The sequence below is a fragment of the Engystomops pustulosus genome, chromosome 3, assembly GCF_040894005.1.
Source record: "Engystomops pustulosus chromosome 3, aEngPut4.maternal, whole genome shotgun sequence".
NCBI lineage: Eukaryota > Metazoa > Chordata > Amphibia > Anura > Leptodactylidae > Engystomops > Engystomops pustulosus.
In genome coordinates this window covers 186,941,493-187,011,904 of record NC_092413.1, presented here as the reverse complement: position 1 = coordinate 187,011,904, position 70,412 = coordinate 186,941,493, and the positions used below count along the sequence as shown (strand labels likewise).

Here is a 70,412-nt window from a genome sequence, read left to right as displayed (position 1 = left end):
ACTGGGGTCGAGTGTGTTCTCCTTTGGGGACTCCTCACTGGTGCAAGGTGGGATAATCCAATGAAAGACAAAGAAAAGCACAAGAAGACTCAAGTGATTTTTTTCTACAAATGGTGAAAGATGTGTGGTTTCAACTGGTAGCCAAATGGTCTATAACGTATAAGATCACATGAAGGTCGGACTTTGGGGCCCTGGTGGTTGGGGGGCCACAAGATTTTCTAGTCCGCTCACCCAGAATGGCGGACCAATGGAAGATAGCAGTACACGATGGGTTGGTTATCTCGTCTAGGATGGCGCTGCATCATTCCATATAGCAACTCAAGGTGGTGTCAGAGTTAACTATTTTTATTGGATTAAATGATACAATAAAAATAATTAACTCTGACTCCACATCCAGCTGCTATATCGAACGACGCAGCGCCATCCTAGGCGAGATAACCAACCCATTTTGTACTGCTATCTCCATCTGGTTGTGAAATTTTATCAATTCATCTGCTAAACAAGCAGTGGTGTACATACCTCCCAACTATTGTAACAATTACATTTTCATTCCCTCGTATTGCCACACAGTACAGCACCCACTTTAACATCCCCCACACTGTATAATGCCCCCTATAGTATAATGCCCTCTCTTAATTTAAGCCCCCACTTCTTCCTTTCTGTAGACTCGCTGATGCCCCTGTGTAGCCCCCAACTCATAATACCCCCTTTTCTATAAACCCCACATTTTATACTTTCCCTTATTTATTATGAATGCATGGTCAATTTTTGCATCAACACTGGCGCTGCCCACATGAAGACCTGAAGACAGTCCATGACCTTTATGCCATCAAAAATGCCCATTTGCCCAATGACTGGCCTCCACGAGATCCATCGTGTCAATTTACTGAGGCACAATACACCATAACAATCTTAACAATCCGGATGCTGATGATGAGGCCTCCTTGACAGCAACAGAGCCACTATCCAAAATGCAACCATGAAAGCCGAAAAGTAGTCACCGGGGCAAATGTATAATTTGCTTTCTTTTGCCTCTTTTTAAAGTTGGATAAAGTCGGCATACTTTAGCAGTGCAAATATATGAAACTAAGTATGGGTCCGTTGTACTTCGATCGACTTAATGTCCTGCAAAGATGCATTAGGAACATGCAACAGACACTCCCACAGTCAAGCTTCTTAAGACCCTGGAAAAGGCGCAAAGGCCAGAGAAATACTACGAAAATATGCTTAAAGAAAACTAGGCAAAATGTCCCCCACTGACCAGACACATTGCCTCATTAAAACCATGCTGTACTTCATGCCCCCTGCGCCAGCCACAATGCCTGAATGCTGACCAACTCAGAATAAGTCCTGTGCCACTGCCAACAAAGTATAATGTATTAAATGGCCTCAACTATCTGCAATCTAGTCAACAGGCCAATAACCAATCCCAATGGGGCACATTTACAAAGGGCTTTGTGACGCACTTTAGTCGGACTGTTCATGTTCTTCAATGGTAAAACAGCTTGCACAGATATTAACAAGTGTCCGCGCTGGGATTGTGCTGCACGCGACCCTTTTTGTGGCACAGCTGCGCTGGCCTCCATGTGACACAATGTAGTGGGTGTGCTGTCGGACAATCCGTCTGATTCGGACTGGGCATGTGATTTAACTTTCAAATTGTGCCGCAAGCCCAAGCACTTACATGCACCACTAAAAAGAAGGTGAACTCCAGCGGACCTGAGCAGGGAAGCGACACATGCAGGATATCGGGCACACGATCCAAGTGAATTGTGGCACAGTGCATTATCGTCGGACAATGCACTTTCTGTGGACTCAACCGAGTAAGTAAATGTGCCCCAATGTCTTTAATCCCCTCTAAACAGCCATCATGGCAGACACAGATGTCCCAAGACAAAGTTACCTGTCACAATACATTTAAAGCCTTAAATGTCAAGCATCCTCCATTACAGTAAAAGTTCTCCTGTCAGAAAAAAATACCCACCATGATGTCCATGGCCTATGTGCAGCCTTGCACAGCTACTGACCTCTTAACAACTTAAACAAACTACAGTAACATGTCTTAAACACATTACATGCTGAAATTGCCACCACTATCCCCAATTTAGACAAAAGCAGTAACCCCATTACATAATAGCCTCATTGTTATCAATGCCTCCTTATAGCACAAACCAATAACCCATGGTCGCTACAATGCCATCAATGACTCACATGTAAATCATTATTCATACATAGGAGACTGCCTCAATTTCCTCCTCATGAACATTCCAGTACTCTGGATATTACCTATGGCAGCCAAAGACTGAATACTCAATTAACCAATCACAATGGCTACATGACAACTAACTTTGATTCAATGACCCATGGCCAATACCCAGATACTGATATTAGTGACCCTATACAAGTCCCAAGGCTCTGACCATAATTTTCCCAAGCCAGCCACAATATCTCTTCTACACCCATCACCAGTTTTCCCATGCCAGCCATAAAGTCTCCCATACCAGTCAGGTTTCCATCAATGCCCCTCCAATCCAGGATGCCCACAAACCTCAGTGTTTCCCATGCCCTATGCATACAGCAATGTATGTTGTACCAAGTCTTAATGTATGTTGTACCAAGTCTCACAGTTTGGAGGGGGAGAACTGTCTGAGTGTCTCTTTGGGAAGAATCTGTGGACCCTCTGGACCATCGCGGAAGGTGATGGAGCTAGCCGCAACCTGGGACCGAAGTCTAAGTGGCACCTGGTCTTTGCCAGAGCCCGCTGCAAAGCGGGATGGTCTTGCTGCGGCAGGGTGCCACCAGGTTCCACGGGTGCGACTAGGCCCGTGGTGGCAGCCAAGGTGGTACAGCAGGAAATGCAGGAAACTGTCCAAACGAGCTCCAATGAGGTGGACGCTGGCCCTTTAAATCTTGAAGACCCGGCGCTTGCGCCCTAGGAGCGGGAGTGCACGCCTAGTCAGGAGGCAGGAGCACAGCCAGGAGCATCGAGAGGTGAGTACGGGCCAGAGAGTGGGACAGCGGCACCAAGAGGGGCATGGGTGTGCCCGTGATCCATGGCATGGACACAGGCCATCAGTGCCCTATATGTAATCTACAATGTTGGTAAGGAGGAAGACTTATTGGTGTCTACACTATCCATTATCTTGGCCACAATAGACTTATTGCCAGGCACAATGCCATAAATGCACTAAACATAACCTGTGACAATGCAGCCTATGGCAGCCACAATATCCTCAACGCTGATCACACAGCCAAGTACAAGCCAAAATTATCTTCATACATTGATGTCGACTATAATATCTCCCATACAACTAATAATGGCCCATTAAAATGATTCTGTCCACAATGCAGTAAAATCACTCAAAAATGATGGTGTCCTCATACCAGCCACTGAAATCCAATGAAAGCCACAGTGTCACCAATGACACCTATTCAGACCTTTGTCCCACAAATTAGTCAACAAAAATTTCAAGGCAACTACAATGTTTATTGACAGCTGCAATGTCCCCATAATAACTTAATGACATTCACAACGTCTCCATGCTATCCACAGTCCATAATCCTGGTCATAATCCTGGTCACACGCTTGTCAGTCACAATAATCTCAGGACCAGTATGGAAGAAATATTGTACACATGTACAAACAGTTGACATGTTTCTATAGCAAATTTATATTATAAATTAGACTTATGTCTAATATAAACTAGGAAAGTATTTCTTCACCTCTACTAGAAACTCACATCATAAGTATCTCTGAGAGAAAATGTTGCAGGACATAGACCTATGGATGACCCCTATGGAAAACAATGTCCATAATCACACAATAATGTTCCTTATCCCATCCCCAATGTGGTCATTTCATCAAAGACAAACCTAATGCTTACAGAACTGCAGTTTTCCTTATTCCAATCAAAATGCCCCATGACAGTCACCTGTCAACGATTGCAGCCACAAGACCAACATGAAGGCTTAAAAGCAGCCAAAGCCTTTATGTCATCCACAATGCCACTAGTGCTCCCATATCATCTCAAAAAGAGCCATAGAGAGAATTATCCTATACCCAATGCCCAGGTCACTATGTCCCATGCCAGCCGCCATGCCGCCATGATTTTAAGCACATTGCTTTTGTTCAGCCCACATGCAAACACCAAGGCCTATATCATTATTACATTAACCCCAGGCTCAGTGACTAAATACAAAAGTATTGCTTCTATGTCCCCATCCACATTGCCCCCATAACAGCCACAAAGGCACAATGCCATCTGCAAAACCTGAAGACAACCATAACGTCCTCCATGCAAACTATGCCAGGCATAAGTAAACCCCAAGGCCTTTATGATGACTGATGTGCTTTCAGTGCTCCCTATACCAGTCCCAATATCTGTATGCTGATCATTCAACCCGTATTCCAACCTCAATGCCATCTTTGTTGACCAAAGTTCTCCTTTGCTCTCCACAATACCTCTGTTAGTCTCAAGACCTTCAAAAAAAACAAAATGCCCCTATGACAACCATTTCCCTTATTCCAGTCATAAAGCCTTTCAGTTTCAGGTTTCAGTAGGCCCCTGAATTTCAGAAACTAAAATAGTGTTCTATTCCCTAAAATATTTCCTAATTTATCATCCCAAACAGCCCCCTCATGGTTATTTTATATACAGCCCTCTCATGGTTATTTTATATACAGCCCTTCTCAACCCCATGGATTCCTTACATGCAGCCTTATGTGGGGCCCCCCAGCAGCTCTGGGTCCCGGCACTTGCCCAGGTATACCCAGTGCTGGCGCTGTGCCTGCATGGCCAGGTAACCATGTTAGCATCAGTCCGCTGCGCTCATCATAACTCTTGCCCTTTGTTTCTTCATTCACCGCTTTATTACACTTTATCTGAGTCCCGTATCATTTTTATATCCACCTCTTTCCTCTACAAACTTCCCTGTATGAACTTTGGCTCTGCACTTTTCTTCAGCATTTACTTTAAATACATTAAAACAAATTACCGCACGGTGAACATTGACATATTAAATATTGGGGTCAACTTAGAAGGTTAAAGTCTCGGTGTGGTCGGTCTACCAGTGCAATAAAATCTAAAATCAAACAGATAATAATCCAGACTTGACCTATGGACCCTATTGCTATAGATAAAGACTCTTGTGACTTTGAAACCCTTTTATCGGGCTCCCAGGAATCCTTCTGCTCCGCAGCATATAAACCGCAGTCCCATAGTAGATTTTCCCTCCTGTCCATAGTGTCTGTACAGCAGCCTCTCCAGCGCATCATCATGACTGCAGATTACAATGGCACCTGGGTCATGGAGACCAACGACAACTTTGATGGCTACATGAAGGCATTAGGTATTGTAAAGTTTATGTATGTAAGACTGATTGGGGATTAGTGGGAATTCCTTGAAAGGAAGGTTTGTCCTTGCTTGGAATATTTCTTGGGAATTTGAGGGCTTTAGCAGCAGATTAGGTAAACCTGCAATGCTGATAGAGATAAAGAGATTATTGGGTATGGCACAGCTTGAACTCAATTAACACTGACCCCTCAAGTGACGTCTGGGTCCCCTCTGGCAAAAGGTGCAACCTCTGTATACCGAATTCATATAGCAATAGGTATTTGGAGCTGTATTCACATGTTACAGATGTTTCTGCCCCTGTTCCATCATCTTAATGAAATCTATGTAAGGTTAGAGCTAATCAATGAATCCTATCTAATGCAAGTGCATGGAGCCTGGGGAGGCTACAACCATGGTGGGGGCATAAAATGGACTGAACACTGCCCTGACAGGGGTGTAACTACAGTGGTAGCAGCATAGCAGCTACTATGGGGCACACAGCGTCAGGGGGCCCCATCATCCAACCCTACAAACTAAAGAATGGAGGATGTACCCCATTATATACATATTATGCTGCACATTGTGCAACATAATATGTGCATGACATATATGTTGTGTATATATGCTGTATGTGTACAGAATGTATGATGTGTATATATATTGCATTATGCTCTATATGTGTACTGTGTAACTCACATTTGTGAGTATATAAATATGTATATTTTTTAAGGGTGAAGGAGGGCCCCATTCAGAAGTCTACTATGGGGCCCTGCTTCTCCTAGTTACGCCACTGCGCCATGGCGATGGGGTCCATGCTTTGGATTGTGTATAAATCTGTTGTTCTGCCTCAGAGTAGCATAGCTTGTTTGTGTGAATAAGTCTCTAGAGTAAGATTTTTGGTAACAAACTGGGTATAAACCCAGCTTCCGACTACAAGACAGAATGCTCTATTTGTTAGCTAGAAATAACCATACTGTGATGCCCTCTACTGGTAGTTCTTTAGATTGCAGAAAAATCCCACAATTCATTTTCCAAGGATAGTAACAATGGTCCGGATTTATCAACAGTGAGGCAAACTGCTCTATATGCAGTTCTACTCACTAATGCACAGAGTGCGCCAAATTATTGAAAACTGGCGCACTGTCTTTAATAATCTGACGCAACCCTGCTTGCAACAGTCATACTTAAGGCGCACGTTCAGTTTTTCAGATGCAGTTTTTGATGTCCAAACCAGGAGTGGAGTGAAAAAGAAGTGGTAGCGTTTTTCCATTATATGTTCTCAACCATTATTATCCACACCTGAGTTTGGCTTGAAAAACTGCATCTGAAAAACTGAACGTGTAGAAGCAACCTAAACTGAGTGCACCAGGTTTTTCTTTGTGCACTCAGTTAAATGGGCAAGTGCCACATTTTTATGGAGTTGTAGTAATAAATGTGGTGCACGGTACAACTCTGTGCCAGAACGCCCATTTATGTGCAGAATTATGTTACACGGCGGACACGGTGCACCCCAAAACTGGCGCAGACTCGTTTACATGTTCTTTTCAGCACAAAGTTAGACAGAAAATTGGCACAATGCCTCAGGGTTCTCATGTTACAGTTCTCTCCACATAAATGCATGTCTCAGAACTCCATACTTACTTCATAGTGGTTTAAATACCCTTAAAGGAAATCTACCACCAGAACAAAGGATTGCGAACCAAACACACTTACATGCAGGTGTGTGCCAACTTTGGTAGGATCTTCTCTTATTTTAGCTCCTCCTTCACTTGTTTTCCCAAAAAAAAATGCATTACAATTTCTACAAATGAAAGGCTCTGGGATCTGTAGCTGTTTACTAGAGCCCCCCAGGCTCATTTGCATAAAACATTTTTTGTAAAAACAAGGGCATCCCTCCAGAGGGGACGCACCAGAATGTAAGTGTCATTGGTCTACAATTTTTCATCCTGGTGGTAAATTTCCCTTAAAATATATAGCTAATCATTCACTGTTCTTTCTTCTGCCAGATATCGACTTTGCTACCCGTAAGATTGCCACCCATTTAACGCAGACCAAAGAACTTGTTCAGAATGGAAATGAGTTTAAGACAAAGACCCTCAGCACATTCAGGAATTATGAGCTCAACTACACTGTTGGAGTAGAATTCACGGAACAAACTAAAGGCCTAGATAATCGCTCAGTGCAGGTTGGTGGCTGCCGAATGTCCATAGTTCATTGTAGTTATTCTTTTTGCTGCTTTTATAGTAAAACTGATGCCTGTTTATTAATGTTACAGACCTTGGTGTCTTGGGATGGAGATAAACTTGTCTGTGTCCAGAAGGGAGAGAAAAACAACCGTGGATGGACGCACTGGATTGTAGGAGACAAGTTGTACTTGGTAAGATCCTGGGATTTTTATACTTATCCTCTGAACATCTATATCAAAACAACCACCCCCTTACCCAGACCAGGGGGGAATATCAGTCCTATCATACATTCAGCATAAGATGAAAATAAGCTCAGCTTCACCTCCACATGAAACCCTCAGTGCTCGGTTATAGCCCCAAATGGTGGTATTTACAAATACCACCTTGATGTTTTCCTGATGTGCAGGAAGTTTTATCGTTTGCATACAATAATACACATTCTCAGAATAAGGGAAAAAAATCTGTATGGTGATGGTCTTACTGCCGGGAACCCCACCGATCACGAGATTGGACCCCCACCGATCAGGAGGATGAAGGAGGTCCCATTCTCATTCTAACTGACTGATCTAAACTATGTGTTTGGAAATCATATATATATATATATATATATATATATATATACCACAATGTCAGCACCAAATGAGTTTGTCACCTGCGAGATCTATGGGGAATTGTTGTATTTTGCACAAAGGCTTCCAGATCCTGGGCTAAGGAACCTCTAGTCCTAGGGCCAGTCTTACCCTGTATATCTCAACATACAGATCTACAAACACAACAGTCAATCACCCTACACACATTGTAATCATCTAGAGTACTGCGAGAATGCTATATGGTGACATTCACAATAATATATCTTTATATTTTAGGACCTAACATGTGAAGATCAGGTTTGTCATCAGGTCTTCAAAAAGAAGAACTAAGAAGCCCAGGATTGTCTGCAATCTACCATGTCCTTTTCTTTTTAATGTAGATACCATCTATGTAAATTTTTAAAATAAAGACATTTTTAAGAAAGTCTTACATCTGTTGTACGTGTTTAATAAATTAGTTATTGGTTTTACAGTGTGTTCATTAAGATGAAATGAACATTGGGAAATGTCATGTTCACATCTGTGTCACCGTCATAGAAGAGACTATGAAAAATTGTACAGAACCACAAATAGACCCCGCTATAAACCCAGACTGATCCTTCATATTTCTATGATGTCCACAGTGTGATATTTATATCATCGTGTTATCATTTTTATTTCTAATGGAATTAATGAACAGAATGTGAAGAAGACTTTATTCTGTAATGATCCACATTAAAACTTATATCATAGCTCAGTCACATTCTGCTGGCTTCATAACAGAACTCTTTCAGTAATAATCCCAAAATATGTATATGGAGATTTGGACTATTGAAGAATGTAGCTTACTACTGGTGTATATATGTTATGGCAGGTACTATGGCCCAATTCAAAGAAGAGTATAATGGAAATGAAATAGAGAAAGTAATCTTAAAGGTAAACTGTTCAATATAGTTTTCCATGTACAGAAGGGAATCATGCTTCTGTAATTTATAGCGGGAAAATCACAGCAAACGGCTTCATTATTTCCCAAAGGGTATGACAGAAGCTGCCATATGCAGATATGAACCTTGCCTAACAAAATGTCTATCTGTCTATCCTAAGGTTATAACATTACTACAAAAATTCCCAGGAAACCCCTTTAAGAAGGCTGCAGTTGACATCCATAAAGACTCTGTATTACTGTATCTCTGCATGCTTCGGACCTCCTTTTATACGGAGGTTCTTTTCAAAGGGGCTGCACAGCAACACTACACTGAATCTGATCTGACCCCATCCTACTATCACAGGGCCCATATAACATATGCCATCCGCTACTTTGCTAAGCCAGAGCTAAGACTGTTCACATGATAACTCTGTGGATAATGATGTTATCGGCATTAGACAATTTTACAATAGTCACCCAAAATCAAGCCAATCAGGCTGCTGTCAGGTCCCCTGGCAGTAATTGTATCATGGAGGATGAAGAATCTTGCATTTTCAAATTCGTCCTTGCCCAATTCTAGTTGCCAACTTCTGCAAAACCAGGTTGATCTTACATATATGACCGTCTTCACCTGCCTCCACTTTGAAATCAACTCTTACAATATTCATATTTGTATGTTGTATCAGTGCATTAAAACTTTTATCACATTGGACAAAGTGCACTTATATCTAAGACTCTTCCAAGGTACAATGTGCAGTCAGGAGTACAACCTGCATCCATAGACTGCCAGTATGCTATTCTATATGAGCCGTACAACTGTGCCCCCTGTCCTGCTCACCATATACCACTTTCATGTATTATAACTCACACACACTCATATTTACAATTATCTTAGAGGTTAGGGCCCCTTTCATACTGATGTTTATGGCGTTGGTGAACTACCTGTACAAGCAGCAGCCAGCATACAGTATACGCTATAAAAGTGCATTGGGCATCGGCATATGTATATCTTGACTGGTGCATATTTATTATCCCATTATTTATCTGTACAGTATGTATCCAGTAAACACCTGCCTTATTTTGTGGCTACCCAGGCCTATATGCTTGGGGACTTGCTGCACATCTTGTGCTTCCCCATTGATATGTCACACTCATATTTGCCAACAACCCAGAATTTGCAGGGATATGAAAAAAAAAACTAATTCCAGCAGATTAGTTTTGTTCTGGTGTGAAATGATATGGGTTTGCTTTTTGTAAAAAAGAATACTGGTAAATCTTTACTTGTATAGTCCCATCATATTCTACTTTACAAATTGTGGCTTACATATACGCAGACATTACAGAGTACTTGTCAGATTAAACAATAGGAGTCAAGACCTTGCTCGCAAGAGTTTACAATACAGGCAGTCCCCGGGTTACATACAAGATAGGGTCTGTAGGTTTGTTCTTAAGTTGAGTTTGTATAAGTCGGAACTGTATATTTTATCATTGTAATCCCAGCCAGAACTTTTTTGGTCTCTGTGACAATTGCATTTTAAAAATGTTGGGTTGTCATAAGAATCAATATTAACACTAAAGCTTCATTACAGACACATTTGATAACTGTTACAGCTGATTATTGTAGCCTAGGGCTAAAGTACAATAAATTACCAATATCCAGAGGTCCGTTTGTAACTAAGGGTCGTATGTAAGTCGAGTGTTCTTAAGTAGGGGACCGCCTGTATAAGAAATATATTACCCAAATAAAGTTAGGGATGTGTGTGCTCTTACCCTTACTGACCCTGTCAGGTCAATAAAACACTACATACTACTAAACGAAGCTGCTCCCTAGCCCTCCAACCCTAGAGGTGCCCAAGTGTCACATGAGACCATTTGAAAGGATACCTATACACACCACTTATCATTATTTTGCGTGGGCCAAGGAGCATCAACGCTGGATAAGGGACCAGCGGGGTGCAGTATTGTTCAACACTGTTGTCACCTGGTGGTGCTGGTTGAGATCATGAGTTAGGTGTAGCTGGGCCGGGCAAAGCCAAAACGCATAGATCGTTTGTGGCCACCCCCTGTGAACAGTGATCTGTAATGCCGTATCACTAAATAAAGAGGTCTAAAGATTTGCTGCAGCGAGTGCAGGATCCTTCTTTTCGTTTGCTTGTCACCAAGAATCCTCTGGACTATTCTAGCACCGAAGACAACACAAAGGTGCTAAGCTAATGTTATTTTATGTTTGTCTTCTTGGTGGTCGTGTTACAGTGTCGCTAGGTGATTAGTCAATAAAGAACTGACCTGCACTTTGTGAATGGGACAGTGACAAGCCCATGCAACTCGAATAATAATCTTATAATTATAATAATCTTTATTTATATAGCGCCATCATATTCCGTAGCGCTTTACAAATCATAGGGAACATATACAAATATAATATTACACTACAGAGTACAAACAGTCATTTGGAACAATAGAAGTGAGGTCCCTGCTCGCAAGATCTTACAGTCTAAGAGACATCAGTAATCCAGTCATTGTGCCTCTGCATGAGCTACAGGCGTCTAATATCATCTTCATGGATGACAATGCGACAGCTCATCAAAGTCACATCATTAGGGCTGTTGGAGACTGGGGTTCTTTAAATGGCGCGCCTGAACTTTCTTCAGACCTGAATGTCATTGAAAACCTATGAGATAAGCTGAGTCATTGTATAGAGGCTCTTAAATTTGTACCCCAGAAGCTCAATGACCTGAGGGCCATTTTCATGAAGAGTGGGATGCCAACAGGCAATAAGTCAACTTATGAACAGCAGGAGACGTAACTGTCGAGTTGTAAAGCTAAATACTCCTACATTTTTATAAGTAGAATATGTATCCTGAGCCCAGTGGAGGGATCCTCTATAATAATGGTTTTGTATCTGGTTAAAAAAAAGTACAGGGAAGGGTTAAGTCTGAACGGTATTATAAGGCTCTATTTATGGAGCAAAACAATCATTTTGCGTTTAGCCTATGCTTTATAAAAGACCCTATCACCAGGAATGTGATTTTTAGCTGGTGACAGGTCCTAATAGCCACTGCTATACAGCCTTTGAATTATTTCAGTACTTTATATTAGTTTATTTTACATGAGTATGGAGGAAAGGAGACTGACACAGGCTGCAGCAGCCCCTCCTCCAGGACTCACCACATGCAGCTGGCAGGGAGCCGGGTGATGTTAAAAAAAACTATTATAAAGTAGTGAAATGATTCAAAATGCTGACAAAGAATTTTTTTTTAAATCAGCATAGCATAGGCTATTGGAACCTGTCACCAGATAAAAATCACATTCCTGGTGACAGGTTCACTTTGATGGCTTGTCCCTTATTCTTGTACATATATTAGTAAGTATTCCCTCTTTAAAGTATTTTTCACCATAATACTATTATCACGGGTTTAACGTCCACACATTCTCCTACATAGTTTTCTCTCCTGATCTCTGTTACTGAACATGACAAACTCATTGGATTAAAACAACCCACGCATCAAAATGCCATTGCCAGCCGCAAGATGGCTACCCGGAAGCGGCCGTGTAGCCACGTCATGGAATCGCCTCGGAATTGCCATCCACAAGATGGCCGTGCAACGTCGACGGGGCTGATCTCAGCAGGCGGATGTGGAAGGGCTTGGGATCTCGCGAGATCTGCTCGTAGTCCCGGAAGCTCCACGTCAGTCAGAGGGAGAGAGACCAGGGGGAACCGGAGACATGGTGAGTGTTACCGGGGGAATATCTGCGGTGTTTCCCGAGTTTTTATGGGGGATAAGAATTGAGGAGGTGACATCAGGGGTGTCTTAGTGCACCCCAGTAATAAACACGTCAGTAGTGCACAGTGTGCGCGCAGCCTGCTGGGACTTGTAGTTCCCCACAGCGTCTATCTCTTCTTTCCTTAGACATACAGTGATTTATATCCAGCCCTATGGGGATCATTGTGACATCTGATGGCTGACAACTCCTGTGCTCAGTACAGATACCACACAGGTTGTCACCCAGCTTTCCCAGGTAACTGAATGGCAGATGTGTCTGGTTATGCACCTTACTGCATAACTAGATTTCTATTTACTGCTCGGCCAGGTGACAACCAGAGACTGAGCGGGGGCTATATTGGTTGTCAGTCATCACCCCTAAAGGGAATAGGACTCTGTAATGCGGGGAGAGGGTGTATTTACAATCTGCATTACATCCGTGTCTCAGGGTGTGTAATACAGTTCATATAATATACGTGTAATATGGTGCTAATGGTACATGTGTATTGTGCTATTCACATGTCTGTGTTTTATATCTGTATTGAAAAAACACTTCAAGTCCTAGTCTATAAGAAATCAGTATTTTTGCAGTCATATATTTTACCAAAAGTAAATACAGGCCACATGCTGATGGAGTACTGATGCAGTCTGTGTTATTATACATCCTTTCCACAATACTGCAAATAATTAATCCCTTGTCCGTTTTTGCAGTCCGTGTTCTTATTACATAGTTATAGTATATTCCCAGAATGTGATGGAATCCTTTTATAATCAATGGGAACCGACCTCTGGGACCATTCCCTTGAATGGTACTCTGATGAAGTTCCCTTGATGCCACTACCTGCTGCTGCAGCCCTTTCCTCCATAGGATCGCCCGGGTCCCAGAATGGAGACCTCTGACCCCTTACAGAATATCCCCGGACATCGCTTTATAAGATCATGCAGAGATTCATCTAGTCCTGTGATTGATATATCCCATTTTAAAAATCTTTGTGTTTTTTTTTTTTTTTTTTTACACTGTGAATGGCCTGGCCTGGAGGAAGAATTATAGGAAAAGTGGGGTTTTTTTGTCTCAAAAGAGGCCGAGGGGTCTAAAAAGAAGGCTGCTCTCTCCCAGTAACAGCTGCCCTCCTGACCATGAGTGGTGCGTGTTATTACATCTCTGCTCCATTCTTCTCTATACAGCTGAGCTGCAATACTTGCACCAAACATGGTCAGGTTTGGCAATGTTTTTCATCCTGTGGACATCCACTTGAAAATGTGAAACTAGAATTGTTCCGAAATTGTGGCCCTCACTTATCTAAAAGGTGACGCTATGATCGATTAGATGTTACAGATTCATCATCCTGTGTCAGTCACTGTCTGTTGGACAGAATAAGTGAATATGATGCAACTTGTTCCCATAAATTATTTTTTCAATTAAAAAATGTCTATAGTATTACTGTATAATGCAGGCTATCAATAGGATGTTGTAGGGTGAATTCTAGGTTATAATAACCAGGTGTCCATTATTTTTAGCCTCTGCGACTTGACATCAAGAGGAAGCTGACCGCTCGGTCTGACCGGGTAAAGAGCGTAGACCTGCACCCTACAGAGCCATGGATGCTGGCCAGTCTGTACAATGGCAGCGTGTGTGTATGGAACCACGAGACACAGGTAGTACAACATGTCACGGCCATACATGATGCAGGATTCTCCACATTTTTAGATCCACCAATACCAGTTATTGTTCTTTCAGACCCTGGTGAAGACCTTTGAAGTATGTGATCTGCCAGTCAGAGCAGCAAAGTTTGTGGCGAGGAAAAACTGGGTTGTCACCGGAGCAGTAAGTAGAATCCTATACATTTTATGAGACTCTTGAGCTGCTTCTATAGAAATCCTAAATTTCTATTTATTTCCGCTTATGGAACCACAAAGTGCAAAAAAGAGTTTCAATTCTTTCCTATCTCTTCGCACCACATAATAAGGGTTGCTATCTTGTTGTAGATGTATGGTGCTACTATTTTATGGATAAAGCCTCTGCAGCCACTTGGTCACTGTGACTTTTCATTTCAGCCATAAAAATTAGAGGGGGATCGAGATGACGCCTACATAATAAATGGCTGACCCAGCAGTAAGGCCTCACACAGACGTTTATTTTGGCTGTCAGCTAGCCATTGTATTTTGCTATCTTGGGGTCGGTCACAGCACAGTTCATTCTGACTGCCCATGCCAGAAATTATTGGGCAGGTCCTATTTCTGCCTATCTTCGTGGCGCCGCCAGCCATTTTCGATTGACGTCGACAGTGTGCTCTCAACCACCGATGTCGTATGGTCCATAAGCAAGGAATCGCCTATGAGGCCTAACTTGTAGGGCTATTAATGCTATGTATAATTTTGATCTTGAAATCCATCCTCTTCCCAGAAGCAGGTCATGGCCTAGTAAGTTAACACTCTGCTGCATATGTATATCATAGATGGGTAATCTCTTTTCAGGATGACATGCAGATCAGAGTGTTCAACTACAATACATTGGAGAGAGTTCACATGTTCGAGGCTCACTCTGACTACATCCGCTGCATTGCCGTGCACCCCACCCAGCCCTTCATACTGACCAGCAGTGGTAAGACCTGTTCTCTTAAAGGGAACCCGTCACCACTATTTTCACAAATACAGCTAGTGACAGGTTCCTATAGAGCTCTAATAACTATCTGACACCCTGCTTGTAGCTAAAAATTATGCCCCTGAGATTCCCATATATTCAACTTTATAGTTTTATCTGGTAACTAAGCATGGCTACATGTAGTCCAGGTGGGCGTGGCCTCCTCGGGCTGAATCCAGCAGCTCCTCCCCATCCCTATCTCTGTATGCTGCTAAAATGTCATGTGACCAGGGTGACATCATCGCAGGTCCTATAGCTTTTGTAGCATTAGGAGCTGTACACTAAGCATATATGTCATGAAATCACAGCATATTTTATCACATGAAATCACAGCAGCCTGCATGGAGAGGAGTAGAAGTCCATGGAGGCTGCTGTGATGGTTTTATGTGGTCAGATATGTACATGGGGTATAGTTTTCATATTAAGTAGCTCAAGGACCTTTGATGATGTCACCCTGGTCACATGACATTAGGCCACGCCCCCGTGGACTAGCTCCAAAGCTGCATAGATACCAGGCAAGATTATAACTCTGATTTTATGGGGATCTGAGGGGAACAATTTTTAGCTAAAAGCAGGGTGTCAGATAGTTATTAGAGCTCTATGGGAACCTGCCACTACCTGTATTTGTGAAAATAGTGGTGACGGGTTCCCTTTAAAGTGATGTCTCCTGTAGGATTTTGTGTGTGTGTGTGTCTATGTATGTTTGTCTACTTGTATATTAATATAATATCTGGTTATGTAAATGATGTAATGGTTTGTTTTTTTTTCTAAATGCCTAGCTGCGCCGCAAAACGGGCAGGAATCGGACCTCTATATTTTGTGGAGTGGCTGCCCAGCACAGTTCTGGTGCAGAATGCAAGGCTATGGAGACCATGAGCTGGCTGTGGTTTGCGTGGCAAGTTCACAGCCTCTGCCCGTGAGGCCTTAGTCACTAGTGCATTTGCAATCAATGAACTATTAAAAAAAAGGCAAAACATAACTCCCTGTATTTCACTGGATGTCCCCTTCCGTGTGTGAGAATGTGATAAAATCCTGATGCATGATAAATGCAAATTTCCATCTTATTCCTTCAGATGACATGCTGATTAAGTTATGGGACTGGGATAAGAAGTGGTCCTGCTCCCAGGTGTTTGAAGGCCACACACACTACGTCATGCAGATTGTCATCAACCCCAAGGATAACAACCAGTTTGCAAGTGCCTCTCTAGATCGCACCATTAAGGTACAGTGTGTGTGTATAGATATGCCTGTTGTGACCAATTCAGGAAGTTTTATTTCTCTGTGTTAGCTACATATTCATACCATTGATCTCTTTGCTGTATGCAGGTTTGGCAACTTGGTTCCTCCTCCCCCAACTTCACATTGGAGGGGCATGAGAAAGGAGTTAACTGCATTGATTATTACAGCGGAGGTGACAAACCCTACCTGATCTCCGGAGCTGACGACAGACTAGTCAAGATTTGGGACTACCAGGTTAGTTAAATTGAAATTGTAATATGTTAGATTAAACAAGAGGCTTAAAAAATGCACCACGTTTGACGAAATAATATCCCATCTTTTTCGTATCCAGAACAAAACATGTGTCCAGACTCTGGAGGGTCACGCTCAGAACGTCTCCTGTGTCAGCTTCCACCCTGAGCTTCCCATTATAATCACTGGCTCAGAAGATGGTATGTTCCTACGTATGGTTTAGCTTTTGTAAAGTGAACAGATGTGACAAAAGTTATATATAATATACATGTTTGCATTTCTTATGTGAAATCTTAAAATAGAATTTAGAAAGGTTCCCCTCCACACTAAAATTTGGGAATCTTTGATGTATATGTAGGCTGGAGCCTGTTATGTAAATTAAGTTCAATCACTGAAAACTTTACTCCCTTCTTTATGACATAGTGCAAAAACCTTTGTAATGTTTCAGGTACGGTGAGGATCTGGCATTCCAGTACCTATCGTCTGGAGAGCACCCTGAACTATGGCATGGAGCGAGTTTGGTGTGTGTCTGGCCTCCGCGGGTCCAATAATGTGGCCCTGGGCTATGATGAGGGCAGCATCATTGTGAAGGTGAGGTCTATCATATATGAAAATAATCTCATGAAGTAGTTCTATTTCTGATAGAGCTCTTATTGGGGATAAGTATGGATAATCATGGGATCTTCTCCCCCAATGAGCCACTTTATTATTTTATGCAATCTATGGAAATTTACAACCAGCTACTCTTAACATAGCTTGCACAGTTACCAACAGAGCTGGAGCATATACAATGCATGCATTTAGCATGTACATGTTACAGTTTAAGTATATCATTGTAGTACAGAGTGTCCCATATAGTGGAAACTTAACCAGATCACCTCTCCTTATCTATAGTTGGGTCGTGAAGAACCTGCAATGTCAATGGATGCAAATGGAAAAATTATCTGGGCCAAGCACTCAGAAGTGCAGCAGGCTAACCTGAAAGCCATGGGAGAAACCGAGATTAAAGATGGAGAGAGGCTTCCACTAGCTGTGAAGGATATGGGCAGCTGTGAAATATATCCTCAGACTATCCAACACAACCCCAATGGCAGGTAATACTAAAGCTGGAAGGATCACTATAAAGGAGTATGAGTTTGCCTATAGAAGTAACATTAGGATACTAATACTAAAGCAGTAAGGGAAATGTGAGTTACTATGGCTAATGAGGGTACAATGAGCACAGAATACAATGGCTATTGATAAGACAAAAGTAAAGCAAGTAGCCAGCTTGGACTGTGACTGTAGCGCGCGCAGTAGCCAGCTTGGACTGTGACTGTAGCGCGCGCAGTAGCCAGCTTGGACTGTGACTGTAGCGCGCGCAGTAGCCAGCTTGGACTGTGACTGTAGCGCGCGCAGTAGCCAGCTTGGACTGTGACTGTAGCGCGCGCAGTAGCCAGCTTGGACTGTGACTGTAGCGCGCGCAGTAGCCAGCTTGGACTGTGACTGTAGCGCGCGCAGTAGCCAGCTTGGACTGTGACTGTAGCGCGCGCAGTAGCCAGCTTGGACTGTGACTGTAGCGCGCGCAGTAGCCAGCTTGGACTGTGACTGTAGCGCGCGCAGTAGCCAGCTTGGACTGTGACTGTAGCGCGCGCAGTAGCCAGCTTGGACTGTGACTGTAGCGCGCGCAGTAGCCAGCTAGGACTGTGACTGTAGCGCGCGCAGTAGCCAGCTAGGACTGTGACTGTAGCGCGCGCAGTAGCCAGCTAGGACTGTGACTGTAGCGCGCGCAGTAGCCAGCTAGGACTGTGACTGTAGCGCGCGCAGTAGCCAGCTAGGACTGTGACTGTAGCGCGCGCAGTAGCCAGCTAGGACTGTGACTGTAGCGCGCAGTCTATGGCCATAGAGGATGCAGTTAAAGTGATTGCTATTGTATCGATATTATATTGATTTTATGTTTAATCTAATAACTCACAATGTCATTGCAGGTTTGTAGTTGTGTGTGGAGATGGAGAATACATCATTTACACTGCCATGGCCCTGAGAAACAAGAGCTTTGGATCAGCACAGGAATTTGTGTGGGCACACGACTCCTCTGAGTAAGTCCCATTGTTTTTATAATAATAATCTTTATTTATATAGCGCCATTAAATTCCGTAGCACTTTACAAATCGTTTTTGCAAGAAGGTGTAGTCATCTCCTGTTCGGCTTCCAGAACTGGAATGATCACAGCAGATTGTAGGTAATGATTGTAAGTAATGTAGTTCTTCTCATCATATCCCCTTCTTACCTGCAGGTATGCTATTCGGGAAAGCAGCAGTGTAGTCAAGATTTTTAAGAACTTCAAGGAGAAGAAGAGCTTTAAGCCAGACTTCGGTGCAGAAGGTTGGTTTTCTGAAATCTATCACACATGATAATATGACGTAATGAAAATGCTTTCTCTGTGTAGTGCTCAGACCAGGTTGATTCTCATCTAAGCTGCACTGACTTAGTTCAGCCACTACACCAAGGACTGAGAAGTCTTGTTTCCCATCCCCTGTGGGGGTCCTTGGTGTTGGACGTTAGCCAGTTTGATATTGAGGACCATTTTAAGGCATATATCCAAATAAACAGCATAACATACATGTTAAATTCATAAGTGCTTCATAAAGAGCAATGAAAGAAGACATGAAAGATTATATTTTGTAGTGTTTCATTAGTATTTCTGAAATGTCATGTTCTGCTTTTAGGTATCTATGGAGGATTTCTACTTGGCGTGCGGTCTGTTAACGGTTTGGCTTTTTATGACTGGGAGAACACAGAGCTTATCCGCAGGATAGAAATTCAGCCCAAGCATGTGAGTTCTTTATGTGTTATACAGCCTTTCCCTTCCGTAAATTTAATCTTGGCACCATTTCTGTGAAAGGACAATCAGCTATATCCCATTAAACCCTTTCCATTCGCACATGCTATAATGGGGACTTTTTAACTCTCCTCTTTGGCAGATTTTCTGGTCTGACTCTGGAGAGCTGGTGTGCATTGCTACAGAGGAATCTTTCTTTATCCTAAAATACCTTTCTGAGAAAGTGGCCACTGCTCAGGAGACTCATGAGGGAGTTTCTGAAGATGGGATAGAAGATGCTTTTGAGGTAAGGACATAAAATTTAATGTGATCTACAGTGAAAAACCTTGTAATCCAGAGAGGCTGCATTGCTATGCAGTACTACTTAAAGGAATTCTACCATCAGACTTACTCATGGATCAAGACACTGTGACTGTGGTACTATTTTATATATTCATTATCCATGGCGCACTTCCCCTAACACTGTGTGAGATTACATCAGGCAGAGAGAGGGAGAAGTGCTGAGGGGAAGGGAGACACAGTAACAGCCTGTGAAGCTGCTCACAGAAGTTCTCTGGTAACATTCCTAAAAACACTTCTGGCTCATTAGCATCATTTTAAAAGTTGAATTTAGAAGGAAGGTGGCCTTGGATAACAAATATAAGAAGAGTCACGATGCAGGGATTTATTAGTAAGTGTCCCTGGTTTATCATGATGGTTTTTTACAGTGGATTTCCTATAATGTCTAATGTATTCTCACTTAGAGGCTACTTTCACATACAGACTTTGAGATGTAAGATAAGGGTATCGGTCTGTCTTATAATAATGCTGAGTATCTATTTTTCTTCTCAGGTGCTTGGTGAAATTCAGGAGATAGTGAAAACCGGCCTGTGGGTTGGGGATTGTTTCATCTACACCAGTACTGTCAACAGACTCAACTATTACGTAGGTGGAGAAATTGTTACCATTGCACATTTGGACAGGTGAGTGATAAAAATGTTTATTTTACAGAATAACATTAGTGTAACATTAGTGCAGGGGGGGTCTGCACTTAATCCATGGATAATTGGGACAGGAGTCCGAATGTCATTTTTATTTCGATTCTGTTGACGATCTATCCCATTAAGAGATGAAAATAATTCTGCAGATCCAAAGTAGGAAATTGACGTGCTGCAGATTTTAGGGAAGGCATCCGAGTATTATAATGAGACAGTAGAAAATCTGTATATATAATGTCCATAACAGCATTCACAATTGATCTGTTTATGTCATTCCCTTAAAGGAACATTCCAGTCAAAGCAATTTAGTTGAATAATGCATTAAGCAGGGCTTGAAGACAGGAGCAGGACCTCCAATGTATTCCTCCCTTGCTTCTCCCATTCACAGGTGACATTTACAGTGTGTTTTGAAACTCACTACAGAAGCTGAAGAGAGGAGGTTTTCAAATTGCATTGCTGTCAATATTTGCGTTTAAAGAAACGCAACAATAAAAAAAATGCATGTGTTAACATTTGCGTTTACAAAATGCAATGTTAAACGAGATGTTAACAGCAATGTGATTAGGTAAATCCCATCTCCCCAGCTTTTGTATGTGTGAACGCAGCCTTAGGCCCTGGACAGGGTACAGTTCAATGAATCGTCTGACTGGAGTGTTCCTTTATTAACCGCACAAGTGTATGGTGATGTGCGCTGGTCTGTACCCTAGCATACTTTTCAATGTAAAGAGAGGATGGTAAAGATATAGCTAGTTTCCAAAGTTGAACAAAATTTGTGTTGGTCTATTATAAGTAACAGGAAAATAATTCACTGGTCTAATATTTTGAGTCCAGCTGTATATGTATATGAACAAAGCCCCATGGGATACCCACAATGTGGTTATACATCTATACACAGCATCCTATTCATCTCTGTCCTGAAGGGCAGGGTGCTGTGTAATAGGCATGCATTTTTGGGCTGTTGGGCCTGCTTTAAGTATGGAAATGTAGTCATAATGAGCTGTTTTTTATGTAGATTTGTATTGTTTTATCATAATACAGGCAGTCCTTGGGTCTGTAATTAGGGGTCGTCTCTAAGTCAGGTGTTCTTAAGTAGGGGACCACCTGTTTACAACACAGCAGCCTTAGATCTATAATACAATTTTTGATTCCTTGATTCATGTAGTTGGTTTAGTGACCCTTTGGATTATAGTTTAAATGTGCTCATCCTATAACATTTTTCCCCCTCAACAGAACCATGTACTTGCTGGGGTACATACCTAAAGATAATCGCCTGTACCTGGGAGACAAGGAACTGAACATAGTCAGCTACTCTCTGCTGGTGTCCGTTCTGGAGTATCAGACGGCTGTGATGAGGAGAGACTTCACCATGGCGGATAAAGTCATCCCGACCATCCCCAAAGAGCAGAGGACACGTGTCGCCCACTTTCTGGAGAAGCAAGTAAGGACATTATATTTGTGATTGTTGGAGCGGGACGTATGTGAAGAAGGTCTGGTGTTATTCTGTCTCTTCTCTCATTGTGCTGTTTTGTCTGTAGGGCTTCAAGCAGCAAGCACTGGCTGTATCTACAGATCCCGAGCATCGCTTTGAGCTGGCGCTGCAGCTGGGAGAACTCAAAATTGCATATCAGCTGGCGGTGGAAGCAGAGGTAACGTGCTGTCTGTTGTCTGAGCATGAAGTATATGTAGTAACTTCATTCCTACTTCTGCAACCCATTAAATCATTTACATTATCCTCGCCTTATGTAAGAATCTTACTTTGTAGCAAAGTTTTATTACTCATGACTCGTCTCAGGGCTAAAAAGGTGTAAAAATGAGAACAATGCTTATAGATATGGCAGTCTACAACATCAGTATGTCTGGATTAGCAAATAGACGTTGTATATGGCCCCAGTTCTATCTAGTGAACAGACTATGAGGTTTCTCTATAGTGCAGATGGTGATAAAGGTTATTCACATCTTTATGCCATCGCTTATATGCAGTGATGGTAACGGATGCAATGTGGGTACAATCAGTATGGGCTGTAAAAAGATAAAAAATGTACACATCCATAGTAATAATAATCCTTGTTTTTCGCCCATCTTGTAGTCTGAACAGAAGTGGAAACAACTGGCTGAATTGGCCATCAGCAAATGCCAGTTTGGCCTGGCGCAGGAGTGTCTGCACAACGCCCAAGACTATGGAGGCCTCTTACTATTAGCCACATCCTCAGGGAACGCCTCCATGGTGAACAAGCTGGCAGAAGGGGCCGAGAGAGACGGGAAGAACAATGTGGCTTTCTTGAGCTACTTTTTATTGGGGAAGTAAGTAACTCTAAACGGACTCTGTAGTTACAGATTATTGTGGGGGGGGTTTTTGTGGGTTTTTTCACTCATTACACTACTTTTCATTTCCAGGCTTGACACTTGCCTGGAGCTTCTGATCTCTACCGGTCGTCTGCCCGAGGCGGCCTTCCTGGCCAGAACATATCTGCCGAGCCAGGTGTCCAGGTAATGTGCTGACCCGTTATTCTGGGATTGGGATCACACATTTGTCGTATAATTTGTTGCTTAGATTTTACTTTACCGTGTGTGTGGTTTCAGTGTAGAAATTGGCTCTTGTGATAAGTTTACCTCAAATTTGTGTAGGGTGGTGAAGCTGTGGAAGGAGAGTTTATCCAAAATTAACCAGAAGGCTGCAGATTCCTTGGCCGACCCCACCGAGTATGAGAATTTGTTTCCTGGGTTAAAAGAAGCCTTTGTGGGAGAGCAGTATCTGAAGCAGAAAGGCAATGCTCTCCGCCCTGGTAGTCACTACCGCCACGTCACTGTGAGTACCTATCTGATATTTCTATATCTGGTTATATTTCTTGCCTTTTTTTTTATCAAGTAAAGGCAAAAAATTACTCCTTTTTGTGCAGCCAAATGAAGAGAGAAATGTGTTGGAAGAAGCCAAGGGATTTGAACTTTCTGAAGAAGCCAGCACAGAGGTGAGTTCTGTAATGGAGGCTGTAAGTACAGTGTAAATCCACAGTGTCAGAACCATACCACATATAGTAATATATATTGCACTGTAACTGCACAGTGTGTGTCAAAATTGGTGATGTGGAAGCAGCAAATGAAAACCATGTGATGTGGAAGTAGCAGCGCCCGATGATTTGGATAAATAAAAGATGTGTTTTTCCTTAGATTCTACTAAACTCTTAGGTAAGATACAGATACAGTATGGGGACGAGGCTGATAGTAGGGACCTACCATCGGATCTGCCCTATTAGGTAGATCCATGATGGTAGGTTTCCTCTAATATCTGAACAGCAGCTGATCTATACAAGGTATGGATCGGGAAGCAGACAGCCCTGCTCTGTGTAGTGATCACATATTGCTCTCATTCAGTTGAATAGGAGGTTAGAAGCATTGTCTTCCTTTAAGAAACATTGTTATTCTGTGTCAATTTCTTTACTGTAGCAGGAAGAAAAGGAAAGAGATGCAACACCCCCTCCAGCAGCACCTGCACCCACAGTGCCTGCACCCAAATCTCCCAGCCCTGTCCTAGAGCCACCAAAGCCTACTCCCAAAAGCACAGAAGAGAAGGTAAGTGGCGGGAGCTGCTGCATTGCCAGCCTGTTATTGCACTGGACCTGAGTCCGGATAGTAATATGGATTTTCCTTTTTCTAGGCTTTCCTGGACTTAGAGGAAGATTTGGACAACATGGAATTAGACGACATTGATACAACAGACATAAACTTAGATGATGAGCTCTCCGACTGAAGCGTAACAATCAGAAATGTTATTTAAGTGACCAAACCGGCTTTTTCCAGTTTTTTTTTTTTTTTGGGCCAAACTGCACTTGGACCATGATGATAATAGCGCCGATCCAGCGTCCAGACATAGGTGCAGGAGCAGGGCCTTCCTTGTACATTTCCTTCTCATTAGATCTTCTCTCCTCTGTTTTATCTAAACGTAAACCAGATCTTTGTGCATTAACTGAATAAAGGTTATTGCAAACTTGTGGCTTTTATTCTCTTCAGCCAGTCACAGAAAATATCTATGACCCCTTGAAAAGGAACATTGTTTTTATCTATGTGCTACCTATTGATTCAATAACTAGCACACAGACCAATTCATTTCTATGGTTTCCTATGCACGGCTGTGGTTTCCATGGCCCTGTATATGAGCCGACTGCTCAAGCTACAGAACTCAGCAGCCTAAAGCAGACTCTATACACTGATATCACGGATCTGCAGCCCATGATATGCGCATTGCTCTTTGTATGCATATTGAGCAGCGTAACTATATGAAGAAGTTGCCTGTCAAATATAGACTTTAAATGGGATTGGTACGTTATGTAAATAGTATAAAAGCAAGCCACGCTGATTCTGTCACTCCTGTATAAGTGAATCCAATCTCTTGCTGTTGGAGCATCTTTTTTTTTTTTCTCTATTATAAGGTAAAAGTACAAACAGAGTAGTAAGTTCGGAGTGAGAAGTGGGTAAAGGTGAAGTAGTAGTGCTCACACGATTTGATTAAGGCTGCAGAAATTTCCTATAGTCCCTAGTCATCGGTTGTCACAGGGATAAAAATACAGATAATGGGTAAGTAAAAACACAGGTTCTGAGATGCCCTGCCTTGGGGTATATTCATACAGCTGTATGCCCGCCCATACCGCTGTGTGCTGGAGAGGAGGAGTTGACCCCTCCCCCTCCATTGGAAGCAACGCGGACACGGCCGCACACACGGGGAAAGATAGAGCATGCCGTACCGCTGCCAGTGCCGTCTATGCGGCTGCAAATTTGTGGCCGCATAGACAGGCGTCTGAATGTACTCTTAAGTCTGTCCTTTGGAGACAATATTAGTTGTAGAAATTCAGACTTAGGAAGGTGGCCCCATCCCCTTCTTCAGGTCTATAGTCTGCATTAATAATACAAATTTCCAATTAATTTTGTTTCTAAAAGACTGACAGGCAGCATTTCTCAGGACCTGTATAGGTGGCTATCCTTTCTCTATAATGAGTAAATACAACATCATAGTTTAGTTCTACATCAGTATTGGTCATTTAAAAGGGCAAACAATAAGGGCCCTTTCATGCAAATGTTAGTCAGTGAAACTGACATTTTCGCATCAGATTTTGTTCAGTTTGAGTTTTTCGTGAACATGAAACAAATCAGATGACCACAGTATCTTTTTATGGCAATGGATTGCATGTATGAAGTGCAATACACAATGTGTGTTAAGAAAAAGGTATATCTGAAAAAAAAAATCATTGAATACAATGGGTCAGTGTTCACGTCAGAAACACATAAAACCACTTCAAAGAAAGAGGCTTAAAGAAGCTCCTGATAAAGCGATTCATTGACTCCTAGTTTCAGTGTATAGAGCAGGGTTCCCCAAACTACGGCCCGCGGGCCACATGCGGACCGTTTCGATCCGGCCCCCAACACTTGGCGCGCCAGCGCCGGGCCCTCGCGGCCTGCAACAGTCGGGCAGGAGCCTCCGTCCGTCCGGGCAGGAAGCTCCTGCCCGTCACTGTATAGTGCTCGGTGCGGCCACAAACAGCCGCTCGAGCACTATTACTGGAGCGATGTGGCCGGAAGACAACCCCGGCGCACATCGCTCCAGGAACTAGGCTGCGCGATGACGTCATCACGCGGCCGCGCACCCCTTCCTGCCCGGCCGCGGCAAATAGATAGAAGACTTAGGTGAGTACAGGGTTTTTATTTTTTTATTAAAGGGCAGTAAAAAGATTGTGGCGACTGGGGGCCAATAGTTAGTTATGAGGGGCAGAGTAAGAAATAATTAATTATAAGGGGTAGAATAGGAAATAATTATGAGGGGTAGAATAAGAAATAATTATGAGGGGTAGAATAAGAAATAAATAATTATGAAGGGTAGAATAAGAAATAAATAATTATAAGGGGCAGATTAGTAAATAATTAATTATGAGGGGCAGCATAGGAAATAATTAATTATGAGGGGCAGCATAGGAAATAATTAATTATGAGGCGCAGTATAGGAATAATTAATTATGAGGGGCAGCATAGGAAATAATGGTGCGGGTATGGGAAATAATTAATTATGAGGGGCAGCATAGGAAATAATTAATTATGAGGGGCAGCATAGGAAATAATTAATTATGAGGGGTAGAATAAGAAATAAATAATTATAAGGGGCAGATTAGTAAATAATTAATTATGAGGGGCAGCATAGGAAATAATTAATTATGAGGGGCAGCATAGGAAATAATTAATTATGAGGGGCAGCATAGGAAATAATTAATTATGAGGCGCAGTATAGGAATAATTAATTATGAGGGGCAGCATAGGAAATAATTAATGGTGCGGGTATAGGAAATAATTAATGGTGCGGGTATAGGAAATAATTAATTATGAGGGGCAGTTTAGTAATTAATGGGGGGGGAGGCATATTCAATAATTAATGGAGAGATGTCCCAGTATATTAATTAATTAATTGGGCCAATATATAAAATAGTTCACAAGGGGGTGCAGTACCGGTATATTAAATAATTAATTGAGGGGGGTGCCAGTGTATTATGGATGCGGTCACATGTACCGCTATTTATTTTTAGACTTTAGTCCGGCCCTCCAACGGTCTGAGGGGGACAGTGAGCGGCCCCCTATGTAAAAAGTTTGGGGACCCCTGGTATAGAGAAATAGTCTCTAATCCTTCCCCCGGTAATGCGGCAGTCATTACCTGGGGAAGGATTAGTGGGCGGACCCGTCTTTTTCACTTGATAAAGGGGTCCTTGCGCCCCGAAACGCGCTGTGACTTGAAGACCGTGTAAATCGATTATCAATAAAAACCTTTTTACCAATACCCCAGAGTGCGCCATTCGATTAGACCACCTTCTCTAAATACCCTCTACACTTCCTGTATCGTTTGGTAAACGACAGACAGGAGATCTCTATCTAAAGGCAGCACCTGCAAAAATTGTCCTCAACCTGAACGTAGCGTTGTGCCTACCCTCAGCACAACCACACACGGTGAGCACATTTCTTCCTATACACTGAGACTATTCCTAAAAAGGTGTCACCCTATTAGCGCTCTCTCCCTGTCCTTCCTTGCCACTCTCTGAAATGAGCAGGACTGTAGGAAGTTCTAGGAATACAATGGCAATGAGTCCTGCTCCTCCCTTCAGGCCCTGCACCAGGCATTATTAGAATTACCTTTGACTGGAGTGGTCCTTTAAATCAAGTGGTTTTAATGTCCGGGTTTTTTTTTCCTTACTGATCCAATGTTGTCAGTGAACACAAAAAGGACAGGTTCTACATTTCTAACTCTGAAGTGTGAAAAATCCCATTGAAAAGAATAGTTCAGTAAGGCATCAGTGAAAAATAAAAATCACTGCAGCTAGTAAGAGAAAATCATATCCGTATGTGTCCAAAATGGGTTCAGTGAAAAAAAACAAATGTAAATCTGCCCTTACTCAAATATGTTTTCCAAGGTGGGAAATGGGAAAACAATGCCTTCTTTTGCCACCTTGAAAGGCAGCTCCCCTCAACACCAAGCACGACATACAAGAAGCCTAAGGTGCGATTAAGCCAAACCAGTATATCTATTTCAGAAGGAACAGACTCCCAACTGTAGACAATGTTTTGACCCGAATGAGTCTCTTCAGTACAGTGTAGGCAACAGGGTTGGCTAAGTGACAGGCTTGTAACTAGGGTCTGAAAGTAAGAGTTCTCTTTATGGCGAGTTTGCCAATTAAGGCTGCTGTGTAGGTGTATGGAGACTTCTAGCCATGGATGCTTCACTAGGGGTGCGTGAAGGCTTTAAGTCTCCACAATCTTATAAAGCGGTCCTTACGGACCTTAGCCTGGGGGAAAATGGGTCAGGTCTACTGCAGAAAGGCTGTAGAGAACATGGCCAGCTTTGAATATTGTAAGGGTGCGGCCGTGATGTATTAATTAAAAGGACATCTACCACCAGGATGAAGGATTGTAAACCAAGCACTAACATTCTGGTGTGTGCCCCCCTTTTTTTTAAAAAAAAAAGGCTTTAAAAATAATGCAAATGAGCCTGAGGGACTCCAGGCCCTATTAACATTATGGAGTATGGAGCCCCTCAGGCTTATTTGCATCATTTAATAAGCCTTTTTTTTGTTTCTAAAACCAGGACATAAAAAGCTAAAATAAAAGCAGAGGGGGCACACACCAGTATGTCAGTGCTTGGTTTACAATCCTTCATCCTGGTGGTAGATGTCCTATAAGGTATTGAGCCAATGCATCATAACAAAATGATAATTTAGTGAGTTTCATGTAAGGTTAACTATCACCACATAATTATTTCATTATGAATTTTCACAATTCCATAATTGATGTGGCCGGCCGCCCAGTCTATTCTCACAACGTGTCAAACGCATGCGTTAACCCATTGCAACAGCTGAATAGAGATTTTCCTAATGAAACAGCTGTTAATATTTGTGTTTTGTAAACATAAGTTAACGGTTGCGTTTTGTAAATGCATATGTTGACAGTTGTTTAATTAGGCAAATACATGTTAAATTTGTGTTTAATTTGCAACACGTGTTAGACACAACATGTGACTGCACCTTCAGAGTAAAGGTGATGGCACACGTGGCGTTTTAAACGCGTTTTTGGTCCATTTTTAAGCAGTCGGTTAAAAACTGCATCCATTTTTGACAGGTTTTACCAATTATCTTCATTACAACTGGTCAAAAACGGATGCGTTTTCTGGATGGACTGCTTAAAAACGGACCAAAAACGGGTTCAAAACGCCATGTGTGCCATCACACTAAGGGTACATTCAAACATCCATATGCCCCCTGGCCCCAGCCTGGCAAGAATACCGCTGTGCGCTGGAGGGGAGGAGGAGGTGACCCCTTCCCCTCCATAGAGAAACGCGCTGCACACTTGGGGAAAGAGAGCATGCTGTACCTTTTCCCCATGTACATGCAGAATGGTGCCATTGCCGTCTATGGGGGCATAAATGCGGCCTCATATACATCCCCCAAGGGGGCCGTCTGAATGTACCCTAAAAACCCACCCCAGTACTTGACCTCTTCCCATATACTACGTCTGATATGGTCTGCTGTTTCCCAAGTAGTATTCATGTCTTTTTTTTTTTTTTTTTTTATAGAACTATATAATGTAAACCCCAAATATGAGTCCTGAGCACAAATTTTGTTTCATTTACTTTACCCCCAGAAAATCAATATTCTTGGTTCCTGACACTGGACTGCCATACTTCCTCTTCCCCATACCCAGATCATCTTCTGGATTTTTGTACATACTGCAGTGTACAGGTGGGGTATGCTGTACATCCCATACTTTTTGCGCTTGTACACACTGGGCCTTGGTAAATGAGCAGCAGCTTCTCACCAGAGTGAATAGATCAGTCTCTGTGGTTTAATGAATATTTATGTAGAAATGAATGATGCAAGTATTAATATACAGGTATAGGAAAGGGCCGCAGAGCCCATGGATGGTCCACAAGTGCTCCCAGTATCCTCCCGATGTGTCAGGATGAGGCAGATGCCGTCTCGGGGTAGACTTGCAGAGCTAGTTCTATGTATCCTGGCTTTTGGGCTTCCATTTTCACAAACAGCTGCAAAAAAATACCATAAAATATAAAATACCAACAAAATATAGAAATACATTTGTGTCCAGTGCTTCATAGTAACATGGCTGATCATCAAGTCCAGGCTTGATAACTACTAAATCAAACAGCTTGGGTGTTCAGCATCATCCAAACAAGTTGAGTCCACACTGTTGTCTGCCAGTGGCTAGGGCTATGTTCACATTAGTCTTGAAGCATCATAGAATCTGTGATATGAGTGAACATAAAACATTGGGTGTAAGTAAAAAAAACAATGTAATTACCATAATAAGTTCTCTGCCGTCAGCGCCCTGGGACTCCTTGGCACACGCTGTGTCTGGATGCACCATGTGATATAGCCGCACCAGGCTTACTGCATCCTCCAACCTACAACAAGACGCGTTTCAAAGTTTTAGATTCTGCCTTTTCTTATATTTATCCTACTATGATCTGTCAGAACGCAATATACCAAGAGGGTGGATCCAACAATCCCCATCCCACATACAAGGGAATGTAAGAGGCTGTGAAGAAGCCCTAGTGCAGAGGTATCATATCACTCTAACTCTATGCCGCGATAGCGGAAATATATATAGGGGAAGAGTAGAGCAGTTTTAGTTGTCCATGGCAAGCAATCAGAAGTCAACTTTCATTTTCCCCACAGCTGTTTATAAAATGAAAGCTGAGCTCCGATTGGTTGTCATGAGCAGCTACAACAGTTTTACCTCAGACACTTATAATAAATCTCCCCCGTCATCTGCTCTATGTGCAGTGTGTGGGGTGGGGTACAGGTTTATATAAAAACTTTTATTTAGCTTCTGAACATTTTACTAGCATCTGACAGCAAAAAAGCGAGAGGAGACAGATCAGAGACAATTATGTCCATGAGATGGATATAATACACAATGACACACTATCAGCTCTGCTATAAAGACCTTATCTGTCTATAGCTTGTAGAGTAAGTCTCTGCACACTGCTGCTTGCTGGCAGGAAGTGCCTGTGTCTGAGCTGGACTTGCATTGCAGGAGGAGGGGCAGGAGTTGATATTCATGAGAAGAATCTGACCACAGTACCCCAATATATTTAAGAATCTTGTCTTCGTGAGAATACCCCTGTAAGTCCTGGAGACAACCCTTGTAGTCACTTACAAGTCTCGCTGTAGCATATCCACAAGCAGTCCATCTATCTTCTTTTGAGAACACAGGTGCCATGCCATGCCGCCGAAGTGCCGCGTGGACCGCAGTAAGTCATACTTTCCTTGTCTATCAATGTCTTCAAAAGTCTGGTTTCTGATCTGCACCAAATAAGAAAACAGCTTTAAAAGACGACAGCACAGGCACATCAGTCCCTAAAGGCTCCTACCCCCAAACCTTACCCTGATGTAGTCTGCGGCATCAGGCTCAAACTGGACAAGGCACCGGTTCAGAAGCTCCTCGTGTCGGTCTTGCTGAAACAAAATCTGAAGAGACAAACACAAGACCGTTATTGTCCTCTGGTAGCAGCCAGCAGCGAACCTTAAGGTAACATCCGAACTTCTTTACCTTCATGTTCTCTTCTCTAAAGACGGGTGGTGGAACCATTCTGCGACCCCAACGGGGGAAATACACCTGGATCATGCGGTCTCTCTCATCCCACGTGGCTTTCCTTAGGACACCATTTGGTTCTCTCACCAAAATGAACCTTTCCTAGAAACAACCCAAAATATGATAAGCATATTATTGGGGGATAGCCTAGAGCTCATAGGGGAGGATTTGTCATATGCTGGTCCATTGTGCGCCCCTCCCCCCGGCTATACCAGGAGGCTCCGGGGGGCGACGGCACTGTAGGACCACTGTATAGCAGGCAGGTGCAGTTTATAGGCATGACACAGCGTAAGGTGGAGCAGCCAAGAATTGTGATTATTTCAAGGCTTTTCTAACAAATCCCCCCTTAGAGTATACTCACACAGTGCGGGGTGCTGTAGGTGATGTCTGTGAACACTAATTTTGCGGTCTCGGTGCCATCAAGGATCTCATCCACCGCCAGCACTTCATCTATAGGATCCCGCTCTTTCATCATGGGTGGCATCTCAAGGTGCTGCTGAGCAGCCTGCACCGCTTTCTGGAGGGACTGAAGAACAAGATATCATATAGGATCATCATTCAGGATATACGTATCACAAGTATCTTATCCCATAACAAACTCTGCAGAAATCAATAGCACAAGTGAATATAATAAACTTAGATATATCCTAGCAAACTCTGCCCCTGCTCATTCCTCTTAAAGGAAACCTACCATCAGGAATCTACCTAGAAAGACAGATCTGATGGTAGGTTCCTCCTAATAGTTTAAGCCCCAAACTATCTTTGTCTTATTCTATAACACTTCCTAATCTTATCTAAGCTTTACCTAACTAATATGCATACTAGTAGTTGTAGACACTGGTGCCTGCACGTTTCACATTGCGACGCTCAGCTGATACATGGTAGCTTCAGGTGACCGCACAGACAGTGCAGTGTCCGGTTTCATGGACTGACCACAGTGCAGAGAAAGGGAATCCAAGTATCACATAGTTATAACAAGGAGGCACTTTTTCCACAATGTTCTGTGGGGAAGCAGGGACTCCTTGTATCATCTATCGTTATGATTCTCAGAGTCCAGTCCTCTGCACTGTAGTCAGTCCATGAAATCCTCCAGCATCATGATTCACGGACCATCCACAGTGCCGAGGATGGGATTCCAAGCATCAGTGGGCAGCACAGTGGCTTAGTTTGTAGCACTGGGGACCTGGGTTCTAGTCCCAGGTCAATATCTTCAAAGAGTTTGTATGTTCTCTCCGTGTTTGTGTGGGTTTCCTCCAGGTCCTCTGGTTTCCTCCCACACCAAAAACATACTGGTAGGTTGTTTAGATTGTGAGCCCCATTGAGGACAGGGACCGATATTATTATTATCAGTTATATTTATAACAAAGAGTCACTTCTTCCACAATGTTCTGCGGTCTGTTCAGGGTGCTGTATCATAAATCATTATGAGTCCAGTCCTCTGCACTGTGGTCAGTCCATGAAATCACCTGCATCATAATTCATGGACCAACCACAGTGCAGAAGATGGGACTCCAAGCATCATGGATGTATATGCTTGTGTGAAAGCAACTACAAGCAGTGTGAGCCATAGGGTCGTGGAGCCACCTACCTCTTCATACTGCTGCTGGGTCATTAGCTTGTACGTGGGGGGCTTGGACTCCTGTTTCATGGGCTGGAAGACTTTCTCCAGGTTGAGACCCGTAATCTTCTTCAGGATCGTCTGTACATCTGGGTCTGTGTAGCAGGCAGCCTTGGAGGAGGAGCAGGGAGCTGCGGGACATGGAAGACAATAGAGGGTTAGACCCTGGCCATAAGACAAAATAAGCTGAAAACACAATAGTATAGCCTTGTACTGCTAAGGGGGGTACGTGTCATCCAATATTACATCACCCCAATGTCTGATGACGTCACATATATCGCCCCATTGAAAAAAATGTAATTTTCTATTTGCATGTAAAATTACTACAGTTTGACATTTCTGTAGTTTTACTATCTTTATGATATCTGTGAGAAGAGAAGCCGCCTGTAAGTCACCTTGTGGAAGTAATGCACATAATCGCCATCATGTATACACATCACCCATCATGGCACCAGTACCAGGTGTATGGGCCCATCAGCTCACCTCCTGCACACAGGCTCCGCTGCCCGGTGACCCTCTGCGGACGAACCCTCCGCACCAGCCATGCTATGCGGGCAGCCATGTCTGAGCTGACACATCCGCCTGCCGTACTCTGCCGCAGGGAACTTCGGGAATTGTAGTCCGTGGAAAGAAAGTCGGCTGCGCGCATGCGTGAGTGGTTACCGAGCTCGGTTGACGTGAAAAAGTAGCGTAAGGGATCCTTTTTTTTTTTCTGTCGAACCGATATCTGTGCGATTTTTATGTCACTTCTCAATTATTCTGTCTTAATATTAAGAATGTCTGCACAAGTCAAATCATCTTAAAGCCCTTTCCCACAATTTATAGTGAAGTAGTTTTTGTTTCCCAGTTTATCACTGGAAGAGCAAACACGAGTGATTTCAGTACAAAACCAGTGTCTCCTGAGCAAATTACAGGCAAGTGTCCCAGAAAAGCTGGATACTCACAAGTGACATTGAGGACGCGTTCACACGTGGCGTTTGCGTTGCGTATTCAAATGCACCAGAACGACGCCTGTGATCACCTATTGAAGTAAGATTGTGTTTTCATCGCATTTATTAAATGCAATCTTATTTTGATAGGTAATCGCAGGAGCAGTCCGTGTGTTGCGTTTGGAAAGGCAATGCAAATGCGACGTGTTAATGCAGCCTTATGTTGTGTTTTGAGACAATACATCAGCTAAAGATAGGAGACATTGCTGTTAACATTTGTGTTTACAAATGCAATATTAACACAGTGTTAACACATGAATGCAGCCTCAGAATCGTAATCCAACCAAAGCAGGACTGGTCCCGGCCCGATTGCATATGTGTTTCAGCTGAAATGTATGCATTGGGAAAGGGTGATGCCACACATGGCGTTTTGAATCCGGTTTTGGTCCGTTTTTAAGCAGTCCATCCAAAAACGCATGCGGTTTTTTAAAACACATCCGTTTTTGACAGGTTTTACCAATTAACTTAATTCAAACTGGTCAAAAAACGTTTGAGTTTTCAAAAAACGCATGCGTTTTTCAAAAACTGATGCGTTTCTGGACAGACTTCTTAAAAACGGACCAAAAACGGGTTCAAAATGTCATGTGTGGCATCACCCAAAGGAGTAGCACGTGCTTTGTTTACATACAAAACACTGCGTACTCGTTACCGTTCCCAGACGTTTCAATAAAAAAGCATAAGCGGTCAGAAATTGGATTGTGTTTAGGAATGCAGCCTAAAGTGCTGCCACATTCATCTCAAGCCTAGATCATGAGTGCACAAACTGCAGCCCACGACCATATGCAGCCTGCCGAGCCTCGAGTGGAGTCCAATGAGCACTTCCATGACTGATGTAACGTGAGGCTGCGGTCACACGTACCGCTAAGCGTCTGTCATAACGCAACGCTAGCGCACAGGTGGAGGTCCTAAACGCATGCGATTGTTAAGACGATCACATGCGTTTTTTACGATCTGAAAACGCACTTAGTAAAAACGGCCCAAAAACGCCATGTGTGTCTTCACCCTTTGGCTGAAGGCACATATGGCGTTTTTAGGCCGTTTTTGGGCCGTTTTTAGTTGTTAAAAACGCATGCGTTTTTTGAAAACGCATGCGTTTTTGACCAGTTTGAATTAAGATAATTGGTCAAACCTGTCAAAAAAACGCATGCGTTTTTGACCAGTTTGAATTAAGATAATTGGTCAAACCTGTCAAAAACAGGAAACGCATGCGTTTTTTTAAAGATGTGAAAACGTACTAACTAAAAACGGCCCAAAAACGGCCTAAAAACGCCATGTGTGTCTTCACCCTTTGGGTGATGCCACACATGGCGTTTTGAACCCGTTTTTGGTCTGTTTTTAAGCAGTCCATTAAAAAACGCATCCGTTTTTGACAGGTTTTACCAATTATCTTAATTAAAACTGGTCAAAAACGGATGCGTTTTCAAAAAACGCATGCGTTTTTTTTAACGAACTGCTAAAAAAAACTGACCAAAAACGGGTTCAAAACTCCATGTGTGGCATCACCCTTTGGAGTGCGTCAAAATTCATCAAAAATGCAATGCATCATGGGAAAGCTGCACTGGCTTTCATGCGACAGAAATGGGGGGGGGGGGTGCCGTCGGACGATCTGGCGCGGGATTTAAGATTCAAATTGTGTTGCAAGACAACTTACATGCACCGGGAAGAAGATGGTGAACTCTGCCGGACCTGAGTGGGGAAGCGACACATGCAGAATATCGGGCGCACAATCGTAGTGAATCGCAGCAGAGTGCATTACGGACGGACAATGCACTTTCAGGGATTGTGACAGGACAGGAAAGTAAATGTGGCCCTATGTTACTTCAACGTGTCATCAAAGCTGAAGCCTTTTCAATGCATCAAAGAACGAGACACAACGCATCGGGTAAACGCGCCCTGAGGCTGGTGCCACACATGACGCTTTGCAAACGCAGACAAAGACGCACCCACTGGGGCGGTCCGCGGACCGATCGCATCAGCGTTTCTATGGAAACGCCTGCGATCGTGAACAAGCCGCTGGTGTTTTGCGTTAATTTAATGCAAAACACCGGCGGCTCGTTCCCGATCGCAGGTGTTTCCATAGAAACGCTGATGCGATCGGGCCGCGGCCCGCCCCGGTGGGTGCAGACGCAGACAAAGCGTTACATGTGGCACCAGCCTGAGGCCTTTTCTTCACGTTTTTCAAACGCATCCAAAACTAATTTGGGAGGGGCTTTGGCCAAAACGTATATACAGGCAGCCCCCTACTTAAGGACACCCGACTTACAGACAACTCATAGTTACAGACAGACCCCTGTGACCTCTGGTGAAGCTCTCTGGATGCTTTACTATAGTCCCAGGTTGCAATGATCAGCTGTAAGGTGTCTGTAATGAAGCTTTATTGATAATCCTTGGTCCCATTACAGCAAAAATGTTTAAACTCCAATTGTCACTGGGACAAACATTTTTTTTCGTCTGGATCTACAATTATAAAATATACAGTTATGACTTACATACAAATTCAACTTAAGAACAAACCTCCGGACCCTATCTTGTACGTAACCCGGGGACTGCCTGTACATTTGCAATGAAACGCATGCGTTTCAGGCAGGCCCCCCCTCCCACTTTAGTTTTGGATGTATTTAAAAGCACAAAGAAAATTCCACTTGGGAAGGCGCCCTCAGGGTGTGACCACACGTTCGGTTTTTCAGGTGCAGTTTTTGATGTCCAAACCAGGAGTGGAATGAAAATAGAGGAGAATAACTCATCTCAATGATCTCATCACTAATTGAAGTATAATTCTCACCCATTATGATCCACACCGACTTTTGGCTTCAAAAAACTTCATCTGAAAATCTGAACGTGTGGCTGCACCCTGACATTGGTTGTGTATACTGTGCGCCAGTGTCAGGACACAGAGCGGAGCGCCCGTAGGAGAGAACCTCGGAGTGGTAAGTACTTGTCAGCTGTTCTGTACTGCTCCTGGGTCCTAAGGCGCACAACCCGTGACTTGAGAAAGATTGCCAGATTGGTGTCTATTACAGGCAATCCGGAAAACAAATTCCCCTAGCTACTAGCCATGGCTAGGATTGGCCAGGAGAACTCCCCCTTGTCAATCATAACCATGGTTAGTTGCTAGAGGTGTTCATTTGCCCGATTGCCTGTTTGTCTGCCAATCTGACAATATGTCCTGGTCGGGTGGGTGACCTGAAAGCCAAATCCAAAAGTGAACAGCAGGTCCACTCATCTAAAAGGGGTTCTAGGCTTCTCAGTCTAAATCCTTTTATTTTCAATCTGTCTTATCCTTATTCTCCAGCAGGTGGCACTGTTGACTCACTGATGATTTTCAGTGGCACTTACGTCTAACCCTATATCCACATTACCCCTCCAGTCTCAGTACTGACTTATGACCCATCGCTGTAATTCTGAAAGTGTAATGATGTACTCTTTAATAGATTTATTGACGTTTCACTTCTAATAATGACCCAAAACTGCAGTAAAACTACCAAATAAAACGTAAAGAGACTTTATACACATTACAGTCCTGTAAGGTCACAAGCAGGGATCGTCTTTATGGAGCAGTACAGACCGCACAGAATATGATGTCTATATGAATACGTATTTATTATTATAATTTGCTGTATCACCATATGGAGTGGAACAAAAATAGTCCATAAAATTTAATCAAAGAATTTTTTTGTAAACTACTTGTATACTAATTTATTTCCTGCATAAGTAACCATATACATCATGTTTGATGATTTATACTATGGGGGACATTTTATCAGGGCTGTTACGCCACAAAACTGCATTTTTTTTTTATATAACAAGAATGAAGATTCGTAAACTTACTAATACAAACTATAATAAGAATTAAAAAATGTTATTTCTATATTATCTTCCTCAGTGCTTTACAGATCATAATATACAAACAAAATGAAACAATGAGGACCCAAGAGCTTGCAGTCTATGAGCAGTAAGAGGTGAATAATGGATCTAGAAGGGATTTCTATTGATCACATGATGGTGATCAGCAATATATTTCCTGTATATATCAATCATTTTTTATTTTCTGTAGATCATCATCATCATCATCATCTATTACCAATATAATGCAGTGAGTGAGAGCGGCGGACGCCTGCCTGGAGCGAGTCCTATGTGTTACAAGAGTTAATGCATAGATAAGAGGTTTGTCACTACATTCACATGTGCTTTACATTAGCATTTAATTCCGAGGTTCTTAACCTTTCTCGGCCTGGGACCAGGATTAGGTTTGGCAATTCGCTGTAGGACCTGGACTTCGGTTTTGAATTAATAACGTGTTTCATTTTAATTATTCAGACTTTGCTGTGAGTTAAATATGTTATCTTTTCTTAAAGTGTAGCTATAGGGATGTCAGGGGCTTGTATCGAATTGTATCTGTTCTCGCACACATGGCTTATACATTGCAGGGGATTCATTACATTGTACAGTATATCTTGGTCATATTTTTATTATATGGACCTGGCACATGTAGATGTTTTACACAAAACCAGTGTTTGTGTGTGTGTGTATATATATATATATATATATATATATATATATATATATATATATATACGTATGTGTATATATAAGCCGACCCGAGTATAAGCCGAGACCCCTAATTTTACCACAAAAACTTGGTAAAATCTATTGACTCGAGTAAAAGCCACGGACCTGCCACTGCCCGACGGATCGCAAAGAAGACCCGAGGGGGCGCCGGAAAGGTGAGTTTTTCTTTTTTTTTTCAGTGGCAGGTCCGTGCCGCGCACAGCGCTGACATCAGCCGGGACACAAAATACTATTGCAGCAGCGGCGGCTGATGTCAGTGCCTGTGACATCACACGGTCCTGCCACTGACCGACGGATCGCACAGAAGACCCGAAGGGGGCCGCCGGAAAGGTGAGTTTTGATTTTTTTTTTTTTGTGTCGATTTTTGTTTGACTCGAGTATAAGTCAAGTATAAGCCGAGCCATTTTTTGTGCTGAAAAACTCGGCTTATACTCGAGTATATAAGGTATATATATATATATATATATAATACAGATTTATTAAACATTTAGTGTGTTAGACATGACATGTATAAATATTCATATGTGTATATATATATGGATGTACATTATTTTATGTTCATTTTTTATTCATTTATATAGTGCCAACATATTTCACAACGCTGTGTAAGGATTGTCCTTATACTGGTGCTCACATTCTAGATTCCAGAATGTTGGAAGCTCTTGGATCCCAGTGCTGTAAGGCAGCATAACTAAGTAAACACAGTCCCCGGGTTACGTACAGGATAGGTAGGTATTATAATTGTAGCTCCAGCCAATTTTTTTTGTGTCTTTGTGACAATTGGATTTTAAAAATGTTGGGTTGTCATAAGAATCAGGATTAACAATAAAGCTTCATTGCAGACACCTGTGATAACTGTTACAGCTGATTATTGTAGCCTAAGGCTAAAGTACAGTAAATTACCAACATCCAGAGGTCCGTTTGTAACTAGGAGTCGTCTGTAAGTTTGGTGTTCTTAAGTCGGGGACCGCCTGTACTGAAGCATCATGATTATAGATGACTGAGCTGACACATTATTGAGGTACACCATACGCCACAGGGCTGCTATTGGGTGCTTAGAATAAGGACTGACTTGTGCATGGAGCCCCCTTGTTCGAGGAATTGCAGAGTTCTCTGTTCTGTTCATGCCATTACAAGGCCTATAATGAGCGGGATGACAGATGTCATTAAAGGAAATCTACCGTCTGGTTCAGAACTTGTAAAGCAGCGTGACTGACTGAATCCACTTTCTACCCTGATGCAGGATCTGGCCTTGTAATTGTTTTTTATGGTTTTTATTTTTCTAAAAAAAGATGTTTTTAAAATATACTAATAAGCAGCAAGTGCTCCAGCGGGTGTGCTATTGCCTCAAGGGACTCTGGTGACGCCTCCGTAGCACTTTCAACTTTAAAAACATCTTTTTTTTAGGAAAATAGAGACCATTAAAGAGTAATACAAGGCCAGATCCTACATTAGTTTGCAAAGCGGATTCAGTCAATGACGCTGCTTTATAAGGAATGAATCAGGTGGAAGATTTCCATTCAAATAGGTATCTGCATCTGTCCCTTATACATATTGGCCAACATTTATTAAAGCGCTTGCGCAGCTTTTCGTCTGGGCATGCAAACTGCTTGTACATGTATTATTAAAGTGTTTGCGCCAGTTTTGTGTCACGGCTGCACGGCGTCCAACAATTCTGCAGTATGAACAAGGTGCACCAAAATAAAGATGGTGCACACTTCCCAAGCAGTGCTGGGTGCACCAGATTAAGGAAGAACAGGCGCCAGTTTTGATGAATCTGACCCTGCACACTCCACATAGTACAGACTGCACTAGTTCTGATAAATGTGGCTCATTATATTGATGTTAAAAACCTCCATTAGAACATCACACTAACATTATAAAAATCTATTTTCAGATGTTATATTTTCACTATTCTCTCATTTGACAGAAGAACAAAAAGAAGATAATGGGGCACATTTACTAAGAACAGTGCAGTCTCTACTATGTGCAGTTGCCTGTACATAGTGCAAGGGGCGCTGGATTCAGGATTTCTGGTGCACGTTCTTCATGAATCTGGCACCCCCTGCACTGCTCCAAAAGAGTGCATAATTTTATTTTTGGTGCACCTTTAACATGGGGGGTGTGACACAGTTCTGTTGGACTTTACATGATAAATCTGACGCACGGTCCGACTGAGCACCGGAACGCCCCCTACAGTGCAGAAATTTGTTGCATGTTGACTAATGCAGGCGTGTGACACATTTGTGGTGCGGACACTTCTTACTTACCTGTGCAGACAGTTTGTACATAGAAGAACGTACAAAGTCCGACAGAAAAAAGGCGCAAGAACCTTAGTAAATGTGCCCCAAAAACGTTAGCGTGCGATGTCCCTCACTCTTTAATTTCATAACTTGAAGGTTGCATTTAGAAAAACAAGGTTAATAAAGTTATATTTCAATGCTTTATGTTCTCTACTCAAATTCCAAGTGCATGCGGTTTTAAGGGCAAATAAATGCAACGGGTGACACTTCTCTGCATGTGGGGAGAGACAAAGATAGAAAAACTAAACTAAAAATAGATTAGATTGGATTAGAGAGTAGAAAATAGACTGTTCACAATGTAGAATACTGCATGGTCAGCTGACCTGTAATCTGTAGGAATAATTCAAGAAAAAGAATAATACAATGGGATAGAGAGAGAGAGAACAGGCGGTCCCCTACTTAAGAACACCCAACTTACATACGACCCCTAGTTACAAACGGACCTCTGGATATTGGTAATTTATTGTACTTTAGTCCCAGGCTACAATGATCAGCTGTAACAGTTATCACAGGTGTCTGTAATGAATTATTAATCCTGGTTCTTATGACAATCCAACATTTTTAAAATCCAATTGTCACAGAGACCAAAAAAATTCTGGCTGGAGCTACAATTATAAAATATACAGTTCCAACTTACATACAAACTGAACTTAAGAACAAACCTACAGACCCTATCTTGTATGTAACCCGGGGACTTCCTGTAGATTAAAAAATAGATAGATGGCTATATATATAAAAAAAGATATGGGTAGATATATATTAAATGGATGGATAGATAAAAATAAACAGCACTCCAAAGCGCAAAAAGTTCAATAAAAAAGGTGTTTTGCGTTTGGAAAAAAACCCTTTTTTTTCTTGAACTTTTTCTGCTTTGGAGTGCTGTTTATTTTTTTTCTCTGGATATTTTGGTGGGACCTTTGCTGCCTGGTCTCGGATTGGCGTGCACCCACCCATATTGGGGTTTGTAATTGTGCTGCTTGGAACTTTCTCTATGTAGATAGATACAGGCAGTCCCCGGGTTACATACAAGATAGGGTCTGTAGGTTTGTTCTTAAGTTGAATTTGTATGTAAGTCAGAACTGTATATTTTATCATTGTAATCCCAGCCAGAACTTTTTTGGTCTCTATGACAATTGGATTTTAAAAATGTTGGGTTGTCATAAGAATCAATATTAACACTAAAGCTTCATTACAGACACCTGTGATATCTGTTACAGCTGTTTATTGTAGCCTAGGACTAAAGTACAATAAATTACCAATATCCAGAGGTCCGTTTGTAACTAGGGGTCGTATGTAAGTCGAGTGTTCTTAAGTAGGGGACCGCCTGTATATATTAGATGGATTCATAGATAGATAGATAATGTATGGGAAAATCCAGAGCAGCACAACAAAATGAGAAGGTGGTGCAGAGCCGTAGGATCCGAGTCCAAACATAGGCTTCAATCCGGAATGAAGTAAAAAAAATCAAGGGTGAAGTTTTATTCCATTGCTTCACCCTTGATTTTTTGACTTAATTCCGGAGTGCTGCCTATTTTTGGGCTTGGGTAGATATCAGATAAAAATAAATATAAATACAAATAAATAGAAAGATAGGTTTGTTTTGATAATAATGCAATGGAGCATTTATTAATTGCAATGTTTGAGCCACTGCAAGAGAAATTGATAAATCTAAGAACGGGTTCTGGGGACGAGTCACCTCCAATATTCTAGGGGAAAAAAAGAGAGAATAGCAAATCCAGTGAAACTTCTGGCAAAAATCAGATGACATCAATTATAGACGTTCCCCGACTTAACGACACTCGACTTACAGGCGAATTATTATGATAAAATATACCTGTTCCGACTTACATACAAATACAACTTAAGTACAAACCTAAAGAACCCATCCTGTACGTAACCTGGGGATTGCCTGTATAAGGTAGATGTGCGCTATATAAATAAGTAACAATAATGCAAATGCACCTCACCGATGGCTGCCCTGACTATGTTCTGTTTTTGCACTTTACCTCCACAAAAAGACTTGTATAAAATAAATAAACTCCACTAAAAATGTTACTAAAATGCTTAAACTATTTTACATTCGAAAGGAAACAATGGTGTGTAACAGAGGCCTCACAGTGAACTCCATATCTCTGATGTCCGGAAATGTAGATTTGATGCATATTTTCTACATTTCTCCCTTTCTCCAGCAGCAGAGAACATCAGGGATCTGGGAAGACAGAGGTTTGGCAGCCGTGCTCTTCTGATGAGGAAGGAAATCTAGCAGATTTCTAAGCTCGCTCATGGGCCAGGGTTTTATTTGCTCATCCTTTGCTCTGCACCATTGACCTTGGCTGAATGATGATGGTGGCCACCAGCAGCCTCTGGCTCATGTGCAGCTCTGGTATGTTATACAGCACATTGCTCAGTGACTTGTCAGTAACATAATACAGCATCAGGGCAGCTTTTCAAAGCCTGTAAATCTGTGGCCCCCATAAGCAAAGAGCATGAAAGCCTCTGATTTAACCATCATTTCTACTACTGCTGCATTTTAGAAAGTCAGTGATCAGACACATCTGTCCCTAGTGGGTCTGACAATCTAGTGTCATAGGAAGTCATATGTCGTAAGGAGCTGGTACAGAATGACAAAATAGTGTAAGATTCATAAATATATGTCAAACAAAGCGTAATATATAAATGATTAACAAGCAGAGTTTGTGGTAATTGGTGCGGTCACAGCTTTACATATACATTTTTTCTTAGATCAATATTCAGGTTATTTTGTTTCATTGTGTTCTATATGCAGAGAGCATAATATACAACAGGAGGGGCAGAGCATATTGTGCATAGTGTACTATCTGCAGGCAGCATGGTATGAAGTAGGATTGTACATTGTACATAACTGCAGGAAGCATGTTATAGAGCAGGAAGAGCTGAGCAGACTATACATAGTGTCCTAGCTTTAGGCAGCATGTTATAGCGCAGTGGTTCCCAACCTTTTTTCCTCATGGACCCGCTGTAAACATAAATTTTCTCCATGGACCGGTGAGTGGGGGATGCGGTCTGGTGTATGTTTGCATGCCCCACCGTTACTCCCTGTGTGCCTAGCTTATGTTGTCCCATTTGCTGAAGAAGCACCCCCACTTTCATTGTCTCATTTCCTGTAGCATGCCCCGTCCAAAGTTTTCTTTCTTGCATCATGCCTTCCTCTCATGTCCCCCTTTCTTTAGCTGCCCCCACCCTCTGCTTCCAATATCCCCTTTTCCAGTCGAAAAAAAAATACTCACCTTCCTCATTCCCCTGCAGCAGTCTTCTTTTCCTTGCATGGTACTATTGTCGGCAGATGCGATGTGATGACATCATGACGCTTGTTGTCAATAGAGCAGTGAATTATTATGGAAATTTAGTAAAGGAAGAGAAGACTGCTGCAGGGGAACGCGGAAGGTGAGTATAGTTTTTTTTTTTTGCTTTTACAGAGGTCAGCCATGGCCAGGTTTTGGGCCGCGGACCGGTAGTTGGGGAACACTGTTAAAGAGCAAAAGGAAACTAACAGATTGTACCTAGAGTCCTTTATGCATGTAGTGTGCTATAAAACAGGAGAAGCTAAGCAGATTGTACATAGTGTCCTATCTGCAAGCATCATGTTATAGAGCAGGAAGGGCTCATCAAATTGAACATGGTGTCCTGCAAGCAACGTGTTATAGAACAGGAGGAGCTGAGCAGATTGTACATAATGTCCTACCTGCAGGCAGCATGTTATAGAGCAGGAGGAGCTGAGCAAATTGTACATAGTGTCCTATTTACAGGCAGCATGTTATAGAGCAGGAGGAGCTGAGCAGATTGTACATTGTTGGTGAGCAGTCTTATTATGACAAGATCTACAAAAAAACACTGGTGATGGGGTTAAATCAGTTCTATAATCTACACATATCTACATACTTCTACATACACCTTAATATGGTGCTGAACATGTTATGAGAGTGTCATGGAGGTGCAGAGGATTATAGAGATGAAAACTAACAGGAAAGTCAATCCTGCCACAAGCCGCACCGCATCCAATCCAGGACAATATTGTGAATAGGCGGCTCGGGACGCAGCGGGATCATTTATCGGGATTGGGAGGCATTACCTTTACAACAAACAATCAATCCAATTAGGATTTCTTTCCTGTTCTCCGGCACTGTACTGTACCACGAGATGTGATCATTATTTACATGGGAACGAGGTGCAGACTCTAATGTTTCTTTTTACTAGTGAAATCTTTAAAACCTCGACTTGTTGATAAAGATTAGTGCTAATGAGGTCAGGATCCATTATCTCCTCTCCCTGAAACACTAACAACCTGAGCCGCTCTGTGACGCTGCTCAATTTGCAGCCATGTGTTTCTTCTTTAGATAAAATCTGAAAGAAAAATACAGAGAGAATCTGGATCAGCTGACACTAAACCCCCAGGCTTTCACCTTACAAATCCCACCGTACAGTTATCTGTCAGAAAATCCCAGATGCACATAATGTGCTGCAGTGCTCAAGGGGTTAGTCCGTGGTGGAACCGTGGTGTACGATGGAGAGACATTGCCAAACCGCACCGTGGAGAAGACCACATCTTTACAACCCAGATTTGGAGTAATATGGGGTCATAAGATTTACTTAAAGGAGCAATAACAGATGTAGCAGAGCTGGATTTCTCCATGTTTCTTTCATAGGACAAAAGTTGCGCCATGTCCCTTACGCAGTATAAACCTTCCTTGGCGACCCTTGGGGCGCGGTCACACGGTTACCGCACAGTGGCCACTATCCAGGATGGGGAGTGTACTGTATATCAGATTGGAGGCAGGGGATGCTGCGTGTATTCTTTTTCATTTAGTGGATGAACTATATATTGATCTGGTTACATTATATAATAATTAGTGAAATAGTATAATATAAATTATAATGTATTGAAGGGTTATATGGTATTTTTTGGTAATGAGAGGGCACACTTTGGTCAGATGTGTTTTGAGGAGAATATATTTAATTTGTGGGCACAGTGGGGAATATAGTTGTCATCCAGGGGACGGTATACTGTAATTGACTAATATTATTAGGGGTACAGTGTGGAAATGTGATACAAGAAGCCCAAGACATCTGGGGAAAATTCTGTGGAAATGAGGGAGGGTTGTCCTGGCTGAAGCCCCTTGGAGGACTAGATCACATTGTTGTACATGTAGAGTGACTAAAGAGTCAAAAGAGGGAACATTTAATGACAGACCCTTTAAATGGATGCATTATTTTTGAAGCCTTTTTTTCCTAAAAACAAGGGCAAAGTAAGCTTAAAGAAGAGTGGATCCTGCAAGAGGGGGCACAAAGCAGTATGTCAGTATACTTGGTTTACAGTCCTTTATCCTGGTGGTAGATTTCCTTTAAGGGGGGAGCGCAAATCTTTTAGACATATTTAAAATAAACAATTTAAAATAACTCACCAAATTTTGCAAGGGGTGACAGTAAGACTGGGTTCACACCACATTTATATGCTAAGCGTATATACGTCGGGGAAAGCACCTGACGTATACGCTTAGCGTATACCTTGACAAATAGTGGCAGATGGAGGCATAGTTGTTGCCTTTGTTTGGCTACTATAGATCCCGTCCGCCAAAAAATGCAGGATGGAAAGACGTAGGAAGCTATTTTGTACTTAAAACTTCTTCTCATAAAATGTATGATTGTATAGAGCAGTGGTGGCGAACCTATGGCACGGGTGCCAGAGGCGGCACTCAGAGCCCTTTCTGTGGGCACCCGGGCCATCACCCCAGCACACCAGACAGTTCCAAGAAACCTAAAAGATGCTGCTTTCAGTCACATTTTGATACTTAGGTTGAGGGAGAATATGACAGGGCCGAATTATCTTTGGAGGACCTCCTGCTGGGCCCACGATTGTCTGAGGGACACTGGAAAGAAGCTAAAATGATGCAAAATTCCATCTTTCTACTGTGTTACTGTCCTCAGGAGGCCAATATGATTGTTGAAGAACAGGGAGCAGTAAGGTGCTTTAATTTTTGGTTGGCACCTTGCGATAAAGAAGGGGAGCTTTGGGTTGCTTTTTAGGCACTCGTACGCTAAAAGGTTCGCCATCATTGATATAGAGTGAATGACTAGGCTCTAGCAGTATAATGTTTCGCTCTTGTAGATGGTCTTATTTGGGTGGGTGCTCACTTCAGTCTGGGACCTTATGTGCCTGGATTCTAGGGAAAGTGGAGTGAGACATACTTTAACACTGTAAAATTCTCCCCATATATTATAAAGTATATGGGGACCTAGGAAATGAATTATAGCATAGGGGGACCACCTACCCTCTATGCAAAACAGTTTTTCTCACTGGGTTCTCTGTTCTATTTTTGGGAATGAGCACCAAATGCTTCCATACAGAAAGCTCAGTAGAAGTCCTAGAAATCCTCAGCTTGTGTGGGAGCAATGAATGAATGTTCCTTGTATCTAAACTATGATCTGTTCAGTTGTCTGTGGTGTATGATTTAAATAGTGGACACACATCGTGTGATAGGGAAGGAATTACATGGCTGGTGCAGGTCAGGGAGGGCGGGAGCGGGTTGCAGGGTGAGCTGTTCCTGGGTCATCCTGCCCCGGGTCTCCTCTGTGTTCTGGCAGAATGTTACATGGATGGTGTACATCTGCTCGGCACACACACAGCTGTGTGTCCTGCTCACACATGTAGACCCATCATCCTGCAATGATACTCCTTCCTTCTGAGTATCTTCTACACAGAGTTTTCATTTTCTTTGTATGAGGAGCCAAGCGTAGGCTGGGTGCAAAGCGCAAAACTGGGAATCAATACAAAAGACGTATAAAAGAAAGATTTGTGACTTTCTTATCTTGACTGACCCGAGTATGGAGATGCCATGGGGCGGCAAAACTAGAGCTCCTGCACATAAGCCTGTCCAGAACACGGATTCTTATCCACTGGACAGAAACTTAGAAGCTTTCTATAGAATGACAGCAAGCAGAGATCTAGAGAACTGCGAGGACTTGATACAGAAAGAATATTGGGAAATTGTATAACTTTTCATCATACAAACAAGAACTAAAAACGAATTAATTGCAGAAAGTGGATAGCCCGTTTAACCCTTTCATGGCAGGCCAACGGAAATATATTTTGTCCAGTGGTGAAGTGGACTCACAGATCATACATGGCTGGTGTCTGCTGTATTACCTGTATTACCATCACAGCACCTAACCCATGTACATGGCCACGTGGAGTGCACCGATCCATGCAATGACAGCTGGGAGACATTTAAAGGCTCCTATAGCTTTCATTATGCTATTTATACTACAGTCTGCCTGAGGCAGACTTTAATAAGGAAGCAATATATCTACCTTATTTTTTGGACTATAAGGCGCATCGGAGTATAAGGCGCACCATCAATAAATACCTGCTAGAATGTCTAGGTTCATATATAAGGCACACCGGATTATAAGGCGCACCTGATTAAAGGATGAATGACCAGCAGGTGGCAGACCTGTGCACAGTTCGAGGCACCTGTTGTCTGTAAGTACTGTTCATATATAAGGTGCACCTTTGATTTCTGAGAAAATCAAAAGATTTATTGTGCGCCTTATAGTCCGAAAAATACAGTACAATATAATGCCATACATTTGTACTGCAGTATATTGTATAAGTGACCAGACCCCCTATTGTTTAAGTAACCTAGGGGGCCTGCAGTATTAGTAAAAAAAAAAATGTAATTTTAAAAAATATGAAAAAAATTTTTTAAATCACCACTCTCTCACCAGAAGACACGATAAAATTGAACAAGTAAAATCATAAACAAATTACATAACTTTGAAGTCACAATATGACATACTTTATTAGATGTTATGCTTGCAGTGATACTAGATGATCTTTGGCCATAGGTCAGGGATCTCAGTCGCCATTTAGTTCTATCCTTAAATATCTGATAGGTGTTTTAAACGATAAATATATCTACATGAATGTGAGTACAGAACTTTTTGCTCCATTTTCTTCCAACTTTTATTGTAAACTGCCTAAGGGGGCAGGATTTAGTTTAAGGGATGGAGCTAATTTCTATGGATCATCAGTGTTCGGATGCTGCTGGAGCAGACTGCCTCCTTCCTGACCTTTAAGTCATTAGATTGATTCATTAGATTGTCTTAAAAAAACTGCCTTTGTTTATCTTTCATTTGTCACAATAATGTTTAAAAATAAAAACTGTTCTGTGATTGGTTGCTATGAGCATCAACATTTTATAAATTTGCCCTTTTACATGGGGGAGTACAGGGCAGAAAGAAAATGGATGCTCTTACAAATTATATTGAATTATTTTTTATATATTTATTTATATGATGATTGTGATATCGGGCACAACTGGAGTATGTAATAGTTTACATTGCTAGTTTATACGCAGTATATATTTTAGAAAAATTTTTTGTCCCTTTAATATTGACGCCAATACTTGCTTAGTCATTCTCTTGTCCCACAATGCTTACACATGCATTTTTGCTTGCCCAGGGTAAAGAGCGGAAAAAATTTCCCATAGAAAAATCCCTGTTTACTGTACGGATTAGATAAGAGCCAGTTGAGAAAATATTTTTTTTCTCAGCTAATTTGCTTTGTAGATTAATTAAAAATGTATAAAATCCTCCCCCATAGGACGCAGCTGCAGCCATTTCAGAAGATGCTTCTCATCACACCCAGAATATGTACCGCTGGGTTATCACAAATCTTCAAAGGCGCCAACAAGCAAACCTCCCAAATAGGGATAATACAGCTGGCAAACTGAATTCTAATACAATATATTCTGAAGACTGCTATATTACACTATTATACTATTATATGACTGTTGTGCTGGTTTTATACTATAGTTTTATGCATTAGAAAATCAGGACCGCCCCCAGGGCACTTACAGACTGATTTGCATAGTCGTTAAGTTAAGTTAAAAAGCTGTGTCACCTACCAAGTACTTTATTGTTTTGGGAGGCATTTTGGACCTGATAGATGAAACTAAATTAATATTTACATATTTACTAGACTGAGTAGCAGCAATGTGTTTATACAGTAGGTGTGAACATGGATCACAGATTTCAGTCTTGCTACAACATTCAAAACTAATGGCGAAGGTTTTTGCTTCACTTTTTTTACTTCACATATCACATATAAAAATCACATATTACTAGGGCAGAACTTGTGAACCTTTTTATTGTGTAGGAAGACATTATTTTGCAACAAATACCTTCAGTTTCCCCATTCTAGTGGCAAATCCACTTGGCCGCTGAACAGGGATTTCACTCATAGCAATGGAAAATGAATTACAAAAAAAATTAAAGGGGTACAGGTAAGTGGCTACTTTTTACCTCTCCTTTCAACAAACTCTGTATCCTGGTATTTTTCAGCAAAACAGCAGATTGATCCAGCACCAGTTTTTTAAAAGTTGTGTCTCCAGACTTTATTTGAATATATAAATCAATCGTTAAAAAGTCAAGACAGGCAGCACAGTATCGGAGTCGGGGACGTAGCGGCAGGTCTGGACAGGCGGCACAGGAGCAAAGTCAGGAGCAAAATCAAGGTCACAACGGGGAATACAGCTTTCTCTCAGGCATAGAAGCGCAAAGATCTGGCAGGGAACACAGGAATGGGATGGGAATTTATCAGAATTGGTTGCTGGCCAGCGGCAATTATCGGCATGCTGGCCCTTTGAATCTCAGGAAGCCGGCGCACTTGCGCACTAGGAGGCGGGGCGCGCGCCGTACCGCCAGAGACAGCGCTGTATTGCAGCATGGTACCGGGGCAGCAAAGAAAGGCATGGGTGCGCCTGCGACCCGGGAGGTGGGTTGCATTAACACCCGTGACAATCTGCTTCAGATGGTACATTCCTCATTCAAGTGTCATGGAAGTCTCTGGCAAAGTGGTTTCAGTGGTCACAAGGCCTGCTTTGGTCAATCAGTGGCCTCAGAGTCACTTCCAAGCAGTGCTGAGAAACTGGGATCCTGTGCTGTTTCTGATACCAAATTATGGGTAGGGGGCGGGTGTTAGACTCCACTAATCTATCCTAAGGGTAGAGTACCAATAACCTGAAAAAAACATAACCTTATAACCCAGCGTCAGCATGGGTTTATGAGAGATCAGTCCTGTCAGACTAATTTGATTGGTTTCTACGAGGAAGTAAGTTCCAGACTGGATCTGGGGGATGCTGTGGATGCTGTGTATCTGGACTTTACATAGGCATTTGACACCGTGCCACATAAAAGGTTGGTACATAAAATGAGACTGCTGGGACTAGGAGAAAATCTGTGTATTTGGGTAAGTAATTGGCTAAACGATACTTCTTTTTAATATTTTTATTAATGACCTTGTAGTGGGTTTACACAGTCAAGTTTCAATATTTACAGATGATACTAAGCTGTGTAAAGTAATAAATACTGAGGTTGATAGTTTAGCATTATAGAGGGATTTGTGGAAGTTTGAGGAGTGGGCAGAGAAATGGTTGATGAGGTTTAATGTAGATAAATGTAAAGTTATGCACTTGGCCCATGGAAACAAAAAGTATAATTGTGTTCTAAACAGTCAATTACCTGGTAAAACTGAAGCCGACTTGGGGGGATTGATTCTCATGATAAGGACATAGTTTTGCCCTTATACAAATCCCTGGTCAGACCACACATGGAATATTGTGTACAGTTTTGGGCACCAGTGTATAAAAAGGATATAGTAGAGCTGGAACGGGTGCAGAGGAGAGCAACCAAGATTATTAGGGGAATGGGGGGACTAGAATACAATGACAGATTACAAAATTTGGGATTATTCAGTTTAGAAAAAAGACGACTGAGGGGAGACCTCATTACAATGTACAAATATCTGAATGGGCAGTACAAGGATCTCTCCAAAGATCTTTTTATACCTAGGCCTGTGACCAGGACAAGGGGGCATCCTCTGCACCTAGAGGAGAGGAGGTTCTACCATCAAAATAGACAGGGGGCATCCTCTACACCTAGAGGAGAAGTGGTTCTACCATCAAAATAGACAGGGGGCATCCTCTACACCTAGAGGAGAAGTGGTTCTACCATCACCATAGACAGGGAGCATCCTCTACACCTAGAGGAGAGGCGGTTCTACCATCACCATAGACAGGGGGCATCTTCTATACCTAGAGGAGAGGAGGGTCTACCATCACCATAGACAGGGGCATCCTCTACACCAGGGGTAGGGAACCTACGGCTCGGGAGCCAGATATGGCTCTTTTGTTGGCTGCATCTGGCTCTCAGACAGATCTTTAGACTGATCACTGGACACAGGCAGCGATGTTACCTCTGCCTATGTCCTTTGTACGACCCAGGTCTACTGGCGGGCATGTGCTGTGGCTACCCATCTACTGGCGGGCATGTGCTGTGGCTACCCATCTACTGGGAGGCATGTGCTGTGTCTACCCATCTACTGGGAGGCATATGCTATAGCTTCCCATCTACTGGGGGCATGTGCAGGGACTACCTATCTACTGGGAGGCATGTGGTGGGTGTCAAGATTTGGAGTAGTGTACCCTCTGGACCACCACGAATGATGATGATGTAAGCAGACACCTAGGACCGGAATCTAAGTGGCACCCGGTCTTCGCCAGAGCCCGCCGCAAAGCAGGATGGTCTTGCTGCAGCATGGTACCCCCAGGTCATTCCAGAGGCGCCACTTCTCCACGGTGGCAGCCAAGGTTGAGGTACAGGATCAAGACGTAGATCGCAGGGGCACCTGTGACACTGGGACCAGCTATCTACTTGGGGCATGTGCATATTGTACGGCTCTTATGGAATAACATTTTAAAATATGTGGCGTTCATGGCTCTCTCAGCCAAAAAGGTTCCTGACGCCTGCTCTACACCTAGAGGAGAGGCGGTTCTATTATCACCATAGACAGGGGGCATCCTCTACTCCTGGAGGAGAGGAGGTTCTACCATCACCATAGACAGGGAGCATCCTCTACACCTAGAGGAGAGGCGGTTCTACCATCACCATAGACAGGGGGCATCCTCTACACCTAGAGGAGAGGAGGTTCTACCATCACCATAGACAGGGGGCATCCTCTACACCTAGAGGAGAGGAGGTTCTACCATCACCATAGACAGGGGGCATCCTCTACACCTAGAGGAGAGGCGGTTCTACCATCACCATAGACAGGGGGCATCCTCTACACCTAGAGGAGAAGTGGTTCTACCATCACCATAGACAGGGAGCATCCTCTACACCTAGAGGACGGGAGGTTCTACCATCACCATAGACAGGGGGCATCCTCTACACCTAGAGGAGAGGAGGTTCTACCATCACCATAGACAGGGGGCATCCTCTACACCTAGAGGAGAGGCGGTTCTACCATCACCATAGACAGGGGATATCCTCTACACCTAGAGGAGAGGAGGATCTACCATCACCATAGACAGGGGGCATCCTCTACACCTAGAGGAGAGGTGGTTCTACCATCACCATAGACAGGGGGCATCCTCTACACCTAGAGGAGAGGAGGTTCTACCATCACCATAGACAGGGGGCATCCTCTACACCTAGAGGAGAGGCGGTTCTACCATCACCATAGACAGGGGATATCCTCTACACCTAGAGGAGAGGAGGATCTACCATCACCATAGACAGGGGGCATCCTCTACACCTAGAGGAGAGGTGGTTCTACCATCACCATAGACAGGGGGCATCCTCTACACCTAGAGGAGAGGAGGTTCTACCATCACCATAGACAGGGGGCATCCTCTATGCCTAGAGGAGAGGTGGTTCTACCATCACCATAGACAGGGGCATCATCTACACCTAGAGGAGAGGCGATTTTACCATCACCATAGACAAAGGTTCTTTACTGTAAGAGCAGTGAGACTATGGAACTCTCTGCCGCAGGAGGTTGTTATGACGGACTCTATGTACATGTTCACGAGAGGCCTGGATGCCTGGATTCTGGAGAGAAAAAATATCACAGGTTATGGGGATAAAACATTTATTTAATTGTTAAAGGTTGGACTTGATGGACTTTTTCCAGGCCAATAACCTGTTTTTGGAAAATCCCTTAAAGGATTTAATTTGTAAGATCTCTTCCAAACATAATAGAGATTCGATTGGGTGCATAAAGGACTTTACCACAACTCGATGTAATTGTATACAAATGTACATTAGGATTTTTTTTTATTAGGAAAGTTATAGTAGCATGCTACAATGGATGGTGTATGTACAGAGGTATTCTCTCAGATGAGTGTTGTACGTTTATAGTACATAGTAGTCATGTAAAACCAAAGTTGGAGATCTGAATACTATTTCAGTATATTGCATGTATATAGTATATAGTAGGAAGCTCAAGAGTTGAGGAGAAGGAGGCATACAGTATTGGGTGACTAGAAACACGTTTATATGAAATTGTTTCATGTTACTGAGTAAAATATAAAATTTGAAAAGTAAAATCATAGTTGTACAGTGGGGAAAATAAGTATTTGATAACTGCTGATTTTCCAACCTCCAAAGAATGTAGTTTTTATTTTAGTTATTTTAGAGACAGAATCTACAAAAATACAGATAATTAAATTGTATGATTTTTAAATAATTAATTAGCATTTTATTGTATAAAATATGTATTTGATCCCCTACCAACCAGCAAGAATTCTGGCCCTCTTAGGCCCCAATTAGTTTTAAGAAGCTCCTCCTACTGTGAACTAATTACCTGTATTAATTGTACCTGTTTGAACTTGTTTCCTGCATAAATGACACCTGTCCACATACTCAATCACTCACACTCTAATCTCCCCACCAGGGCCAAAATTAAAGAGCTGTCTAAGGAAAAGGGGGAAAATTGTAGACCGGCTGGGATGGGTTACAGGACAGCAGCTTGTTAAGAGGCAACAACAATTAGAAAATGAAAGAAACCCAAGATGACCACTAGTCATCCTCAGTCTTGGTCTCCATACAAGACCTTATATGGAGGGTTCTAGGAATGGTCATGAATCGGCCCAGAACTACATGGGAGGACCTAGTCAATGACTTCAGAGAGTCACACTACTATATCTGTGCTTCTGACAAATAGTTCTACAACATCTTTACATCCTAAAGTCTACTCTACTACATATATACTTCTGCTAGTATACTTTTCTACTACATCCGTACTTCCAGACTTCTACAACCGTACTTCTGACTGCATACAGTATATACTTCTGGCAGTCTATTCTACTACTTCTATTCTTCTGACAGCCTGCTCTACTACATGGGTACTTCTGACAGCTCTACTACATATCTATTCAAGGTCACTTGTATGGGACAAAACCAAGTGTGCTGGAAGAGTTAAAAAATTATTTTGCTTCCAAATCAGCAGCCTTGTTATAGGAACAGTGTGTTAGTGATAGAAAGAACAGCTTCTTCGGTGAGAACTCTTCCCCTCGGGGCGGCCATAGTCACTGATAAATGTCGCCTACGCGGCTCTTCTCTAACCAAAACAATCCAAAGCTGCCCTCTCGCCATTTAGAGAGCGTTCTCGTCTGCTCTGATGGGCAAATTAGCAGCTGGGGACTGGAACATTCCCACAGCTGGCGCTTGGCAGCCTCCCGTGTGAATCACTGATGGAAAAGTCAAGGTGGACCTCTTATCTACTCGCTGCGCTCACAAATATCTTGCATGCTTGTGTCTCTTCTACTGGGTGATGATATAAGCTCATGTCCCAAAATTATAGTTATCAGTGTTCTGACAATTTGGTTGACATTGTCATTTATATGGGCATTACTATCTATGTTTTGATTAGTTACTTCAAGCTGCAAGTATCTGTAAGTCTATGTGCACACTGTGTTTGAAGTGTTTGCTGTGCAAACATGCTTGAAGGTACCGTAAGGTATTCAGATTCCTTTACATTTTTCACTTTTTTCCAGCCAATTGGTATGATCAGTTATTTTTTTTTTGCTCATGAATGTACACTCTGCCCCCATCTTGACAGAAAAATAAAGAAATGTAGACAATTCTGCTACTTTATTAAACATGAAAAACTGAAATCTCACATGGTCATCAGTATTCAGCCCCTTTGCTTAGTATTGGGTAGAAGCAGCTTTGGAGCCAGTACAACCATGAGTCTTCTCTGGAATGGTGAAACTAGTTTCTCACACATTTATCTGGGGATCCTCAGCCTCTTCCTTGAAGATCCTCTCCAGTTCCCTCAGGTTGGATGGTGAATGTTGGTGGATGCCATTTTCAAGTCTCTCCAGAGATGCTCAGTTGGGTTTAGGTCCGGGCTCTGGCTGGGCCAGTCAGGAATGGTCACAGAGATGTCCTGAAGTCTCTGTTTTGTTATTTTAGCTGTGTACTTAGGGTCATTGTCTTGTTGGAAGGTGAATCTTCAGCCCAGCCTGAGGTCCAGAGCACTCTGGAAGAGGTTTTCATCCAGACTATTTCCATACTTGGCCGCATTCATCTTCCCTTTAATTGCAACCAGTGGTCCTGTCCCTGCCCCCATAGCATGAAGCTTCCACCACCATGGGTCTCTGCTGGGATTGTATTTGTCAGTGACTGGTTTTCTCCACACATAACACTTAGTATTAACACCAAAAAGTTCAATCTTCTTCTTCTGTAAACTGTATGCAGCTTATATCTGTCTTGCACTGTGGAGAGGCTTCTGTCAACACACACTTTGCCATAAAGCCAAACTGGTGGAGGTTGCAGTAATAGTTGACTTTGTAGAACTTTCTCCCATCTCCAGGTCGAGGAAGAGTTGTGGTCATCCAAAACTTCTTCCATTTAAGGATTATGGAGGCCACTGTGCTCTTAGTAACCTTGAGTGCTGCAGAAACTCTTTTGTAACCTTTGCGAGATCTTTGCCTTTCCACAATTCTGTCTCTGAGCTCCTTGGGCAGTTCCTCAGACCTCATGATTCTCATGTGCTCTGACATGAATTGTGAGCTGCAAGGTCTTATATAGACAGGCAAGTGCCTTTCCTATTCAAGTCCAGTCAGTTTAATTGAACACAATGAAGGAGTAGAACTATCTCAAGGAGGATCATAAGGAAATGGACAGTTAAATCAGGATGAGTTAAATATTAGTGAGACAGCAAGGGGTCTGAATACTTATAACCATGTGAAATTTCCATTTTCTTGTTTAATGAAATAGCAAAAATATAGTTTCTGTCTTTTTTTGTCAAGATGGGGTGCAGAACTTTTTTGACCTTACCACTTAACAAAGAGCAAATAATTTACTGAATACTTTCTGTATGATCTGTACACCCAGTACAGCTACTAAAAAGTTATATAGAGTGAATGAAATCCAAAAAGGTATGGAGGGTGATAGCCACCGACCATATAGGTTCTGTAGATGCAGATGATGCAGTAGATGGTATATTTGGACTTTCAATATATAAATATATAGCATTTCAGAATTTTCCATGCATCACCTAGAGCCCAACTCTGCAACTTGGAGCAGTCTCATCCCCACTGCTATTAACAGCTTGATGAGAAATCCAGGGCACCAGGTCCACTAAAAAGCAGTAAGGAAAAACTTTTTTACATCAATGTAGCTGGAGACTGTGTTGACTTAAAGATGCATCAAATTTTTACACTGTTTGAGAAATTTTCCTGCATCTGTTTTACTCCAATATTTCATTTTTTGTCATTCCTTTTTTTCATTTAAATCATAATCTGGCCAGACAGTCTAACAGTGCCCACTTCTAAAAAAAAGTTAGTGGACAGTGAACGTATGGAAAGTGTCACAAAACTTTCACACAAAAAATGTTCACTGTGACATTTTTTGTATTTGTGATGAATAAAGATTCCTTATCTAGATTCTAACAAACTTCAGTCCTAAAGATCAGTAGGACTACATAAGTCTTCTGTCATGTAATGCTATCAGTGGCATAGGTAAAGGGACTTCAGTGGTCGCTGTTACAACAATGCCCCTAAATCTTGGGCCAGAAAAGCCTTCATCATCACACACTGTTTTCATCCTTAATAGTGAGTTATTTTTAGTGCTACTTGATCAAAGAGAGAACTGTGCAGCTCTAAGTTAACCTGCACAGTTCTCTCTATCTCTCTATCATGCAGTAAAATAACAGTAAACGGAATGCTTAAGTCTAAAACGGTGACCTATGTGGATGGAGGATTATCTGTGTCTTACTCTTTTTAAACTATCATTTAAAGAAATTAATACATGTGAAGATTTGGAGGATAAATTAGGACGACTGATGAGGTTGATAGCTTTAATTGTTCTGGCAAATTACGGTAATCTCATATTATCCTAGACAAATTGTGCCCACACATTTGCCATTTCTTACACAGTCTTTCTAAGCGTTAATCCATTTATACTACAATTTCTAGAGTCCTCAAATGATATACAACTTCCTCTATAACAGAATGTATGTAATACAGTACTTTACAGTACAATTGGCTTCATTCAACCTGTGTCTTTGTTATATGCAGCACTAATAATCAAGGTAATAGTGAAATTCCTTCATGTGCACGGCCTGGTTCACGTTACCTGTGTTTGTCTTGGCTCAATCTTCTGCTGATATAATGAATGTTATTGGCTGTCAAAGACTGTGTCACTATTATCCGAGTTTTGGCAGTACTAAGCTAACGTTGGCAAGCAGTTCGATGTCTCTTTTCAATTCTGTGATACAGCGAGCGTCGGTCCATAGTCCTCACCGTGCCAGAGTCAAGCTGGATTTTCCACCAATTTGGGCAGGATATATTTTTTTCCATTAATCAGACTCTTTGAATATAAGGAACAATCTGTAAGGCTTTACCTGTAGCTCCTTATGCTGTGGAGGCTGAAGAAATATTGATTCAATCTTGTCTAATGAGAATCACAGGAGTAGATCAGGACAATGCTGAAACATTCAAGTATAGTATAGTTACTACTACACTGTATCCCAGTGTTGTTCGGGAGGCACCGCCATGGAATGTATTTGTGTCATGGATTTTAATCGGATTTTCAAATAAAGCTGACAATTTGTAATCCACGTTTGGTGCGGAATGTAACTTTTTTCACTTCTGAACATTCAAGTATCCACCTAACAGGTTATCAAAAATGATTCGTTCTCCAGTGTGATATGGCCGCACAATGTGCAGCCGCATCACAGCCCCCATAGATGTCTATTGCACCCGGTCACGTTTAGCACACAGTGGGGCAGATTAATTTACCCGGTCCTGGCGCGCTCTCTGTCGAGGATTCAGGTCTTCCGGCGATTCACTAAGGTAGTGCCCCCGATGTCTACCAGGTGTCGCTGCTGCGCTGAAGTTCGCTGGAGTTCACCATCCGTTGCTGGGTGCAGGTAAGCGCGTGTCAAGCAACACATTTTTTTTAAAAAAACAGCGTTTTTTCCGAAGCCGTCGGCCATGCCCCCCTGATTTCTGTTGCGTGCATGCCGGTGCCGATGCGCCACAATCTGATCGCGTGTGCCAAAAAAACGGTAATTTTCGAGAAACGCGACGACAAATAGCGATTCGGGCCCTTAGTAAATGACCCCCAGTGTCTCATGCACCTGGACGGAGACAAGCCATGTGCTCGAAGCATTAGGCCCCTTTGACACATACGTTTTTTTTCTGCGTCCTCAACTAGTGCTTGTATGTTCTTTTTTACAATGTGTTTTCCCCATCTCTTATGATTCTGTCTTCTCCTTCCCCATCGACAAAAACGGTACATATGTCATCTGTTTTTGCAGATCTGCAAAAAAGGGGGCTGGCTTAACGGTTCAATTGGCTTCATGCTTCTATTTAAACTTGGTCATATGCCCCTGCATCAGTTTCCTGTTGGACTTCGCATGTTCTTCTATGTGCAAACTGCTTGGACATGTATTTACAAAGTGTCATTTGTGTTGCGCTGCACTGTACCCGATGAAACACAAAATTCTGCACAAAAAGGGTTGTTCCAGTGCACATATATCGCGCAATGTCCGACTGAAGTGTGTAGTTTGCCCTATTTCAAAGGTGCACCTAAAAAAAAAAATGTTTCTCTCTGCAGGAGTAATGCAGGAGGCGCCAGATTCATGCAGAACATTTGCCAGAAATCCTGAATCTGGTGCCCCCTGCACACTACACAGGCAAACTGCACGTAGTACACACTGCACAGTTTTTATCGAATGTGGTCCATATACTTCAGTGGGAGGGGCTGGATGCAAAACAGCTAAAAATGAAATAGGATCTGAAAGTACAGCGACACAAACACTGCACTAGGGAAAAAACCTAAATGAGGTTTTCCATTACACAAAATACAAAAGTAAGTTACCGGAAACACGGGTATGAGAAAAACGGACTTCTGAAACATTCCTGTAAAAGGGGTCTTAGATGTCTTTTAGCTCTGCTTTATTAGATCTCAGCTATAAATGATTTCTTGGCATAAAGTAGACCTTACCTTAATGAGCTAAGGCTAATCTAAGGTCTACTTGCTAACTAAATTGACCAGCAGAATAAGAAGATGAAAAAATTAGTACAGGTAGTCCCCTACTCAAGAACACCCGACTTACACACGACCCCTAGGTACTTTAGCCCCAAGGCTACAATAAACAGCTATAACAGTTATCAAAGGTGACTGTAATTAAGATTTCTTTTTAATCCTGGTTGTCCTGATGACAACTCAACATTTTTAAAATCCAATAGTCATAGAGACCAAAAAAATTTTGACTGGGGTTACAATTATAAAGTGTACAGTTCCGACTTACATACAAATTTAACTTAAAAACAAATCTACAGAACCTACCTTGTACGTAACCAAGGGACTGCCTGTACTAACTCTCCATCTCTCAACATGACCACTGACAGCTCTGCCCCACCAGAGACATCAACAAGGCCCGGAGGAGCACGAAGCAGGAACAGAGTATAACTGATGGTTCAGGTTTGCAGTAGATCTCTTTAATAAATATAACAATGACACTAACAAAAATCTAATATATAAAGCTGAATGTATGTGTGTATGTATGTCCGCTAAATGAATTTACAATCACCAAATTTGGCACAGTTGCTCCCTGTGACTCAGGGCACGTCATAGACTCGGTTTGGAGCCGAAATTTTTACCCCACACTTTCCAAAATACACTTATTAGCACCACATACAGGAGCCATTGTCTTCTGCTGCCATGGCAGTTAGAAGCTGAGACGGGATTGGTTGCTATTCTGCCATAGCTCATTAATATGAGCTCTGAGCTGTGATTGGTAGACTATAGGCTATGAATATAAGACCGCTTATGTGCGAGGTGATATGGATAGAGATAACACTGTTCCAGTTGCCCATGGAAACCGATCATAGATCAGCTTTAATTTTATAAACAGCTGTGGGAAAATGAAACTTTAGCTGTGATTGGTTGCCATTGGCAACTGGTTCTGCTATGAGACACTTCAGAAACAAATCAGAGACGTTCAGAGACTGTCACAGATAGTTAGAGATGGAGACAGTCGGTGACGGACTGACAGAGACAGTCGGAGACGGTTGAAGACAGAGGCAGTCAGAGAAAACTGGAGTCAGAGACAGACAGAAATAGTCAGAAACAGAGACAGACACAGTCAGAGACAGAAAGAGTCAGAGACAGACAGACAGTCAAAGACAGACACACACAGTCAGAGACAGAAAAAATATTTTTTTGCTATAGCCAAGAGTAGTTATTTAATATCCCCAGCAACACCGGGAGCTACAGCTAGTAACATAATATAAACACAATAATTTCCATTCCTCTCATACTCTACAGAATTTTAAAAAGTTAATTAAGTTATTCACCTGTTGGTGCAGCCTCATTCACACATGGTAGCACACTCCCCCTATATAAATAGTTACATATAACAGTTATAACACCAAAAGTAATAATAATCACACCCACTAATAAATCACATAACCACCAAATAATTTATATGATATATATGTATATTTAATTTTTTTTTTTTATTATTTTAATTTTTTTTTTTTATTTTTTTTACACCAACAGAGGAAATCTGCCTCCTGCCCCATGTATACTGCTCTGGAGATATGCTCAGCAAACTGCTCAACCTATTCGGGGGGAATGGGATCCCCATTCTCCAGATTGGTGGGGGTCCCGTTCTCGTGATAAATGGAGGTCCCAGCGGTCGCACCGTTACTGATCAGATTATTATCCCCTATCTGCTGGATAACTTGCAAATTTGAGACCAGCCGGTTATGGAATGTCTCTATACAAGGTTCACATCTGACTGATATGATCTGACTGACAAATACATGAGGGCAAATATTTCAAAGAGGAATGACACGATAAAGACGCTAAACATAAGTGAGGGAGTATCGACTCACACTGACTCTCTAAATTAAATCAATCGCATGCCCAACTTTTGGATTTCCAAGTGACAGGAATTGCCCTTTTGTGTGAATCGAGTGCCTTGAGTTGCAGCAAGAGATAATACTAAAACAAATGCAAGGTAACAGCAACAAAGTATCAAACTAGATAGGAGCGAGAACGTAAATGTGAACAGTGGGATGGCAGGAAAGGAGAAGGGAGTAAGAAGCGAGTGGGAGGCCTGAGAATGTAATTGGGAATTAAGAAACCTTTTTTCTAGCTTATCTGCGCCTGATATAGATCACATTTCATCTCGGTGTCAGCGGGTCAGGGACACTTTAGGCCCAGTAATTCCCAGTAGTTGTGGGGCACCACACATCTCCATCCAATTACTAGAGAGCAGGATTACATACATACCACAGTGTGGGAGCAATTTAGATGTGACCAGTCATACTGCGCAGTAACATGTCACGGCTATTGGGTGTTATAGTATGTAATATACAGGCAACAATCTAATATAAAGCCAGACGTGAAGCTAAACTTATGTGTTGTTACAGTTCTTGTATGAATCAGTTGATAAAAATAATCCTTATTTATATAGCGCCATCAAATTCTGTACTTACAAATGGTGATTGACTTTCAGGTTATACCGTGGTCACTTGCCATTGATCTTTTATTTGAAGGGAAGGTGTCACCCAAAAATAACCAATTTTTAACAAAGTTTTGTAGGAATCTTTAGTGATTTCTTTCATGTAATAAAATGTATTATAGTCTACAATTCTCACTGTAGGCTGTAGGCTTAATAATATACAGGCATTGCTTAATCTGTAGAGTATATCTGTGAAAAATCACCTTATAGACTTTACAGACAAGACAAAGAAAATTACAATAGAAAATAACATTATTGCCTCTGCTACTGACAATACATGATGTCACAACTTATTTCCTCCCTGTATAATGATCTCTACTTAGATTGCACCACTGACCCATCATTGTCGTATCACTACTGACAATAGATGTCACAGATCATCTCCTCCCTCCCCCTGTACAATGGCCTCTATATAGATAACACTGACCCATCATTACATCACTACTGACAATAGATGATGTCACAGCTTATCTCCTCCCTCCCTGTACAATAACCTCTATGTAGATAATACTGACCCATCATTACATCACTACTGACAATAGATGATGTCACAGCTTATCTCCTCCTCCCCCTGTACAATGGCCTCTATATAGATAACACTGACCCATCATTACATCACTACTGACAATAGATGATGTCACAGCTTATCTCCTCCCTCCCTGTACAATAACCTCTATATAGATAATACTGACCCATCATTACATCACTACTGACAATAGATGATGTCACAGCTTATCTCCTCCTCCCCCTGTACAATGGCCTCTATACAGATAACACTGACCCATCATTACATCACTACTGACAATAGATGATGTCACAGCTTATCTCCTCCTCCCCCTGTACAATGGCCTCTATATAGATAACACTGACCCATCATTACATCACTACTGACAATAGATGATGTCACTGCTTATTTCCTCCCCCTCCCTGTACAATGACCTCTATATAGATAACACTGACCCATCATTACATCACTACTGACAATAGATGATGTCACAGCTTATCTCCTCCCCCTCCCTGTACAATTATCTCTATATAGATAAGACTGACCCATCATTACATCACTACTGACAATAGATGATGTCACAGCTTATCTCCTCCCCTCCCTGTACAATGACCTCTATATAGATAACACCAATGACCATTCTCTACATCCCTACTGACAATAGTTGATGTAACTGCTCATCTTCACCTCTTATCCCCATAGACCTCATAGACTGGTCTCCAGACCATTGCTGTCTATGGCTATGAGGCTGCTGTAAAGCATGTCACTAAATGCTTAGGCAACATGAATTCCCCAATAATGTGCCATCTGCTTGGAATTCGAGTATTAAGCAGTTGTTCTACAGGCCCTATAGTCACACGTGTGATATCGGTGTGATTTTAGACATTTTTAGATTTTGAAGATCTGGCTATGGCTATGTCTGTGTTGTGCAGACACCATGTCTACACAACACAGTATGAAACAGACACAATATACATTACACCTGCTCATATATTGTATCCTAAACAGTAAAGAAATCTGTACATAGGTTTGTACCTTGGCAGACATTAGAGCTGACTAGCAATGGCGTTCTGCCAGGTTCTGGACTAGGCCCAGATCATCCTATGCCCGTATGGTATGTATGCATGTGCGTAAGTAAAGGCAATGGTAGTGCGCGGTCTCTGGTTAGTGATGACTTGAGGATCCTCAGCCCTGCCTGACCTTTCCTTATATCAAAGAGGAGACAATCTGAGCTGAACCTTCTCCGCTGCGAGTGAGACAAATTCCCAGTGCAGATAAACAGCTGCATTTCCTGCAATTAGCAATGATGAGGAAGGTCGTGATAACTTTGTGCACAGGAATGCCATATTTCATCACTGCTTTCCCCAGTCGCACATACTTCAAGGTTAACCTTTTCCGTTCTGAAAAAAAAAAGCATCTTCTAATTATGTGTCGGGCACCTGGGACGGATCTCTATCCATGGCAATAAAGAGGTTACACTCCCACCTACATATTGCTGGTGATGGGCCTAGAGGCTGCAGAGATAAAACTGGAAAGCAGAGGATGCAGGTTGATGAGAGAAGATTAGGAAACATCTGCTATTTCATTATTATCTATACATCCAAAGTCATCCATCATGAGCTGCTGGACATCAGAATCATTTATTCTTACTTATTTGAAATTTTAGATTCTCCATCAATAAAACGTAGTAATTCAGTGTCAGGTTTTTATTACAGCATCTGGGTAAAAGTGTAGATGAAATGAGGGAATTCAGGCTTGAAAAAGCACTCACCAGAGCGAAACGTCCGCAAGTCTGTGTCCTAACACACTGGATCTGAGTAAAATTTGGAACCATGTAGGTGAGTTGTGCCAATAGCCAACACTGTCTGCAGCTATGTATGGTCAAAAGATTCTCTTTAAAGGTATTTCAGCATACCAATCATGTTCAGGACCCTCACCTGGTTCAGTGCTACGGGACATGCATGTGTATGGAGTAGTGGGGTGAGATATCTTTTTATCTTCCAGGTTTATTATATATGTGCTGCCATGTTTGTTGTAGTAAATGCATAGTTTAGTCATTTTGCCTATTTTGGCCTTGAATGTGAAGTATGGCTTAGAAGTGGATGACCGGTATTATAGATACATGGCGGTCCCCTACTTAAGAACACCCAACTTACATATGACCCCTAGTTACATACGGACCTCTGTATGTTGGTAATTTACTGTACTTTAGCCTTGTGCTACATTGATCAGCTGTGACAGATATCAAAGGCGTCTGTAATGAAGGTTTATCATTAATCCTGGTTCTAATGACAACCTAAAAGTATTAAAATCCTATTGTCACAGAGATCAAAAAAAAAATTGTCCGGAGTTACAATTATAATATATACATTTCCGACTTACATATAAATTCAACTTAAGAACAAACCTTAAGAACCTATCCTGTATGTAACCTGGGGACTGCCTATACAGACCTCAATAAATACTCTGGAAACCCTACAGTTAAGATCCTATAAGAGTAGACCTTCTAAGAAGTGAGCAGCTGATATTGTGCCTTGATCACAGTGTACATGTCTCCGGAGATCCAGCAGACTGAACTAATAAGACGTATCCCTTCAAATATGTAGACAACATTTCAATACTGGAAAGTGAAATCTATAAATATATCTGAATATCCAGGATAATAGTATGTTAGGGGTTAATATTAACACAAAATGCGGGAGCCTCAGATATACATCAGTCCTATATTGAATTCTAGACCAGCTCTGGTTTGGGCCCCAAAATAATTTTAACGAAACCCCCCGATATGGGGGAGGAGAGGAGACCCTTTTTATTAAATTTACGCAGGAGCTGGCACAAGTCTGTGCAAAAAGATCAGATTTCCCGGCTCGCAATGCGGCCCGAGAGTGAACTCCCAATCACATTTCCAATGGACCCCCCCTTGTCCGACCCCTTCTCTTCCTCGCCCTGACCTGCACCACTGGGAAAGGGGATTGTGTGATTGATCCCTAAGATGGTATTCATTCTCTCCTCTGCTTTCTACCTTCTATCTCACTTATTCTTTATGTTATTTTTTTTTTCACTCTTACTCCCTGAGAGACAGGGCAGAACGAAGAACTTTTGGTCCGTTCAACATCCAATCCCTTTCAAGTCAGAGAGAAATCTGCTCCGCCAGAAAGTTCAGAGCTGCCAGATTTAATAAGTCCAGAGAAATATTCAGATGAAAAGTGCTTGGAGCGATCCTAGGAGGAAGCCAGCGCCTCACCCCTAGTTTAACGTTATGATCCTTATCATAATTAATTCAATAAACCCGTAATGTACTTCAACCTAGGCATAGAGAATAATATTCTGTCCTGAGTGGTGTTTGCTTTCATGCAGAGATATTTCAGCCTGAGCCTGATCTCTCGTTCTCTGAGCTTGTAATGAAGCCCAGACAGGCTCTGGAATCAGGCACATGGGCACACGTTGCTCCCAAACAGGTTTCTAAGTGGGAGATTGTAGAGGTGTAAATAGCAGAGCCTGAGTTTCCCTATGTAGGATGTGGATTACTATACTACTGTACAGTACTATATCATCTAGAATCTGCCGTAAATCCTAGCTACATTCTCAATTCTAGAGATCTCCCAGTAATGCTAAATGGTTCAAAGTCGCCTCTAGGGATTTCCTCTCTTCGCTGCGTAGTCTTTACGTTAGGCACCGGACAGTAATCTGATAAATTAAAACTAACAGGATTTCGGGGAGCTCAGTTGCTGAGGATATGATGACAAGCTTGTTGATGGTTTCCAGAAGAAAACAAATCCATACGCTGTGTCGTGGATGTGTGGGGCTCAGTTCACTGACAGTGGATACAGACAGTAGATGGAGTATAGTTTCATTACGCTCATCTCATCTATTTTCTACAGGACGCTTCAGGTGAATTTCAGTCCCTTGTTCTTCAAATCAATGGTGATCCTAGTGGTGGGACCCCTATCAGACAGTCAGGGGCAAATCTACACCAAAAGCGATTTCCAAGAGCTTGGAGATCAAGGAACCCACAAATGATGGGATGCAATAAATTTTTCTAGATCCATTATTGACTGGTATCCTCCATGCATGCTTTCACTTCTCACCCAGGGGATAACAATACAAAGTAAAGCAATGTAAATCCTTTCTCTTCCATTTGAAGTGAAGCTTTGCATTACAGTGCCCGCCAGATATAACTTTCCTTGGGACCATAGAAATGTAGAATCTGCCCCTGTAAACTCTTATATGGAATAAACTCTTTAAGACAGAGAGGTTTTACATTGTCTTCATGTACATCCAATGGATTTTAAAGGTGAATCTTTATTTTTAGTGGTAGTTTGAGACTGTCTAGTAGTACTTTACGCCTCTTATTGTTTAACCCCTTCCCACCTCAGCCCTTTTTCGTTTTTTGCGTTTTCATTTTACATTTTTGCGTTTTCATTTTTCACTCCCCACCTTCAGAAATCTATTAAACTGTTTTATTTTTCCTTGTACAGAGCTGTGTGAGGGCTTGTTTTCTGAGTAACAAATTGAACTTCGAAATGGTGGTGTTTGATATTTCATGCCATGTACTGGGAAGCGGGAAAAAAAATTGTGAATGCTGTGAAATTGGTGAAAAAACGCATTTCTGCAGTTTTCTTGTGGGCTTGGATTTTACGGCTTTCACTGTCTTCCGCAAATGACATATCTTCTTTATTCTTTGGGTTGGTACAATTACAGGGAAACCAAATTTGTATGGTTCTTATAATGTTTTCATACATTTGCAAAAATTAAAACCTCCTGTACAAAAAAAATAAATAAATAATTTTGCCATCTTCTGACGCTAATAACTTTTTCATACTTTGGTGTGCGGGGTGTAATTTTTTGCGACTTTTGATGTGGTTTTCAATGGTTCTATTGTTAGGACTGTATGAACTTTTGATTGAATATTTTATATTTTTCAAAATGGCAAAAAAGTGCAATTTTCGACATTGGGCGCTAATTTTCGTTACGGGTTTAAACACAGTGAAAAAACATTATTATATTTTGATTATGATTTTTACTGTTTATTTAAATCAGTTCTAAGGAGTGATTAGAATTTTTTTTTATTATAATTTTTTTTACTTTTTTTTATTTGTATTTTTACTATTTTTCAGACGCCCTAGGGTACTTTAACCCTAGGTTGTCTGATCAATCCTATCATATACCGCCATACTACAATGTGATCGCACATTGTAATGAAAGCGTTAAAACAAGACAACCTCAGGTCTTCCGGAGACCAGGAGGACCCGAGGCTGTCATGGAAACAGATTGCCGCTCCCCGATGATGGAAACATGGCTGCGCCCATGCTTCTTTTTGAAGCCACCGGCAGCTTTGCTGGTGGCGATCAGCGGGTTAACACCCATGATCGGTGCTAGCACCGACCGCGGGTGTTACCGGTAAGCCTTTGCTGCAATATGGAGCAAAGAATTACCGGCTATGGAGAGGGCTCGGCCCGTGAGCCGTCTCCATGCAATCGTACCCGAGTTGTGACGTACTATTACGGGGTTCAGCCTCTCAGTTGTGAAGCTACACCCATTCAAAGATATCACATCTTTCTTATGCAAGTTGCAAAAGTTTCGAAAACAATTGTCCAATCCTTGATCAATGGGGCAATTGGTATTTTAGATGATTTTTCTGCTAACAGATAGAGAACCCACTTTCCGGTTGACTTGTGTTAAAAGTCAACCAGAACAGGGTTGTGTTGGGTTGCGTTTTGTGTTTCCGTAAGACACAGGCTGAAAGTACATTTGTCATGACATGTAAAAATTATGGTGCTCTCATATGTAAAATATGACTGCCCATAGAGGGGCACAATGTGCCATGTTACCAATAGTCTAGACGCATGTGCAATGTAGCGATCGCTTGTACTTTCGTGCAATGACAGATTTCCCTACAATTTCCCAATTAATCAGAATGTACGGTTCCTCCGTGTCGTACAGGCTCAGTATATGTGATACTTCCGGACACTGATACCAAGACATACTTGTGATTACCGCTATTCCTCCATTCCCACTAGCTGGAGCTCGCAGCTATAGACTCGGGCGAGATGGAGTCTAATCTCTTCTGACACTGAGGTGGGTCAGCCTAAAGCTAGAGGTGAAAGTGGCGTTTGCAATTGTAAAATCCGTAACTTCAAACAGATGACTGGAGACTTTTTTTTTTACTGTGACCTGTCCGGGTGAAGAAGTTTACTGGGAGTCTAGTGGGAAGTCTATACTAAGGACAAACATTAACCCCTTATTTACCGCCTTATGGATCAGGCTGGGACGGAAGAGGTTAAGCAAAGTGCAACTGTTTATTGCAAACGATTAGAAACTGAAAGCACAATGAGAAAAACATGGCCGCTTCCACAGGAAGAGAGGATGGGGACATATTTTGGCTTGCAGCGATCGATCGAGGCCAAGACGATGCATAAATATTCTCCCAGAAAATGGAAAGCAGCTTTTATTTACAAAAAGATCAAAACTAAACCCATGAGGTTACTTATGTCTGCGAGCCCCAGTACCAAGCCTCACCGAGGCCGACTAAATATAGCTTTCTAGTGCATTATAATGGTCCATGAACAGTAATGTCAGTCCTGAATGAAGTATTTAAGACTTAGAGTTAATATTATATTAGAAACAACTGGCACAGCCGCCATTGATAAAACAGTCCCGATTCACTGAATTCACTGATACAGAATTAAAGGGAACCTGTTACCAGCTTCACCCCATTAAACTACAGGCAGTCTTCTACTTAAGGAC

At 42.1% G+C, this 70,412-nt stretch overlaps 3 protein-coding genes and 1 long non-coding RNA gene across 6 annotated transcripts; 3 read left to right on the top strand and 1 right to left on the bottom strand.

Moving 5' to 3' along the window:
- Window positions 1–5,187: 5,187 nt before the first annotated feature.
- On the top strand, window positions 5,188–8,539 carry RBP2 (retinol binding protein 2). The gene is made up of 4 exons (XM_072139618.1): window positions 5,188–5,349; window positions 7,340–7,518; window positions 7,609–7,710; window positions 8,386–8,539. Exons 1-4 carry the CDS (start codon window positions 5,277–5,279, stop codon window positions 8,437–8,439), a joined length of 408 nt encoding a protein of 135 aa, XP_071995719.1. The 5' UTR covers window positions 5,188–5,276; the 3' UTR covers window positions 8,440–8,539.
- A 4,061-nt stretch (window positions 8,540–12,600) lies between these two features.
- On the top strand, window positions 12,601–24,671 carry COPB2 (COPI coat complex subunit beta 2). Its single transcript, XM_072143338.1, has 22 exons — window positions 12,601–12,742; window positions 14,296–14,433; window positions 14,516–14,602; window positions 15,253–15,379; window positions 16,492–16,640; window positions 16,745–16,891; window positions 16,989–17,088; window positions 17,337–17,479; window positions 17,783–17,982; window positions 18,856–18,966; window positions 19,164–19,252; window positions 19,597–19,703; window positions 19,852–19,995; window positions 20,541–20,671; window positions 21,917–22,124; window positions 22,222–22,332; window positions 22,773–22,987; window positions 23,081–23,173; window positions 23,312–23,492; window positions 23,584–23,652; window positions 24,128–24,253; window positions 24,339–24,671. Exons 1-22 carry the CDS (start codon window positions 12,740–12,742, stop codon window positions 24,429–24,431), a joined length of 2,772 nt encoding a protein of 923 aa, XP_071999439.1. The 5' UTR covers window positions 12,601–12,739; the 3' UTR covers window positions 24,432–24,671.
- Window positions 24,672–30,024: 5,353 nt separating this feature from the next.
- Window positions 30,025–34,098, bottom strand: MRPS22 (mitochondrial ribosomal protein S22). The gene is made up of 8 exons (XM_072143337.1): window positions 33,918–34,098; window positions 33,405–33,565; window positions 32,178–32,342; window positions 31,775–31,918; window positions 31,609–31,692; window positions 31,382–31,527; window positions 30,521–30,623; window positions 30,025–30,245 (listed from the first exon to the last, which is right to left on the bottom strand). Exons 1-8 carry the CDS (start codon window positions 34,081–34,083, stop codon window positions 30,159–30,161), a joined length of 1,056 nt encoding a protein of 351 aa, XP_071999438.1. The 5' UTR covers window positions 34,084–34,098; the 3' UTR covers window positions 30,025–30,158.
- Window positions 33,938–66,951, top strand: LOC140122456 (uncharacterized). 3 transcript variants are annotated; one of them, XR_011854327.1, is made up of 5 exons: window positions 33,938–34,124; window positions 38,307–38,382; window positions 38,478–38,587; window positions 43,488–43,678; window positions 66,744–66,951. It is a non-coding gene; the product is annotated as an uncharacterized lncRNA (long non-coding RNA). The 3 variants fall into 3 exon arrangements; XR_011854328.1 differs by lacking the exon at window positions 66,744–66,951 and adding an exon at window positions 49,934–50,171 and having other exon boundaries at window positions 33,938–34,085; XR_011854326.1 differs by lacking the exon at window positions 66,744–66,951 and adding an exon at window positions 49,934–50,171.
- Window positions 66,952–70,412: the final 3,461 nt, after the last annotated feature.

Excerpts from the sequence above, each read along its gene's own strand:
- RBP2 (XM_072139618.1), top strand. The coding sequence starts at position 5,277 with ATGACTGCAGATTACAATGGCACCTGGGTCATGGAGACCAACGACAAC. Across the intron at positions 7,519-7,608 it reads TAGATAATCGCTCAGTGCAG|ACCTTGGTGTCTTGGGATGG; the intron begins GTTGGTGGCTGC and ends TTAATGTTACAG. Across the intron at positions 7,711-8,385 it reads TAGGAGACAAGTTGTACTTG|GACCTAACATGTGAAGATCA; the intron begins GTAAGATCCTGG and ends TTTATATTTTAG.
- COPB2 (XM_072143338.1), top strand. Across the intron at positions 22,125-22,221 it reads CCCACTTTCTGGAGAAGCAA|GGCTTCAAGCAGCAAGCACT; the intron begins GTAAGGACATTA and ends TTTTGTCTGTAG. Across the intron at positions 22,988-23,080 it reads AGCTACTTTTTATTGGGGAA|GCTTGACACTTGCCTGGAGC; the intron begins GTAAGTAACTCT and ends TTTCATTTCCAG.
- MRPS22 (XM_072143337.1), bottom strand. The coding sequence starts at position 34,083 with ATGCGCGCAGCCGACTTTCTTTCCACGGACTACAATTCCCGAAGTTCC. Across the intron at positions 31,528-31,608 it reads ATGCCGCAGACTACATCAGG|ATCAGAAACCAGACTTTTGA; the intron begins GTAAGGTTTGGG and ends TATTTGGTGCAG. Across the intron at positions 30,246-30,520 it reads ACGGCAGAGAACTTATTATG|CTGTTTGTGAAAATGGAAGC; the intron begins GTAATTACATTG and ends ATTTTTTTGCAG.